This window comes from Nyctereutes procyonoides, unplaced genomic scaffold, assembly GCF_905146905.1.
Source record: "Nyctereutes procyonoides isolate TBG_1078 unplaced genomic scaffold, NYPRO_anot_genome, whole genome shotgun sequence".
NCBI lineage: Eukaryota > Metazoa > Chordata > Mammalia > Carnivora > Canidae > Nyctereutes > Nyctereutes procyonoides.
In genome coordinates this window covers 23,249,963-23,322,051 of record NW_026575122.1, presented here as the reverse complement: position 1 = coordinate 23,322,051, position 72,089 = coordinate 23,249,963, and the positions used below count along the sequence as shown (strand labels likewise).

The following is a 72,089-nucleotide window of genomic DNA, read 5'->3' as shown; positions in this document are numbered from 1 at the left end:
AACATGTTTAATATCTTTTGATAGTTCTCTATAGACTTCCAGATAAAACTCAAGCTCTACATCATGGGCCTCAATGCTTCAACTTGCCAGCTTCATCTCTCACCTCATATTGAATCACTCAGTTCTCTGGATGTCCCATATTTTCTCATACATCCTCGTATTTGCACTTCTTGCTCCTTCTGTTGGATCTTGCCAACTTCTACTAATGCTTCTTCATGGCATTCTTTAAAATTCAGTTCAGACACTTCTACATCTCTACAGCTTCTCTGATATTCTCCTTCTCCAAGCCAAGATTATATAGATCCCCCCTCCTCAGTATATCCATAAAATACTCTACATATATTCTTTGTGGAATATTCATTTGGATTTTTGAAGAGTATTTATGTTTTTCCCATCACCAGATTGTGAATCCCTCTCTGCCCTCTCTACTATATATCCTCCTTACTTCCTAACTTTTCATTAAGCTCTTATCATCATCTGGTATACAATATATCTTCTTTGTCCTTCTCCCCTAACACAAATGCACGCTGCATGAAGGCAGGTACCTTTATCTGTTTTACTCACTGTAATGTCCTTCATTCCTAGAACAATACCTGGCACACAGTAACAACTCAGTAATTATTTGTTATACAAATAAATATTTGTCCTGAGCACTTAGAGCAGAATCTAGAACATGGTATTGGTTGATATGCTCTACTATAATCTTATTTACTCATTTGGTACCCTATAAGGGGTATTGGATTCCTATCAAAGGTCTCATAAGAACAGTATTTCCTAGTTAGGTTCTTATGTTCTAGCACAATTTTGATAGTTGTTTATTGTGGTAAATTATACATAACAAAATTTAACATTTAATAATTTGTAAAGTATCAGTTCAGTGGGATTAGGTACATTCACATTGCTGTGCAATCATCACCATTATCCATCTCCAGAACTTTTTCATCCTCCTTAATTAAAACTTTGTATTCGTTAAATAATAACTCCCTATTTCTCCCCAACACCTCCTACAGCCAGTGGTAACTACCATTACACTTTCTGTCTCTACGAATTTGACTATTCTAGTTACCTCATATAAGTGGAACCATGCCATATTTTTTCTTGTGTATCTGGCTTATTTCATTTATCATATCTTCAAGGTTCATCCATATTGTAGCATGTATCCTAATTTGCTTCCTTTTGAAGGCTGAATAATATTCCATTGTATGTATATGTTACATTTTGTTTATCCATTCATCCATGGATGGGCATTTGAGTTGCTTCCATCTTTGAGCTACTGTGAACAATGCTGTTGAGTCTCTGCATTCACTTCATTTGAGTATATACTGAGAAGTGGAATTGATGGATCATATGGTAATTATATGCTTATTTTTTTCCCCACAGCAGCTGCACAATTTTACATTTCCCACCAGGAATGTACAAGAGTTCCAATATTTTCACTTCCTCACTACACTTGTTATTTTCTCTTATTCTATTATGTATTATAATAGCCATTCTAATGAGTGTAAGTCATTTCTCATTGTGGTTTTGCTTTGCATTTTTCTAAAGATGAATGATGTTGGACATCTTTTCATGTGCTTATTGGCTATTTGTGTATCTTCTCTTGATAAATATCTATTCAAATTTTATGCTTTTAATGGATTGTTGCTTATTTTTTTGAGTTCTAGGATTAGCAGTTTGCCTGTATGTCTATATTTGAAGCTCAATTTAGCTGTATATTTAAATCACATTTTCTTTCCTTGGGTGTCTTAAATATGTTATACCATTGTCTTTCAGTATAAACTATCAAAAATTTGTTGACATTCTAACATTATTTTGTTTAGAAGTAATTTCTTTTTGTCTAAAAGCCCAAGGGATTTTTAAAAATTGTCCATTACATTTAGTAAAATATGTCTGATGTTACCCTGCCCCCATGTTCTTCTGTGGATCCACCACCTCCAACATGCCTTTATTGGAGTTCACCCAAAGTGGTGCCACAACTGTGGCAGTATGGAAGCAGTGCTGAGGGGCCAGTGTTTCCAGCCTCATGAAGAGAGAAAGATAACCACGCATACTAGTTTAACTGCAGCCTCAGGAATGGGGGCAGACATTTGGTGTGACTGTAGGCCTCACCCATCAATGAAAGCTTCTCAAGGAACAGTACAGGGATAGCACCCTGCAGTTCTGTGCTACCATAGCTCTGGCAAATACCTAGTCTGACTCAACTCAAGCCCAAGGTGGCTCCAGACTGGCAGTTTAGTAATACAGGTACCAAACACTGTCTATAAAAAGAAAGAGACCATTGCTGATGACTGGACTAAACGCAAACATGGCTCATCCACAACAGTATGGTGCACATAACACACATAGGAGATACCCCTGAAGCACTAGGTTCTGGTAAACAGAGGACATTGAACTGTAGGGCACTATAGGTCCTCTTCTTCATAAGTCCACTACTTTCAAGAGCAGGAAACATAGCCAACTTTTCTAATGCATAGAAATAGAGAGAGTTAGACGAAGTGAGGAGACAGAGGAATATGTCCCAAAAAAGAAGAGGACAAAATCACAGCAAGAGAGCTGCTGTACCTGATTTTGCCTGAGAGAATTTAAAGTAATAGTAATAAAGATACTGGACTGAAGAAAGAAGTGGAAGACCGGGCAGCCTGGGTGGCTTAGCGGTTTAGCACTGCTTTCAGCCCAGCGTGGGATCCTGGGGACCCGGGATCGAGTCCCACGTCAGGTTCCCTGCATGGAACCTGCTTCTCCCTCTGCCTGTATCTCTGCCTCTCTCTGTCTCTCATGAATAAATAAATATTTTTTTTTAAAAAAAGTGGAAGACCTCAGTGAGATCCTCAGCAAAGAGATAGAATACATTAAAAAGAACCAATCAGAGATGAAGAACTTGACAACAATGTAAAAATACACTATAGGGAATAAATAGTAGACTAAAGGAAGCAGAAGAATGTATCAGTGACCTGGAGGACAGAGTAATGGAAAGCAATAAAGCTGAACAGGAGAGAGAAAAATTCATTAAAAAAGGAAAATGATTAAGAGAACTCAGTAACACATTTGTTATGTATATTGCAAATGTATATAATGCAAATGTATATTTGCATTACAGAGATTCAAGATCGAGAAGAGGGAGAAAAGAGGGAAGAAAATTTATTTGAAAAAATAGTAGCTGAAAACTTGAATCTGTGGAAGGAAACAGAAATCCAGATCCAAGAGGCACAGAGAGCCACCAAGAAAATCAATACCAAGACACATAGTAATTAAAAGGGCAAAAAAGTAGTGATAAAGAGAGAATTTTAAAAAGAACAAGAGAGAAGACAATAGTTACCCACAAGGTAAACCCCATAAGGCTATCAGATGATTTTTTTTCAGCTGAAACTTTGCAGGCCAGAAGAAAGTGGCATGATATATTCAAAGTGCTGAAAGAAAAAAAAAAAAAACCCTGCAGCCCAGAATATTCTATCCAGCAAGATTATCATTCAGAATAGGAGAGATACAGAGCTTCCCACACATGCAAAAGTTAATGGAATACATCACTGTTAAACTGGCCTTACACGAAATGTTAAAGGGTATTCTTTGAGTGGAAAGGAAAGGCCATAAGCAGGAGTAAGAAAAGTAGGAAGCATAAAACAATAAAATTAGTATATCTATAAAAATCAGTCAAGTGATTCACAAAATGAAAGGATGTGAAGTATGATACCATATACATAAAATGTGAGGGGTGGGAGAGAGGAGTAAAACATTAGTGCTTTTAGAATGGGTTCAAACTTAAATTACCATCAACTTAATACAGATTTCTTGTTGTATAATGTTATATATAAACCACAAATCAAAAATTGATAATAGATATGCAGAAACTAAAGAGAAAGGAATCCAAGTATATCACTAAAGGAAGCCAGCAAATCATGAGAGGAGAGCAAGAAAGGAACAGAGAACTAAAGAAACAACCATAAAACAAGTAACAAAATGGTAATAAGTACATATCTATCAATAATTACTTTGAATGTAAATGGACTAAATGCTCCAATCAAAACACAGAGGGTGGTGGAATAGATACAAAAGCAAGCCCCATCTATATGCTGCCCAAAAGAGACTCATTTCAGATGTAAACATATATGCAGACTGAAAGTGAAGGGATGTAAAAACATTTATCATACAAATGGAAATGAAAAAAAATGCCAGGGTAGCAATACCTACATTGGACAAAACAGACTTTAAAACAAAGACTGTAACAGGAGACAAAGAAGGTCACTACGTGACCATAAAGGGAAAACTCCAACCGAAAATATAATTCAATAATAGCAGGAGACTTAAGCACTGCAGTTACATCAATGGACAGATCATCCAAACAGAAAATCAACAAGAAAACAATGCCTTTGGATGACACACTGGATCAGGATGATCTAACAGAACATTCAGAACATTCCATCCTAAGACAGCAGAATATACATTGTTTTCAAGTGCACATGGATATTCTCCAGAATAGATTACATTTAGTCCACAGAACAAGTTCCAACAAATTCAAAAAGATTGAAGTCATACCATGCACCTTTTCCAAACACAATGCTATGAAACTAGAAATCAACCACAAGAAAAAATCTGGAAAGAACACAAATACATGGAGCTAAATAACATGCTACCAGATAATATATGGGTCAACCAGGAAATCAAAGAGGAAATAAAAAAATACATGAAGACAAATAAAGATGAAAACACATTAGTTCAAAATCTTTGGGATGCAGCAAAAGTTGTTCTAAAAGGGAGGTTTATAGCAATAAGGCCCACAAAACTTATAGTAAATACAGTAAATATACACAAAAACATGAGGAAGGAATTGAAACAGAGCAGTGAGGAAAATCTTTATTTTTATTTATTTTTTTTAAAAGATTTTAAAAATTTATTTATGCATGAGAAACATAGAGAGAGAGAGAGAGAGGCAGAGACACAGAGGGAGAAGCAGGCTCCATGCAGGGAGCCCGACATGGGACTCGATCCTGAATCTCCAGGACCCCACCCTGGGCCGAAGGCAGCGCTAACTGCTGAGCCACCAGGGCCGCCCGAGGAAAAACCTTAAATGACACATTAGACCAGATAGACTTAATAGATATATACAGAACATTTCATCCCCAATGCCAGAATACACATTCTTCTGCATGGACATGGAATATTCTCCAGGATAGATCACATGTTAGGCCACAAAACAAGTCTCACTAAATTCGAGAAAAGTGAAATGGTATCAAGCATCTTTTCTAACCACATGGCATGATACTAGAAATCAATTACAAGAAGAAAACTAAAAATCATGCAAATTAAATAACTAACTAAAATAATAAATTAATAATAATAACTTAAATAACTAAAATAATTAAATTACTGAGCAACTACTAGGTCATAGGAGAAATCAAAAGAGAAATTCAATACACTTAGACACAAGTGAAAACATAAATCTGACATATCAAAATCTATGGGATGCAGCAAAAGTAGTTCCAAGAGGGAAGTTGATATAAATATAGGCCCACCTCAAGAAAGAAGGAACATGCCAATTTAATTTTACATCTAAAGGAACTAGAAAAAGAAGTACAGACAAAGCCCAAAGTTAGTAGAAGGAATGATATAGAAGAAAATGAAGTGGGGAAAAAAATGAAATCAAAACTAAAAAAATAGAAAAGATCACTGAAACTAAGAGCTGGTTATCTGAAAAGAGAAACAAAACTGACAAACCCTCAGCTAGACTCACTAGAAAAAAGAAGATTCAAATAAACAAGAAATTAAAGTTAAAACTGATACCAAAGACATGCAAAGAATCACAAGAGTACAATTATCAGCCAAGCAATTGAAAAGATACTGTGTTCCTGCAAGAATTAATATTGTTAAATATCCATATCTACCTAAAGCAATCTACAAATTCAATGCAATTCCTATGAAAAATTTTTTTCATATGAAAATTCTAATGAAGATTTTGTATAGCATGAGAACAAATAATTCTATAATTTATATGGAACAACAAAGGATCTCTAATAGCCAAAGCAATATTGAGAGAGAACAAAGCTGGGGATATCATACTCCCTGATTTCAAACCATACTACAAAGCCATACTAACAAAAACAGTATGGCATTTGCACTAAAAAAGACACAAAGATTAACAGAACGGAATAGAGAGCAGAGAAATAAACCCATGCATATATAGTCAATTAAGTTATGACAAAGGATTAGAGGTTACACAATGGGAAAAGGACAGCTTCCTTAGTAAATGGTGCTGGGAGAACTGGACAGCTATGTGCAAAAGAATGAAACTGGACTGCTATATTACACCATACCCCAGATTAATTTAGAATGGATTAAAGACTTGAATGCAATACCTGAAACCACGAAATTAGTAGAAGAAAACTTTAGGCAGTCAGTTCCTTGATACTGGGCTTAGTGATGTTTCTTGGACGTGACTTGAAAGGCAAGTGAAACAGAAGTGAAAATAAACCAATGGGATGACATGAAATGAATGAGTTCCGCACAGCAAAGGAAGCCAGCAACACAATGTAGAGACAATGTATTGAGTGGGAGGAGATATTTGCAAATCATATATCCAATAAGGGATTAATACACAAAAATATAAAGAACTCATAACTCAATAGTAAAAAAAAATCTGATTACAAAATGAGTAGAGGATCTGAATAGACATTTTTCCAAAGAAGACGTACAGAGGGCTAATAAGCAAATGAAAAGATGTTCAACATCACTTATCATCAGGGAATTGCAAATAAAAACAACAATGAGATATCACTTTATATACTTGTCGGCATGGCTATTATCAAAAAGACAAGAAGTAACAAACTTTGGCTAGGGTGTAGAGAAAAGGGGTGTAGAAAAAAGTGCTTCTTCATGCACTATTGATGGGATTATGAATTGGTGCAGCCACTATGGAAAACAGTATGGAGTCTCCTTAAAAAATTAAAAATAGGGCCACCCTATGATCCAGCAATTTTGCTACTGGGTATCTATCTGGAGAAAATGAAAACAATAATTCAAAAAGATATGCACCCCTTTATTCACTGCAGCATTTATAATACCCACAATATTGAACAACCTGTGTCCAATGACAAATGAATGGATAAAAATGTGGCGTCTTATTCAGCCATTAAAAAAAATGAAATATTGCCATTTGCAACAACACGGATGGACCTTCAGGGGATTAAGCTAAGTGAATTAACTCAGACAAAGACAAGGGTCACATGAATTCTCTTATATGTGGAATCTAAAACAAACAAAACAAATCAAAACCCAGAATCACCAATAGAGAATGCATTGGTGGTCACCGGAGCAGAGGGGAGGTTGAAGGGGCAAAACGGGTGAAAGGTATTAAGAATTGCAAATTTCCAATTATAAAATAAATACATCATGGGGATGTAATGTACAGCATTTGGAATGTAGTCAATAATACCATATTACCTTTGGAAGGTGATAGATAACTAGACTTACTATGGTGACCGTTTTGCAAGGTATACAAATATCAAATCACTATTTGTACAACTGGAATTAATGATATGGTAGACCAATCGTACCTTAGTACATTAAAATTTTTTTCAGCCATTCTAATAGGTAAGAGATATAATAAAATAGTATTCTGTTGTGGTTTTGATTTTCATTTCCCTAAAGACTAATGACGTGCATCATTTTTTGTTGTTAATAGATTTGTATTGTTTTTTAGTTTTATTTAAATTCAAGTTAGGTAACATATAGCATATTATTAATTCTGGGGTAGAATTTAGTGGTTCATCAGTTGGATATAACATTAGGTGCACATTACATCATGTGCCTCCTTAATGCCCATCACCCACTTACCCCATCCCCTCACCCCCCTCCCCTCCGGCAACTCTGTTTACTATAGTTAAGAGTCTCTTATGGCTTGTCTCCCTTTCTGATTTTATCGGAGTCTATTCTTCCCTTCCTTCTCCTGAGATCCTCTGTCTTATTTCTTGACTCTGTACAGCTACCCTGCAACCCAGCAATTGCCTTGCTAGGCATTTACCCAAAGGACACAAACATAGTGATCTGAAGGGGTAAGTGCATCCCAGTGTTTACAGCAGTGACGTCCGCAATAGCCAAAATATGGAGAGAGCTCAGATGTCCTCTGCCAGATGAATGGATAAAGATAGGTGTGTGTGTATATATATATATATACACACACACCACATCTTCCATGCTAATTCTATATATAGATTAGAATATATATTAGAATTAGTCATGGAAAGATGTGGTGTGTGTGTATATATATATATATATTAGAATATTAGTCATGGAAAATGAAATCTTAACCATTTTTGACAATGTGAATGGAACTAGAAGGTATTACACTAAGTGAAATAAGTCAGAGAAAAAATTATGATTTCATTTTGTTATTTTTATATAAGGTTTTGAATGGATTAAAGTTTTAAAAAACATATGGATATCGAATTGTTCTATTCTGCCTATTTTCCTCCACTAAATTGCCTTTACATCTTTGTTGGAAATTAGCACCTTGTAGGTATTGGTCTAATTCTGAACTCTGATATACTAGAGTATACATCAATATTAGACTTTCTTGATTACTGTAGGTTATGATAACTCTTGAAACCAAGTAGTTTTAGTCTTCCAACTTAGTTCTTTTTCTATTTGGGTATTCTAGGGTCTTTGCATTTCCATATGGATTTTACAATCATTTGGTCAATTTCTATTAAAGTCTTTGTTGGATTGCATTTAAACTACAGACCAATTTGGTAAGACTTGACTTTTTTACTGTGTATTTTCCTTGCATTTGGAGCCACAACACGACCAGCAAATGCCATGTGTTTCTCTGAGCTGTTTTACTGTAGTGTGAGGGCTTCTGCACACCTACAGCGATTGCGCGGCAAGTGGACAGGCAGCAGACATGACCTGCTGGCACGTCGCTGAGGGCTCACTTCTCCACCTCTCCTTTCTTGGGTTCTTGTTTCAGTTTTTAACTAGCCAGGGCAGCCTTGACTGCATCTTGGCTATCATGGAGCAGTGCAGTTTCAAGGGCAGCAGGCAGAGCTCCTTGATGTCCCTGTTCTTCATGGTCAAGACTTCTTCCACCCTCTGGCCTGTTACCCATTCAGGGGCCAGTGAGCTGAAGGCAATTACAGACCCAGAGCCAAATGTTTTAAACCTGGCATCCCACGATCTTCTCCTTTTCATCCACTTGAATCCACCATGTCATTACGTCACCACGTGCTGGAACCCCCACCAGCCCAGTTACAACATTTTTTGATGTCTTGTCAAGGGACTCCACATTTCTAGAATTTCCAAAATGATCAGCAACTTTCTTGTGAGAGAGCCGGCCTGGAGCCAAAAATTCCAGGCAGGCAGGCTGAAGCTCAGGGGCAGCGGGGCCCAGGCCTCAGCCTCTGCCCCTGCATAGGCCAAGCTGGAGATGCAGGGAAGGCGCCCGGGAGATGGCTCCTGTTTTTTTTTTTTTTTTAAGATTATTTATTGATTGATTCATAGAGACACAGAGAGAGAGAGAGAGAGAGGCAGAGACACAGGCAGAGGGAGGAGCAGGCACCACGCAGAGAGCCTGACGCGGGACTCAATCCAGGGTCTCCAGGATCACGCCCTGGGCTGCAGGCGGTGCCAAACCGCTGGACCACCGGGGCTGCCCTGGCTCCTGTTTTTTAGTGTACCTGTATTTTACATTTTTGGAGGGTTAGATTTATCCCTAAGGCTTTCATAGTTTTTGATGCTATTGTAAACGGCAATTTTTAATTTCAACTGTTCATTGTTAGTATATAAAAATACAATTGATTATTGTATATTGATCTTGTATCCTTCAATTTTATAAACTCATTAGCTCTAGCATTTTTATAGATTCCAATCCATTTCTATATAAATAATAATATCTGCAGGTAAATATAGCTTTTCCTTACAATCTGTATGCCTTTTCTTTCCTTGCCTTATTTTATTGGCTAGAATCTCCAGGAGGATGTTGAATAGAAGTGGTAGGAGTGACATTTTTACTATTAGGTATGATATTACCTGTAGGTTTTTTGTTTTTGGTTTTTAATCAGAGAGAGGAATTTCATTTCTAGTTTTAGTTCATGGAGAATATATGTTGGCTTTTGTCAAATGCATTTTTTTCTGTGCCTATTGAGATGATCATGCTTTTTTTCTTTTAGTTTGTTAATATGATAAATTAAATTGATTTTTGAGTGTTAATCTAACCTTGCTTTCCTAGGATAAACCCAATTTGGATATGACATATTATTTAAAAATAGATGTTTTGGGGCTACTTCCATAATTTAGCTGTTGTAGATAATGCGGCTATAAACAATGGGATGCATCAGTATTTTTGTATTCTTTGGGTAAATACCTAGTAGTGCAATTGCTAGATCACAGGCTAGTTCTATTTTTGACTATGTGAGGAAATTACATATTGTTTTCTATAGTGGCTGCATCAGCTTGCATTCCCACTAACAGTGCAAGAGGGTTCCCTTTTCCCTGCATCCTTTCCAACACCTGTCGTTTCTTGTGTGGTTGATTTTAGCCATTCTGACAGGTGTGAGGTGATAGCTCATTGTGATTTTGATTTGTATTTCCCTCATGATGAATGGTGTTGGGCATCTTTTTCATGTGCCTGTTCTTAGCCATCTATATGTGTTCTTTGGAAAAATACCTATTCATGTCTTCTGATTTTTTTTTTAATTTTTTTTAATTTTTATTTATTTATGATAGTCGAGAGAGAGAGAGAGAGAGAGAGAGAGAGAGAGAGGCAGAGACACAGGCAGAGGGAGAAGCAGGCTCCATGCACCGGGAGCCCGATGTGGGATTCGATCCTGGGTCTCCAGGACCGCGCCCTGGGCCAAAGGCAAGCGCCAAACCGCTGCGCCACCCAGGGATCCCGTCTTCTGATTTCTTAATTGGATTATTCATTTTTGGATGTTGCTCTAGAAGTTCATTATATATTTTGGATACTAACCCTTCATTGCGTGTGCAAATATCTCCTCCCATTCCATAGGCTGCCATTTAGTTTTGTTGTTTGTTTCCTCCACTGTACATTAGTTTTTATTTTAAGTCCCAATAGTTTACTTTTGCTTTTATTTCCTGCAGGAGACATATCTATAAAAATGTTGCTATGGCTGATGTCAAAGAAGTTACTACCTGTGCTCTCTTCTAGGATTTTTATGGTTTCAGGTCTCACATTTACGTTCTTAAACCATTTTGATTTTATTTTTAGCTATGGTGTAAGACAGTTTCATTCTTCTGCATGTTGTTGTCCAGTTTTCCTAACACCATTTGTTGAAGAGACTGTCTTCTTCCCACTGGATATTTTTTCCTGCTTTGTTGAAGATTAATTGACCATACGGTTGTGCATTCATTTCCGAATTTTCTATTCTGTTCTACTGACCTATGTGCCTATTTTTGTTCCAGTACCATATGGTCTTGATCACTACAGCTTTGTAATATAACCTGAAGCTCAGAATTGTCTGCTTCAGCTCTGCTTTTGTTTCTCAAGGTTGCTTTGGCTACTGGGGGTCTTTTGTGGTTCCATACAAATTTTAGAATTATTTTTCCTCTGTGAAAAATGCTGTTGGAATTTTCATAGGGATTGCATTAAATGTGTAGATTGCTTTGGGTACTATAAACATTTTAACAATATTTGTTCTTCCAATCCATGATGAATGGATAAAGAAAATGGATATGTGTGGGTGTGTACATGTGTGTAATATATATATATGTATATATGCATATTGTGTATATATACGTACATATATGATAGCATATTACTCGGCCATAAAAAAAGAATGAAATTTGATATTTGCAATGACATGGATAGAGTTAGAGAGTATTATGCTAAGAAAATAAGTCACTCAGAGAAAGACAAATACCACAGGACTTCACGGATATGTGAAATTTAAGGAACAAAATGAACAAAGGAGAAAAAAGAGAGAAAGACAAAGGTAAATCAAGAAACAGACTTTTAACTATAGAGAACAAACTGATGGTCACCAAGGTGGAGGTGGGTGGAGAGATGGGTGAAATAGGTGATGGGGTTTAAGGAGTGCACTTTTTGCAATGAGTACCAGATGCTGTATGGAAGTACTGAATTACTATATTGTACACTGGAAACTAATATAACAGTATATTGTAATGAATTATATATGTTCAATAACTGGGATTTAAAGAAAAACTTAAAAAACATTATTCCATTCTCATCTCTATGGAAAGAAAAATAGATGTTTTTAGTATAGTTTACATTTACAGAATAACTGAGTAAATAGTACAGAAGTTCAACATATATACTCCATTCTCCCATTCCAGTTTCACCATTATGGTTTTTTTAAAAGATTTTATTTATTCATGAGACACACAGAGAGAGGCAGAGACACAGGCAGGGGGAGAAGCAGGCTTCCTGCAGGGAGCCTAATGCGAGACTCGATCCCAGGACCCTGGGTTCATGACCTGAGCTTAAGGCAGATGCTCAACCACTGAGCCACCCAGTTTTCCCATTAACAAATTACATTAGTGTGATGCATTTGTTATAACTAATGCACCATTTTTTATAATTAAGGAACCAATATTGATACACTATTATTAACCAGTCCATAAGTTTACATTAAGGCTCACTCCTTCTGTTGTAGAGTTCTATGAGTTTTGACAAATGAAAGATGATATATCATTTTACAGTTTCATACAGAATAGGTTAGTTACCTAATATCTTGTGCTTCACCTATTCAGTCTACCCTCATTCCCCTTACATCCTGGCAACTACTGTGGGTTTGTTTGTTTGTTTGTTTGTTTTTTTACTATCTTTGTAGTTTTGCCTTTCTAAAATGTCATGGAGTTGGAATCATACAATATGTAGACTTTTCACTTAGCAATATGCTTTAAGGTTGCTCTGTGTCTTTTCACATCTTACTGACACATTTCCTCTGATTACTGAATCATATTCCACTGTATGGATATATTAGAGTTTGTTTATTCATTCACATATTGAAAGACATCTTGGTTGTTTCTAGTTTGGAGAATGATGAATAAAGCTGCTATAAACATTCATGGGTAGGTTTTTGTGTGGATATAAGTTTCCAAGCCAATTAGGTAAATACCAATTAGGTGTGGCTTCTGTATGGTGAAACTATGCTTAGCTTTAAGAAACTACCAAACTGTTTTTCAAAGTGGTCCCACTATTCTGCATTTCCATAAGCTATAAAGGAGTGTCAGCATTGCTTTGCAGCCTTTCCAGCATCTAGTCTTACCAGGATTTTGGATTTTAGTCATTCTAATAGGTAAGTGGTATAATCTCATCGTGGTTTTTTTTTTTGTTTTGTTTTTGTTTTTGTATTTCCCTATTGATACATGATGACCAACTTGTCATATTTCTAGTGAACATCTCTGTATCTTCTATGGTATTAAATTCAATTTGCAAAGAAAAATTTAAGAACATTTATCTCTGTTTTCATAAGGAGTATTAGTTTGTAGTTTAACTATAATGTTTGATTTTGGTACCAGATTAATATTGGTCTGACAGAATGACTTAGGAAGTAGTTCCCCATTTTCAGTTTTCTGGAAGAGTTTGTGTAGAATTAGCATTATTTCTTCCTTAAATGTGTGGTAGGATTTGGGCATTATTTTTTCCTTAAATGTTTGGTAAGATTCACCACTGAAGTAATGTGGTGTCCAGTTTTCTTTATGAGAATGTTTTAACTATACATTTAACTTCTTTTTAGGTGTAAGGATGTACAGATTATTCTTTTGGAGTGATTTTTGAAACTTTGTTTCTTTTATGGAATTATTTCATTTTACCCTTGGGCCTTTTTGACTTTGATATCTAGGTACTCTGTGTTTATGCTGGCCATATAAATTCTAAAAATTCTATGCTTAGAATTTTCCAAGGTTTGATTTGGAAAACTAGAATTACAGTATAACAAAGCAGAAACCAGTATGGTTAAGATGACCCTAAGAGACTGCAGAAGTAACTTTCCTGGATTGCCACATGGTCACATATAGTTATACAAGTGAAAAAATGGAGACTGATCTGAGAATATCTTTAAACATAAAAAAATTTCACAACTCCACTTCGCAGATTACAATTGAACTTTTAATAAGATTACTAAAAATTTAAGTATTTTGCTTTTGTACAGATAACAAAAGCATTGATATTTAAGATAAGGATATTACTTATAAAGTATTTTTGTTTATGTAACTAAACTTCTTTTATTTCCTGGAGAATCCTTCTACTCTTCTGGGCTTCAATTTATTCATTTGTGAAAAAGAGGAAATTAGACATTTGCTAAGACTTACTCCAGGTTTAAAAATGTTATATTCCAAAACTTAAATTTATTGAGAAAAAATATTTGCAGTTAACTATGAAATGAAGAGCTTAATTCTAAAGTATTTTAATCTATTTATATCAATTTGAACATAAGTATATACAGATGAATAATTTGTAGATATTATAAAATGAATTTTTCCCAAATTTATTTACTTGTAATCTGCAAAATCTAAAGTAATACTGTTTTGGGAAGAGAGAAAATGTAGTCACAAATAAAATCCTTACACTTCATGTTCCAAAGGAAAATAAATGTCTCTTGTTTAAGCTATTCGAAATCCAAGTCAGAGTGACACTAGCTTTAGTGTCAGTGCTTTTGTTATTAACCTACCTTAACAAGAAAGGTAAAAGTGAATGTTTTTGAAAAGACACCTTGGCACTGTTGCAGCAGCTATTAAACTGTACAGGACTAAACCGTGAGAATTTAAGTTCTTCATGGATCCTGGAAATCAAGCTTGTTTTTGTGAAGAACTTGATCAGAAACAAAAGTTTCACTGAATGTTATGTTGTTTGGGCACTCTTCAAGAGCACATGGACACAATTTATTCTCTAACAGGAGCCATGCTCTGGTTCAGATATAAAAGTTTCACAGAAAAACTCTGCAGGGTATGTGTAAAAGGAAACATTTAAAAATTATATTATAATTACAACAAACTATAAAGATACAGATTTAGTCATTGTTTATCCTTTGCTCATTCTTGGAAGATTTTAAAGACTAAAATTTGTAATGAAAAAGTTCTGGAAATCTTGACCATGGCTCACCATCCAATTTTCTTTATATTACAGATGAAAATTAAACATTTTAAATAAAGTAAGTTCAAGTCAATTTGGTGCTTTAAAAGTAGTATCATCCGCAGTGGAAGCTTCTGGTAGTGCCCTGCAACACATCCCCAGTCCCACCTTGGATGTCAGCCACAGCTGTAGTAGACTTCTATTCAATTTCAGACTCACCTTTTATTTCATCTCCAATGAATATCCCATTTCTCTAGTTTCTAACAAAGTATTCTTTCTAAGGGCATGGAGCCACCTAAGTGCATAGGCAACTATTTCCCAAAGTGTGGAGGAGTAATACCCTCAATCAACGGGTCCTGGGCTAGCAGACAGATGATTCAGCCACAGTCCTTCTGGTGGACAATTCTGGGAAGCACTTGTTCATTTCTTTTTGTTTTGTTTATACTTTATTTTTTTGTCTTATAAGACAAAACATATTTTTGTCCAATATAAAGATAATACATTCTGATTGTAGAAAGTGTTTGATATTTTCCAAAACATCAGGCAAAACTTCATCAAAGATATAGAAGATGTGAATTAATGTTTTTTTTTTTTTAATGCACCTGTTCATTTCTAAGGAGGTGATGGTCTTAGAATCAAGTCCCAAGCACTCACAGTGGAAATCCTGACAATCTACCCTTGTATTGTATTTTCTTCCCTGTCCCATTCTTCCTGCTCTCTCACTCCTGACTCCTGGGATTAATTTATAAATCAAATTGTGCCTGAGTGCTTATCTTGAGATCTGTTTTAGGAGGAATACCACATAGGACTTTGGTATGATAGTGGCCCTGGAAAGCAGATCCTTAGGATAGGATTCTAGAACTGGGTCCCTTATCCTATGGTTAGAATAAACAGGATGATGGTAATCTCTGCTGTGCATCACAATTCATAAGAATCTCACCTGTGGTGGGTTGGGACAAGAAGCCATGAGTTAGCCAGTAGCTTTGTCACTAGGATAGTTTGGGGGCAAAGGATTGTAGAATTGACTAGCATTTGTTAATTGTCTTGGAAACCTTGAAAAAAGGATATAAAAGGCTCAGCTCCACCAACTATTGTCGTAGGACACACAGAAAGCCAAAAGGTCACTTCTGCAGTATTTAAAGAGACCATTATTCCCACAGCTGATTTCAGCTGTGCTGAAAATCAGGCCCAACGTCTAAGAGTGGTGGACCTGCAAAGGAGATGAAACATGAAGCCTCCACAGTCACCTTTGCTAAAGTCACAGCCCTAATATTGACAGACTTGAGATGGAAAAATTTGGATGGATGCTTTTGAGCAGTTTGAATATCAGGCCAGCCAAAGCAGCCCTTTCTTCTTTACTAGAGGAGAACAGCCTTGTCTTACCTGGAGGCTATGCAGTGTTCAGTTGGAGTGGATGCCTTCTGTGTACGATGACCCCTACCACCTCACCTCAAGATTCAACTTCTTTTCTTCTGTTGCTTTGAGAACTAACGTCAAGTTTCAGCTGAGAGAGAAAAGATAGTCCTTGATCTGGGAAGAAAGAGCCTATTTACTGAAAGAATTTTAGGAACTGGCTGACAAGTATTGGCATAAATCTGGAGAATATGTGTAGGGATAGATCTTGAGCATGTCAGACCAGACAGAGAATATAAGGCAGGATGGAGGAGAGTTTATTAACATGAGAGCACTCTCTTAAGACAAAAGATTCAACATCCTGGCAGTGTTGCTGGTGCTAATAGGCTGTTGGGATGACTTCATGAAATTTGGTCGTGATGGCCTACACTAAGTGAGATGGAGATGCTGAAATCGCCTTGTCAAAGTACTGAGGAAGAGGTCAGGTCCTGAGAGGCAGGAATGTTAGAATGGATTTATTTATTGTGTTGAGAGAACCAACCTACTATTTTTTCAGGAAGGATCTACAGAACTCTGTTTACTAAGGAAATGAAGAATGTAACTAATGAGGCTAGTGCTGACATCTTTGAGAAAAGTCAGCGGTAGCTACATTCTGGAGGCCAGAATTCACAGGAGAGGATATAATACCACAGAATTAGGTTCTGTGGTATTAACTGGGAGGGTAGGATTCCATAATGGCGGGAGGCAGTTAGTGACATTCTACCATCAGTGAATGAAGTGGCAACGAGCTGAGGTGGCAATCAAGACTCTCTGGTGAGCAGAGATCTGTGGTGGTGACTAATATACCATGGAGTACCTCATGCTCAGGGTACAAGGCAGTAGACTAGAGTGTAGCTTTCATTGTAAAAGCCAGAAAAAAAAAAAAAAAGGCATGAGCTGGTGAGAAGGCTGATGTCAGCTGCTATAAATGTTTTCCTATAATTATTATTATCTCATGTCCATCCATCAAAAAGGAGGCCAAAGTGCTTTGAAAAATGCCACCTGCGACTCCTGAGTGCAGTTGGTTGGGTAGCCAACTCTTGTTGGCTTGTTAATTGGCCCTCTCCCTCTGCTCCCTGCTGCCTCCACCTCATAAATAAATGAAAATCTTAAAAAAAAAATGCCACCTTTGCCACTACAAGTATATATAAAAACATATTTGCTCAGTCGTTCTCTAAAGAACTATAAGCTACCTGTCAAAGTAACTATACAATGGAGAAAGGCACATACTTAATCCTTTTAAATATTGTTGGATAGATGGCCAAACTGACTTGATATCAAGCAATCTAAGATGTCATCATTTTCCCTAATTAAGAGTGGGGCATTATGGACACCAGGTAACAAAATATGGGCTCCAGTCCATCTTTAGTACTTTCAGTCAGAGCAAATAGGTCTCTGTGGCTATTTCCCTGGTCTATGAGTACACAACTGGGATATTCTTAACTGCTTCACATTGGTTCGCTGACCTATGGAATAATATCCATTATGGTAGGGAATATCAAGTACAAATCCCTAAAATTACCCTACCACCCCAGTCAAGATAGTAAACCAGAAAAAAAATATTTCATTCTGAGTGGAATTGCAGAGATTAGCACCACCTTCAAACACTTAAAGGATGCAGAGGTGCTACCCCCCACCCCCCTTCACCTGCATGACCTACTAAATCACAAGGACCACAGTTAGAAGTCAAAGGACCATCATAAATTGAACCAAGTGGTTGTGTCAGTCATGGCTCCTGTGCCTGATACAACTTTCCTGGGCCATATCAACATAGCCTCTGACATTGGTGTATCCCTTTTTTTGTTTTGTTTTTTTTTTTGGTGGATGACTGTTGATCTGGAAAACTTTTTTCAATCATTAAGAACATCCAAAGTGTTTATATATACATGGGAAGGACAGCAAGGCATGCTAATCTATCAGAGGGTTCTATTAACTCTCCTCCTCCCTATGTAGTCTGCTGGTATCTTGTTCATCCTAATATTCCACAAAACCTCATGCTGGTAACTTGTATTGGTAAATCAGGCCAATCAGATTTAGTGAAGAGGAAGGGGAAAGGACCTGTGGTGCCCTGTAAGACACACATACAAGCTAGAAGATAGAAGATTCAGATCCTTGCAGATTTTAGGGGTCCAATGGTCTGGAGGATGCTAGGACATCCCCTCGAGGGTAGAGGACAAGTTACTGAACTTGTATCCTCTACCATTAAGATAAAGGTATAGCATGTTGGAGGCTTTGGTTTTTGAAAGCCAAACACTGCTCTCACACATTTGTGGGGAGAGTTGGAAGGCTGCCAGTTTCAAATGGAGTCCGTAGCAGAGAATGCTGTGTTCTAGGTTCAGGCTATGACATAAGCTGCCCTGCTGCTCAGCTGATTACATGACAGAGTATCCACTGACCCTACAGATACCTGAGTAGTACACTGTGTAGCATCCCTGGCAAGTTCTAATAGACAGCACTGATATTAGGTTCTGGAGCAGTCATGCCTTTTCATTGTTTGAAAAGCAACTCCTGGCCTGCCTCTGTACCTATTAGAAACTGAAAATCTGATGTCAGTGATTAAATGGAGCTGCCCATCATGAGGTGGGTGCTATCAGAGTCACTAAATCATAAAGTCAGGTAGTCACAGTAGGAATCCATTGCGCATCCAAATGATGCATTTGGGATCAAGCTGGAGCAAGTCCAGAGGGCATGTGCAAGTTACATGGACAGGTAGCTTACTTACCCCTATCATTTACCTCTCTTGCATTAATGCATCTCCTTCAACCTATTCCTATGATCTCATGGGGAATTCCCTATAATCAGTTGTATCAATTATTTATTGCTACAATATGCCATATAATACTCGAAAACATCTTTACGAGAATCAACAATGAGCATTTATTATTCACACATCCAGGGCCAGCTGGGAATTGGCTAGGCATATGTTCTGGTGTTGGCTGGGCTTGCTCACATTTTGAGCTTGGCTTTCTGGGTGACAGAAACAACTTAGCTCTGCATCACACAGCTTTCATTCTTCATCACACTATCCTAGTCATGTCCTTATGTCGATAGCAAAGGCACAAAAGAAGACAACACTAATCATCCAGATATTTTTCAAACCTTTGCTTGGATCCATCACTAACATTCTATTGGTCCAAGGCAAAATCATATGGCTAAATTCAGAATGAAAAGGTGTAGAATGCTCCACCCACAGTGGGAAGGTGACATAAAATTATATGGCAAAAGGCATGGAGATAGGGAGAGGTGAGCACCTGAAGCTCTTTTTTGCAATATTAACCTGCCAGCTGACAGATAAGGAAGGAAGAGGTAGGCCTTGTTCGTGGATGGACCAACTTGATATGTTGGTGTGAGCCAACAATGGCTGGGTTCTATGCTATAGCCTCTCTCATAGGGGGCCACAGAGATTAGTGGTGAGGGAAAAACCTTCGTTATGGACAGTTTCAAACAGCACACTTAGTCATCCATGCTGATAGAAAGACAAGGCTTGAGTTAAGAATAAAGTCTTTTTGGGCAGCCTGGGTGGCTCAGTGGTTTAGCACCGCCTTCAGCCCGGGATGTGATCCTGGAGACTCAGGATCGAGTCCCGCGTCAGGTTCCTTGCAGGGAGCCTGCTTCTCCCTCTGCCTGTGTCTCTGCCTCTCTCTCTGTGTGTCTTTCATGAAAAAATAAATAAAATCTTAAAAAAAAAGAATAAAGTCTCTTTGATTATGGCAAAATGTGCAGATTTTTGTATCATGGAATGTCAATGAGAGAACACTTACATAGGAAGTAAGGATTGGCAAACAGGATGATTCTAGTACATTTCAGCCAGTCATGTCCTTGACCACTCCAGGCTTGCACCACAAACTCATGAATGGAGTAATCATGGTGACACAGATGGAGGTCATGCATGGGCATGGGCCCAATAGCTTGGGTTTTCTTTCCTTAAGCATGATCTAGTTACTACCACTATTGAATAGGTGATCTGTCACCAGCAGAGATCAAGGATTTGATACTATTCCTTTATCAAAATCAACTAGCTACTCGGTAGCAACTCGTGTGCATTAATTTCCTTCCACCCTGAAGGAAGCAGTAATTCATTCCTACAGTAATTAATTTGTACTCTTAGTATAGGTTTGCTCTCCCTTCCAGCAATACCTCTGCCATCTTTACTATCTGGTAGTCTACAGAATGCCTATTACCAACACGGTATCCTGCATTACAATGCCTTAGATCCAGGAACTAAGCTTTGAATGATTAGATCAATGCTCCTACATATACAGCATTATCCAGAAGCAGTTAATCTAAGAGAACAACGAAATGACCTACTAATAGGGCCAGCTTAGGCAACAGCTCAGGTATAACATCCTGTAGGATTAAGGTCATATTTTCCAGGAGATGATACATGCACTATACCAATGGCCAGTATATGATGCCATGTCCCCAGCTGTGAGGTGCAGGAGCCAAGAGGATAGAAATAGGATTGGCCTTTCTTACCACCATTCCCAGTGAGCTACTTGTAGAATGTGTTTTCCATTCCTATCACCTTAGGCTTTGCTGGATTGGAGGTCTTGTATCCTGACAGGGTAAAGGGAAGAAGCTGGCACACTTCCACCAGGAAGCACTGTAAGGATTCCAGAAAACTGAAGCTATAGCTGCCAACTGGTCTTGTTGGGCTGCTCATGTCTGTGGGACAACAGGCAAGAAAGGGCAGTTAATATGTTGGTTAACACGAGGAGTTAGGAATGTGACTATAACATGAAACAGGAGTGTCTGGAACTCAGGTGATTCATTGGGGGCATGTCTTAATGTTTTCAAGCCTGGTGTGAACAGAGAACAAACAACTGTGAAAATCATATCCTAAAAAAAGGCAAAGTAACCAAGACCCTAGGTCCCTGAAGGGATGAAGGTCTGGTTCACTCTAGCAGTTGACCAAACCAGACCAGCTGAATTTCTGGCAGAGAGCAATGAAAACCTCAAATGGGTGGTAGGGGAGGGATAAGGAATATATTTTGGCCTTGGGTTCAATACTAACAAGAATGGAGCTTGTCTAATCCTTCTGGGTAGTCTTTTACAGAATGTGCCTGACCACTGCCTCGAAGACTCAGGGACTCAAGCAGTTCTGGACAGGCAAGGACTATTCAGCAACAAATACCTCTTTTGCATCCCATTGTCAACTTCTAATAGAGCCACAACCGCATGGACAGTTGTAAGCTCAGACTTGAGCTTTTTTGCTGGTGAAATCACACCACAGGTGTGAGCCATGCATTTTTTTATTTTCCGTTCCAAGTCCTTTTTCAATGTGGGGGAAGCCTGCCTTCCAACATAAGAGTGTAGCCCAGAAGTGCTGGGGTGGTCAATGCTCCTGGAGGTAACTTTCAACTAAGGGAGTATGGAAACTGGTTAACAATTATCCTCTCTGTATCAGGTGGGCATTTTGGGGAGGCATTTTGTAAGCTCCACAGGTTTTAGAGCCCAAAATGGCAACCTTAACAATATACTTCGGTGTGGCTTTTCTTCCTCTTGCTCTTCCTGTTCTCTCACTTCTGCATCCTGTGATCACCTCACAAGTGACAACTTATCCCCAAGCCCTTTTCTCAGTGTCTACTTTCAGGTGGGCTAAACTGAGTACCATTAACCAAATACATTTATGTACCTTTTCATGTACATATTTTAGGAATTTTTTACAGTGTGCAAATAATTATTCATGAAGAATTATTTGCAAAATGAGGTGAAGATAGCATTTTAAATTAAATACTTTTTTCTACCTGTTTAACTGGCAATAAAAGAGTTAATCACATGATGCTTGCTCACTCTAAAACACTGACACTACCTTCAATTCAATTTCTACCTGATAATATTCTAAGACTGACACTTTGATAGTATATAAACTAATGGACAAGTGGTAAAAAGTTCTATATTCTAATAAATATGACCAATAAATTCCAAATTCATATTTTATGACATACAAGCCTCAGGTTGTCACAGAAAATTTAAATCTGGTATTAATCTCTGCCAGAAACTTAACAACACTCACACTACAAATGCACATAATACTTTCCATGCTAAAATAGTCACAAAAATTGAATAATTCACTTAGCCAAATTCACTTTTTTTGCATTGAGTCTATCTTTGATTGCCAAACTTACATTGCCTTCATTTTCAATGCTCACCACATCCCTAAAATATCCACATCTTGGTATTTGTAGCACTAAAGGCACTCTATTTAGGTTATTCTATTTTTTGGTCATAGCTCCATATTTTGGTAACAAGACATACTGCCAGGTTATAAATGCTTTATTTATTTATTTTTAACATAGAAGAAGTTTGGTGGTGGATATATGGCCATTTGATGTTTTATGATTAAGAGTTCAAGTTCAGGTTCTCTTTCTTATAGAATGTATATGTATACCTACACATGTATATGTAACTGTTATCAAAATTAAGCTTAGTCACTAAAAGAAGATTCACTGTCTGAACTTTCTTCTGTATTTTTTTCACCTTCACCATCAGGCACTGGAGCATCTGGCCTCCTAAAAGAGAAGGGAACAATGAAAAGTTTTTCCAGTTGAAAAAAAAATTTACTATATGTAAATTAGGTTCATCCTATAATATTGCTGCTAATAAATCTGCCACGTCTTCATCCTTAACTGAGAGTCTCCAGCTCTCCTCCACAGCGTGCTTCTCTTTGGCTTCCCCAGCACTGCGGGGATTAGGGCTGTTCCTGTATGGGCCACAGCACTGTTTTCTTTTGCCAGTCCCTACAGAGTGTGCTACTTCAGCACTTTCTGCTTATTACCATGGAGACCCAACTACAGACACAGATGCAATGTAGAGAGGCTGGCATGCCCAGTGCTACATCTCTGCAGCCTCCAAGTGTACCGAAGGTACAGAGAAAGGAAAACTAGAAATGGAAAGAAAAGGAAAATCTTCATGTTCCAGGAGAGCTTCAGAAATTTAAAAATGGAAGAGAGTAAAAGAATAGCTATGAAGAAACCCAAGCCATATGGAAATTTTGCAGGGGGAAGAGGGCCTGGTAAAAGAAGTTCTTAATATTTGTGGAGTGCTTTCACTTATATTTTATCTTTATAGAATGAATGTAAAAAGTATGAGTTGGTAAAAAATATGTCTCAAAGATTCCTTAGGCACAACAAAGAGATATGGGAATGGTTAAACTCCAACTTTGCAGGGATATATTATTTTTTTAAAATTTTTTAAAGATTTATTTATTTGTTCATGATAGATACAGAGAGAGAGAGAGAGAGAGAGAGAGAGAGAGAGGCAGAGACAAGGCAGAGGGAGAAGCAGGCTCCCCGCCGGGAGCCAGACGTGGAACTCGATCCCGGGACTCCGGATCGTGCCCTGGGCCAAAGGCAGGCGCTAAACCGCTGAGCTACCCAGGGATCCCTGCAGAGATATATTATAATAAACCAAATTAAATTTTAAGACAGGCTCCATACTATTTGTTAGTAAGTCATTCTAATCGCTATGGTAATACTATCATTCAGTCTCTATTCACTCTTACTAAGAAAGTATATTGAGTAAAGTATACTGGGGAAATTAAGAGAGAAAGGAAAAATGATGTAGCCAGCCTTAATAATCAAAACCTACCAGATTTATTTGTCCCTCAGGTTCCTTGACTCTTATTAAAGAATTAGGAAACCAATCAATAAGAGTCTTCTTTGCCACAAATGTAATTACTATTACTCAAAAAATGTACAATCTATCATTTAAATTGTTATTAGAAATTATGGCTGAGTTTTTAAAAATTCTGTCATGCTACAAAACAAATGCTGACACTGCTTTCCAACAATGAGTCAAACATAAATCCATTTGCTCTGCTTCCAGATTGATAATGACTATTAAGGAAGACACATGCACTCAATACTAAAACTTTAAAGCTGGTTTTTGACTTTCTAAGTTTTGACTGATATTCCATCTGCCTAAAATACTAACACAAGACCACAGTCTTCACTGCTCTCCATAGAAGCAAGAACTCTAGAAGTAGTGGGCATGAATACTGGACACATTTTTCAAGTAAATTTCTCTTTGCCATATAGGTGATTTCTTACTGTTTCTACTTTATTAAAAAGGAAAAATTATCAGAGTGAATTATTTGAATACTACATCAAAATTATATCTATGGCAACTCAAACAAAAACAATGTATATGATGTCTCTAAAATAAATGCTACTTAAAGGCAAAAGCCTCTTAAGCCTAGAAGGAGCTGAAATTACATAATTTATATGTATAGCCATTTTTTAATACATGTGATCACACGGCTGTATAGCATAGTAGCTAAGAACACAGATACTGGAGCCAGACTGCCTGGATTCAAATCCTAGTCTTGCTACACATTTGAGCAACTTTGGGGAAGCTATGTAACCACTCTGGATCCAACCAACTGATTGGATTGTTAATGATTAAAATGAGCTATTAGTAAAGTATATCAGTATCTGGCACATAGTAAGTATATTAAATAAATTCTATCTTCTATCATCATATCATCATCACATACCCACAATTTTGCCAGGGATTCTGTTAGGTGCTGGAGATAGAGAAATGAATAACAAGTAGTTCCTGCCCCGAGAAGCTGATATTTAAGGGAGATATTTTAGAGGGAGACATAAATGCAAATTATTATTATACAGTGTGATATACAGGAATACAGTTGTAGTAACTATGCTTATGTGAAAAGAAAAAGCATTTTACTCTACAAGGTTGAGTTAGAGAAGATTCCAGAGAAGTGGAATCTGTGAAGGGCATTCACATATGAGTAGGAGTTTCCCAGAAACAGAAAAGGTGGGAATAAGTGGGGATGAGAGTATTTTGAATAAAGGAGGGGGAAAAGGGAATTCATTCTGCATGTGGGAACTATAATAAGTCATTTGGGAGCTAGAACATAAGGATGTTGCAGTTAAATTCGATGACATTTATTGAAGAGACTGTCTTTCTTCCAGTGGATCGTCTTTCCTCCTTTATCGAATATTAGTTGACCATAAAGTTCAGGGTCCATGTCTGGGTTCTCTATTCTGTTCCATTGATCTATGTGTCTGTTTTTGTGCCAGTACCACACTGTCTTGAGGACCACAGCTTTGTAGTACAACCTGAAATCTGGCATTGCGATGCCCCCAGCTATGGTTTTCTTTTTTAAAATTCCCCTGGCTATTCGGGGTCTTTTCTGATTCCACACAAATCTTAAAATAATTTGTTCTAAGTCTCTTAAGAAAGTCCATGGTATTTTGATAGGGATTGCATTAAACGTGTAAATTGCCCTGGGTAACATCGACATTTTCACAATATTAATTCTGCCAATCCATGAGCATGGAATATTTTTCCATCTCTTTGTGTCTTCCTCAATTTCTTTCAGAAGTGTTCTATAGTTTTTAGGGTATAGATCCTTTACCTCTTTGGTTAGGTTTATTCCTAGGTATCTTATGCTTTTGGGTGCAATTGTAAATGGGACTGACTCCTTAATTTCTCTTTCTTCAGTCTCATTGTTAGTGTATAGGAATGCCATTGATTTCTGGGCATTGATTTTGTATCCTGCCACGCTACCAAATTGCTGTATGAGTTCTAGCAATCTTGGGGTGGAGGCTTTTGGGTTTTCTATGTAGAGTATCATGTCATCGGCGAAGAGGGAGAGTTTGACTTCTTCTTTGCCAATTTGAATGCTTTTAATGTCTTTTTGTTGTCTGATTGCTGAGGCTAGGACTTCCAATACTATGTTGAATAGCAGTGGTGAGAGTGGACATCCCTGTCTTGTTCCTGATCTTAGGGGAAAGGCTCCCAGTGCTTCCCCATTGAGAATGATGTTTGCTGTGGGTGCTGGGAAAATTGGACATCCACATGCAGAAGAATGAAACTAGACCACTCTCTTGCACCATACACAAAGATAAACTCAAAATGGATGAAAGATCTAAATGTGAGACAAGATTCCATCAAAATCCTAGAGGAGAACACAGGCAACACCCTTTTTGAACTTGGCCACAGTAACTTCTTGCAAGATACATCCACGAAAGCAAAAGAAACAAAAGCAAAAATGAACTATTGGGACTTCATCAAGATAAGAAGCTTTTGCACAGCAAAGGATACAGTCAACAAAACTCAAAGACAACCTACAGAATGGGAGAAGATATTTGCAAGTAACATATCAGATAAAGGGCTAGTTTCCAAAATCTATAAAGAACTTATTAAACTCAACAGCAAAGAAACAAACAATCCAATCATGAAATGGGCAAAAGACATGAAGAGAAATCTCACAGAGGAAGACATAGACATGGCCAAGATGCACATGAGAAAATGCTCTGCATCACTTGCCATCAGGGAAATACAAATCAAAACCACAATGAGATACCACCTCACACCAGTGAGAATGGGGAAAATTAACAAGGCAGGAAACAAATGTTGGAGAGGATGCGGAGAAAAGGGAACCCTCTTACACTGTTGGTGGGAATGTGAACTGGTGCAGCCACTCTGGAAAACTGTGTGGAGGTTCCTCAAAGAGTTAAAAATAGACCTGCCCTACGACCCAGCAATTGCACTGTTAGGGATTTACCCCAAAGATTCAGATGCAATGAAATGCCGGGACACCTGCACCCCGATGTTTCTAGCAGCAATGTCCACAATAGCCAAACTGTGGAAGGAGCCTCGGTGTCCATCGAAAGATGAATGGATAAAGAAGATGTGATTTATGTATACAATGGAATATTCCTCAGCCATTAGAAACGACAAATACCCACCATTTGCTTCAACGTGAATGGAAGTGGAGGGTATTATGCTGAGTGAAGTAAGTCAATCGGAGAAGGACAAACAGTGTATGTTCTCATTCATTTGGGGAATATGAATAATAGTGAAAGGGAATATAAGAGAAGGGAGAAGAAATGTGTGGGAAAATCAGAAAGGGAGACAGAACATAAAGACTTCTAACTCTGGGAAAGGAACTAGGGGTGGTGGAGGGGGAGGAGGGCGGGGGGTGGGGGTGAATGGGTGACGGGCACTGAGGGGGACACTTGACGGGATGAGCACTGGGTGTTATTCTGTATGTTGGTAAATTGAACACCAATAAAAATTAATTTATTAAAAAAATTCGATGACATTAAGCCATTTGGTAGGAGCAGTAGGTATGAGAATTTCCTTCCTTTTTAAAGGATGAATAATAAGCCTTTGTTTGCACACATTACATTTTGTTTATCCATTCACCTATGGGTGGGCATGTGGGCTGCTTCCACCTTTGGGCTACCATGAATATGGTATACAAATATATGTCTGAGTCCCTGCTTTCACTTCTTTTGGGTATATACCCAGAAGTGGAATTCCTTAGCCATATGGTAATAGCATGCTTAATTTCTTGAGGAACTGCAATATTGTTTTCCATAGTAGCTGTATTATTTTACATTCCTACCAATAATGCACAGAGATTCCATTTTCTTTGTATCTCTGCGAATACTTGTTATTGTTTGTCTTCATTCATTTAAAAATAAATTTTAGGCTACTTTGACTTGGAATTGCTAGGAGGATAAAAGAAAAAGCATTCACCCAGATATAAAAAAGAGAAAAACTTCAAGATACTATGAGAATCAAATGAGGTAATGTATATGAAAGTATTTTATAAATACTTTATGAAAAGCTTAATAGGAAAGTTAATAGTAATAATAAAGCTTACAACAGTATCATTTCCACACTGTATATTCATATTCTTGGGGGAAACAAAATTTTGGCTTTTTGTGCTATGATCAGAATTGCTCTTACTTGATCCTGTTTATATGAATCTTTTAAGTTGTTTTTCACGCAAAGAAGTTTTTTAAAAATTTTTTAAAAAATTTATTTATTTGAGAGACAGTACGTGAGCACAAGCAGCAGGGAATATCAGAGGGAGAGGTAGAAACCAGATGCAGGCTCAATCCCAGGGCCCCAGGATTATGACCTGAGCTGAAGGCAGATGCTTAAGCAACTGAATCACCTAGGTGCCCTCATGCAAAGAAGTTTTAAAGATATGTTTGAAAAGGTTGCTACCTTAAAGTACTGGCCTGAAGTTTAGTTTTTCAAAACTCAAGATTCACTATTAAAACGGGAAGATGAAGACTTTATAACAGTTTCTCAGTGTCTCAAATATATAGTGAATCACTAAAAAAGAGTTCATCAGCAAATGCAGAAACACATAGAAAGTCCGTGTATTCATGATGTATCATGTATGTTTTTTTAAAACTCTCAATCTTTAGGGGCTATACAATAAAAAACGCTACCTTGGTAGCTACATTATAATAAAAATATAATTTGTGGCACCAAGATTATCTGTAAAAGTCTTAATAAAAGCAAAAACTTTAAACTCATTTCTTTATCTTTTAAAATAAGTATTTTTTAAGTCACTTATTAAAGTTACTAGGTTGACCTCAACAAAAAATGAGGCAAAATTTACAATAGAAAGGAGAAGGAAGAACCAAACATACACCGATCAGTACTTTTTAGCATATCAGATGCTAGGTGTATGTCCTTTTTGATACTCACCTTTCTCCCATTTATGTAGCTCAAATAAAGATGCCAACCACAATTCCTGCTCCCCCCATTCTTTCTCTCTACCCTGTCACATAATCCTTGTTTCAGTCACATAATCTAAGGTTGGCCAGTCATTAAGCATTTTTTCCCCTGGGAAGAGAGACTGATTCAAGGGAGGGCACATGACCCAAGCAGAGTTAATCAGAATGTTTCCCTGCAAATGAGCTATAATATTCCAGAGTTCATTTCATTCAATTAGTAAAACTAACAATAATAAGGCCTTCATTACTGCTAATTCCTTGGCTTCAAGGAGCAAGATCATCTACAGTTGGAGAAAGGTGAATTATTATGCCAGGGAGTAATGCTGGAATGAGGTGCTAGGAAAGAGAGAACACCAGTCAACTAGACAGCAAGCACAGATGATACTGAACTCCTAGATCATGTCCTACTCAGGCTTCTTAGCTATGTGAATCAATAACTTCTCTTTTGTTTAGTTTGAGCTGGTTTCTGTGATTCTGAACATGAAAAGAGCCCTAACGTACAAATTCCATTGGTTTAATTTGTTTTATTAAAGAGATATTTATATTCGTGTTTAAAACCACAGTTACTTTAAGGACATAAAACACATAAACATACTTTGGAAAAACATTTATTGATGTAGATAAATAGTTTAAAAGTATTTTTTATTTTCTTTAAACTTAAAAGCCATTAAATTTAAAGCAGATTAAGTGCCAAGAACATTGTTAGTAAAAATATTGCTGAGTAGGTTATGGGGAGAGAGTATAGTAGCTATCATTCAAATTACTTTTCAATATCAACTATAGCACACATAAACCTATAATGTCACATGATCCTGTTGTCAATTAGTAGTGTTCAGTCATAGCTCTATGCAATGGAAACAGGTGGTCTTAAAGAAAAAGCAAAACACTAAATTCCTAAACCAAGATTGTACTGGCAATATAAAGACCTCTGAGGTGGTTATAAAAATGACAATTCAGACTTTGATATTATAGTAGCTGGGGAGACTTACTTCAGCATTACATTTATTCAGACTACACATACTTTGGTCTTTTCCCATCTGAATGCCCATCAACACACATATATCCTGTCCTTTGTTGTGGTACATAGGGAGAAAATGTAATGCCTATTACTATATAAAAAAAAAATAGCCAGCCAGCTTTCCCAGTAAAGACTGGCTTTTGCTGTTTATCTTGGGGTCCTTTACTTCCTCGCTGCTCCCTTCTCTTTTGCTCACTAGTCATTGGTAGATCACAATGTTTTTTAATACCATATCTTTAGTATTTCTGTTATTTCTCTCTTTCTTGTAATCAAGGTCTCCAGCTCTGGACCAATAACAATATTTTGACATTGTTTTTTTCTTGCTCTGTACTTTCTAGCAAGTCTGCCAGCCAGTGGTTGAGAAGTGACAATTACATTGGATGGGATTCCAGCTCTGCAAGGATTTTAAAAAAGAGCAGAAAAACTATTTTTGGAATCATTCAGTTGAAAAATTGCAGTCTATCCTGTTCTCAACCAGCCAAAGCCCAAACTTTAATCCATTATGTTGTTGTGTAGCAGGACATAGAAAAGATCACTGGCAGATAAGGAATTCCCTTAGGGAGCTGGACAGAAAGTTTTCTTGGTTTCTAGAATCCTTTCGATTACCACTAGTAAACTCCCTCTTGTCAGAAAATGATAAGTAGGCTGAGGTGGTTACTTTATTTCTGGCAACCGTAACTGTGGTCATTCCATAGTCTGGGAGGAGGTATAAATGTCTTTTGGATAAATACCCTCAGGGCAAATGCCAACTGAGCTGGTTTAGTTTAAAGACTGCATGGTAGCTTGATTCAATTACAAGCTTTCATTAGCCAAATCAATATACTACATCTACTTACATCAATGGATAGATCATCCAAACAAAATTTATAAGGAAACATCAGTCTTATATGACACATTAGATCAGATGGACTTAATAGATATACAGAACACTCCATCCAAAAGTAGCAGAATACCAATGCTTCTCAAGTGCACATGGAAAGATCACATGTTAGGGCACAAAACAAATCAATAAATTCAAGAAGACTGAAATCTTATCAAGCATCTTCTCCACTCACAATGGTATGAAAGTAGAATCAATTACTAAGATTACTTGGAAAAACTACAAAAATGTGGAGATTAATAACATGCTACTGAACCACTGAATCATTAAAGAAATCAAAGAAAAAATTTAAAAATATCCAGAGATAAAAGAAAATGGAACTATGACATACCAAAATCTATGGGATGCAGCAAATGCAGTTCTAAGAGGGAAGATCATAGCAATACAAGTTTACCACAAGGAAAAAAAAAATCTCACACCATCTAACTTTGCACCTAAAAGAGCTAGAAAAAGAAGAAAAAATGAAACTAAAAGTCAGCAGAAGAAAGGAAATATTAGAGTGGGGGGGTGCCTGGATGGCTTAGTTGGTTAAGAATCTGCCTTTAGCTCAGGTCAAGGTCCCAGGGAGCCTACTTCTCCCTTTCCCTCTGATGTTCCGTCTGTTTGTACTTTCTCTCTTTTTCAAATAAATAAATAAATAAATAAAATCTTAAAAAAAGATCAGAATGGAACTAACAGAATAAAAAAACAATAGAAAAGATCAATGAAATTAAGAGCTGGTTCTCTGAAAAGATAAAATTGACAAGATGTTAGCTAGACTAACAGTAAGAGGCCTCTAGTAAAAATAGAAAGGAAAGAGAAGTTAAAACTGACATCATAAATATACAAAAGATCATAATAGAGTACTATGAACAATTACCAAAAAATTGGACAACCTAGAAGAAAGGAATTCCCAGAAATATACAATCTTCCAAGACTGAAGAAATAGAAAGTCTAAATAGACCAATTACTAGTAAGAAGACTGAATCAGTAATCAAAACTTCTCAATAAACAAAAGTCCAGAACTAGACAGCTTCATTCATGGTGAATTCTACCAAACATCCAAAGATTTAATACCTATCCTTCTAAAACTCTTTCAAAAAAAATTGAAGAGGAGGGAATGGTTCCAAACTTATTTTAGGAGGCCAGCATTACCCTAATACCAAAACCACATACACAAAGACACATACCTTACAAGCTAACATACCCTGATGAACACAGATGCAAAAATCCTCAACAAAACATTAGCTAACTGAATTCAATAATACATTAAAAGGATCATATACCACAATCAAGTGGGATTTACTCTAGAGATGCAAGAACGGTTCAACATTCACAAATAAATCAATGTGATAGGTCACATTACCAAACTGAAGTACAAAAATCATATGATCATCTCAATAAATGCATAAGAAGCATGTGACAAAATTCAACAACCACCTATGATAAAAATAATGAACAAAGTAGATATTGAGGGAACACATGTCAATATAATAAAGGCCATATATAACAAACCCACAGCTAACATAAGTCAATACTGAAAAACTGAAAGCTTTTCTTCTAAAATTAGGAATATGACAAGGATACCCACTATTCCTACTTTTATTCAACACAGTATTGGAAGTCCTAGCCACACAATTAGGTCAGAAAAAGAAATAAAAGGCATTAAACTGAAAAGAAAGTAAAACTGTCACAATATGCAGAAGACATGATACTATACATAGAAAACTCAAACAACCATACCAAAAAACTGCTAGAACTAATAAATGAATTCAGTAAAGTACCAGGATACAAAATTAACATATGGATATCTGTGGTGTTCCTATAATAATAACAAATTATCCAAAAAAGAACTTATTAAACTCACCACCCAAGAAACAAACAATCCAATCATGAAATGGGCAAGTCATGAACAGAAATCTCACAGAGGAAGACATAGACATGGCCAACAAGCACATGAGAAAATGCTCTGCATCACTTGTCATCAGGGAAATACAATTTAAAACCACAATGAGATACCACCTCACACCAGTGAGAATGGTGAACGTTAACAAGACAGGAAACAACAATGTTGGAGAGGATGTGGAGGAAGGGGAACCCTCTTGCACTTTTGGTGGGAATGTGAGCTGGTGCAGCCACTCTGGAAAACTGTGTGGAGTTTCCTCAAAGAGTTAGATCTGCCCTACAACCCAGCAATTGCACTGCTGGGGACTTAGCCCAAAGATACAGATGCAGTGAAATGCCGGGACACCTGCACCCCGATGTTTATAGCAGCAATGTCCACAATAGCCAAACTGTGGAAGGAGCCTTGGTGTCCATCAAAAGATGAATGGATAAAGATGTGGTATATATATACAATGGAATATTACTCAGCCATTGGAAACGACAAATACTCACCATTTGCTTCGACCTGGATGGAACTGGAGGGTATTATGCTGAGTGAAATACAATCGGAGAAGGACAATCATTATATGGTGTCATTCATTTGGGGAATATAAAAAATAGTGAAAGGGAATAAAGGGGAAAGGAGAGAAAATGAGTGTGAAATATCAGAGAGGGAGACAAAACACAAGAGACTCCTAACTCTGGGAAACGAACTAGGGGTGGTGGAAGGGGAGGTGGGCGGGGGTGGGGGTGACTGGGTGACAGGAACTGAGGTGGGCACTTGATGGGATGAGCACTGGGTGTTGCTATATGCTATAAGCAACATATGCTATATGTTGGCAAATTGAACTCCAATAAAAAAAATTTACTACTATGTTTTATTTAACCTGATAAATCCAAAATATTATTTCAACATGTAACCAATATAAAATCTATCAATTTGAAAAGAAAGAGAAATTAGAATAATTCCATTCATAATTTTATCAAAAAGAATAAAATACCTAGTAATAACTTTAAGGAGGTGGAAGATCTGTATACTGACAACTGTAAGATGCTAATGAAAGAAACTGAAGAAGATGGAAAAATATCACATGCTCATGGATTGAAAGAATTAATATTGTTAAAATGTCCATACTACCCAAAGCAATCTACAGATTCAATTCAATCCCTATCAAAATCCCAAAGGCCTTTTAGAACAAATAATCCTAAAATTTATATGGAACCAAACCCTAATAGCCAAAGCAATCTTGAGAAAGAACAAGGCTGAAGGTATCAGGCTTTAATTTCAAACCATAGTACAAAGCTATAATAATCAAAACAGAATGCTATTGGCATAAAAATAGACACAGAGATCAATGGAACAGAACTGATAACAAAGAATTAAACCCACACAAAATGAAAATTAACTTGTAAGAGTCAAAAAATATACAATGGAGAAGAGAGAAGTCTTTTCAATAAACATGTATTTTATTTATTTTTTAAAATTTTTTGGTATATTTTTTTTATTGGAGTTCAATTTGCCAACATATAGCATAACATCCAGTGCTCATCCCATCAAGTGCCCCCCTCAGTGCCCATCACCTCCATCCCCCCGCCCACCTCTGTTTCCCCTACTCCTTGTTCATTTCCCAGAGTTAGGAGTCTCATGTTCTGTCCTTGACAACCACATGCAAAAGAATGAAACTAGACCACTATGTTATACCACACACAAAAAGTTAACTCAAAGTGGGTTAAAGACTTGAATGTAAGACCTGACACCATAAAATTATTTGAAGGAGACATGGAATAAGCTCCTTGACATTGGCCTTGGTGATATTTCTGGGGATTTGACTCCAAAAACAAAGGAAACAAAAGTAAAAATAAACAAATGGGATTACAACAAACTAAAAGGCTCCTGCACAGCAAAAGAAACCATCATCAAAATGAGAAGGCAACAAACTGAATAGAAGACTTTACAAATCACGTATCTGAAGGATTAATATCTAAAATATATAAATAACGCAGAAAACTCAGTAACAAAATAACAACAACTTGATTTAAAAATGGGCAAAGGATCTGGATAGACATTTTCCCAAAGAAGACATACAGATGACCAACAGGCACATGAAAAGATCTTCAACATCACGAATTATTAGAGAAATGCAAATCAAAACCACAATGAGATATCACCTCCCATTGGATTTAATGGATATTATTGAAAAGACAAGAATAACAAGTGTTGGTGAGGATGTGGAGAAAAGGTAACCCTCAAATATTGTTGATGGGAATGCAAATCTATATAGCCACTGTGGATAAAAGTATGGATATTCCTCAAAAAATAGAACTATATGATCCAGGTATTTGACTTGTGTGTTTATCCAAATACAAAAATGCTGATTTACAAAGACATTTGCATCTTCATGCAGTATTATTCACAATAACCAAGAAACGGAAACAAGCTAAATGTGCATCACTGGATGGATGACTACTAAAGAAGTTGTATACAATGAATACAATGAATACAGCTAGGCCATAAAAAAGAATGAAATCTTGCCATTTACAACAACACAGATGGATAGATCTTAAAGGTATTATGCTAAGTGAAATAAGTCAGACAGAGGAAGAAAAATATCAAATGATTTTACTCACATGTGGAATCTAAAAGAAAGCAAACAAATGAATTAACAAAATAAAAATATAAGCTCATTGATACAGAGAACAGACTGGTGGTTACCTGAGAGGAAGTGGGGTGGGAGTGGGCAAAATGAGTGAATAGAGTAAAGTATGGTGATGGATGATGGTAATGACTTTCAGTGGTGATCATTTTGTAGTGTATACAGATGTCAAATTACAATGCTGTATACCTGCAACATATAATGTTATATACTAATTTTACCTCAAAAAATGCTACAAACTGTACCCCTCCACTAATACTAAAGAGTGTGACCAGTTGAATTTCATTTTCAGAAGTCTATTCTTTACTGCAAATTTCAAAATACAGATTTTTCAGTTTGAGAAAACAGCATAATTCAAAAGGATAACCACTCCATGTATGTTAAATACATCTTGTTGAAAATAAAATGGTATATAGACAACTAAATTATTATAAATAAGTTGTGATCTAAAAGCCTGGTAAATCCAATTGTTTACAACTTGCTACATATTCCCTCATTAAAGCATTTGTAAATCACAACTAACATTTATTGGACTTGCTTGTCTAGAGCTCTGCTAAGTGCTTACATCATTCTCTTACTAAGTCTGAACAACTCTGTGAAGGGTGAATTCTTCTGGCTTTACTGATGAGTAAATTTATGCAGAGAGCAATTAAATAATTAGTCTGGGGTCATACTGCTAGAAAGTGGCAGAGCAGAATCTGAATATGCAAACCATTTCTAAAGTCTGTCTTAGCCTGTGCCTTAACCATTATGAATTTCATCTCTTACTGGGCAGGTCCAGGTGGCAGTCTATGTATTCTAGAATAGAAGTAATAATTGCTAGATAATAATAGTAACTATCGTTCTGAGACATACAAGTATACAAAAGAATAGGATAAGGGAGAAACTTCCCTCTTGCCCCATAAGATTAGGTATTAAAAGAATTTACCTGTTGCACAGTTCTGAATTCAAAACTAAAACAAATTAACCTTAAAGATTTCCATTTTGTCTCCCCTTAAACTCTTTAGAGTATGATGATTACAAAGGTATTCTTTCACATGTCTTTATCTCAGTGGCATTGGAAACTAATTTTTACAAGCTAAACAGGAATAATTCTTGGTTATATAAGCACTATTGTTATTCTCAAAAACTTGGACTTTTAAAAATAATCATTTATTAGCAAACAAATTTTATTTGCTAATTATCAGGACTTTTCTTCAGTTTCACAGACTTTCTAAAATTCAATGATAGTCATTTTTTCTTGGAAAATAGCCAAGTTTTCTTCTCCCTTATTATGTAAACTATTTTAAAATTAGTTTCCAAATTTTTATACAAAGTCAATCAAATAATAATGTATTTGTGATCAGTCTTTATTTCTATATTACCCTCAGCTTTGCTTTTTGCTCAGTGCAGACAGATCTAAACTATTTCCTCTAATAGTTGTATGAGTTTGTCTTACCACCTAAGGCTAATTTTTAAAAAGTGTATGTTTATACTTTAAAGTAAAAACAAGACAATGTTTACTGAAAGTTCTTGGCTGAGGCTTAATATGTATTAAAATTCTAAATAAAAGTATACTCTTCCCTCAGCTGATACATTTTCTTCTCCTTCATCATCTCAGACTTTTTTTCCTCAAAGTGAGGCTCCCAAATTTTCTGTAAACACAATTCCCCAAATGCCAGAATCCCTCTTTAACACGGCGGTTGATTTCACTTATCGTATCTAGTTAAATGCTGAAGCTGGTTTTCTAGTAGTAGTGGTGATAGGTTATAGTGAGTCACCCCCACTCCAACCCTTGTAACCCATGGCATGTACTTATGAGGTAATGGATCAGAATTCAGGCTCCAGGCTGTGGTTGAGGAGAAGCTTTTCTGTAAGACAATGTTAACTGTTACTGGAATTCTATCCCAACATTTGGCACCACCTTGCAACTGAATGTTTCTCAACATTTACAGACAATGATGGGTCCTCAAACTTGCTAAATGAGATACATCAAGGAAGTATTAGGGGTGCTGGGGATTCTCCCTTTGGTAGTCATCCATGGACTTCCTCCCTTGGTGATACCTAGATAGAGTCTTGACAAATATGAAATTAGCCAGGCCAATAAGGTGGGGGAAGGAGTTTCAAGGAGAAAAAAAAATCAAAGACACTAAAAGGGAATACGAGAATAACATTCAGAGAGCTGCCAGTCATCTGCTATAGGAATGTATGGAAGAGAGGCAAGAAATAAAGCAACAGAGTCTGGGTCTTGATGATAAAAACATCTATTTGCAATTCTAAGGTGTAAGACTATGTGTGGAAGGCAGTTGGGAGTCACAGAAACTTTAGATTCACTAAGGCTTTAGTGACAGACTGAAAGAGAATTAAGGAAACCAATTGGGAGCTATAATAATAGTTCAGGTAAGAAATGATGAGGGCTTGAGGTGAACAGCAATAGGCATGGAGTCCTGTGGTCAGCTGTGAGAGATATTAAAAATGAAAAAAATCATAGTGACTGATAGGGACAGGGAATAGGATAGACTGAAGGATGACTCAAGTTCTTGGTGTGGGTAGCTGATTGAAGTAAAAGATTATGAAGTAGGTTTAGACTGGGAAGAGGATGAAATGAAGCCGGTAGGGGGTAAAGAGATTGGATATCCAACATCTGCTGATGCTAACTGGATGGTTAGTTTTCCATTACATTTTCTCTAGAGAGAAAAATAATAATTTTAAAGGTCATTTTAGCTCTGTTATTGTAGAAGGTCTACTGTGTATCCAGAAGCAAAAAAGAGGTCATGGTCAATGTTAAATATATTTATAACATATATTCCAATGAATACCAAAATGGATTAGACCCATATGCTCAATTCACATTAAAATATATGTCACAAACCATCTGTTTCTAAAGTGTGTGTCAGAAACAATTTCCAGAACAAATGCCAAATATCTTGGAGATGTCTGAGTTCAAATTACCAATATATGCCATTGTATTTGAACTGTTTGCTACTTGGATATATACTAAATGTAGATACATGTGTGAAATCTGTTCTTACAGACTTTTAAAAAATTCTTAAATATTGTTTTTAAAAGATAAAATATGAGAAGAAGACTTTTATTGTGTTTTACCTCCAAAATGCACACATTTTCTTGAAGGGCTGAGCGCCAAGAAAAATTTCAAAGTATATTGCTAGTAGAGTATGAATGTCTGGATAACATAACTAAATACATCAGGGTGAACTAAAACCCCAAACTGGACACTTTACAAATATCTAGATACTTGAAAAACAGACTAGCTCTGAATAATCCATTAAGATATATTTTATCCAGAATGAGCGATGTAGCCAGGTTTCCTTGGATGGAATAAATTATTGTCAAAATTCTAAGCCACAATTTGTCAGCATTTCTCAAAAACATTTTTTTATAAAATTCACACAAACAGATATCTAGTTTCACAGCAATTATTAATGCAGACCTAGAGTGGCTTTATCCTATTTATTTCTCAATCTGGCTCAACTTAGACCATGGTAACTTTCCTATACACTAAGGTCTTAAAAATCTGGTAGAGAAAGAAAGGAAGAAAGGAAGGAAGGAATAAAGGAGGGAGAAAGGAAGGAAAGAAAAGAATAACAGAAAAGAAAAAGGTAGCATAAAAAATTTTTGTTGGATGCTACTGCTGTGGAGCAAAACTGTCATCAAATTCCATCTCTTTTGGATATATAGATTCATCAATTATCTATTGAAACTGCTCCTAAAATGTGCAAAGGCTGGTTTTAGTAGAAGAAGAGAGATTTTTCATTTTTCTAACATTCGCAGAGACACTATCTATGAGGTGGTTTCCTCAACCATAAAATACTGTATAGTGGGAAAAAAAAATAGAGCTTGGAATATTTTTATTATAACTGATAAATTTAACATCTTGGCATAATATGATATTAGAATAATTACTTACTCAAGAAGATCTGGGTCTAGTCCTTCTGATAACATTTTGTTTCTTATTGCCATCACTGGAACACCCTAAGCAAAGGACATAAGATAATCAATCATTTAAAAATGCCTCCTTCATATAAACAGATATATACAACAATGAAGCAGAATTGAGAGCCCAGAAATAAACCCAAATACAGATGGCCAACTAATATCTGACAAGGGAGCCAATAATACTCGCTCAATGGAGAAAAGACAGTCTCTTCAATTAACGGTGCTGGGAAAATTGAATAGTTATATGTAAAAAAAACGAAGCCTGATCCTGATCCATATCTTATACCACTCACAAAATTAACTCAAAATGGATGAAAGACTTAAATTTAAAACCTGAAACCATGAAGCTCCTAGAAGAAAACTTATGAAAAAAACTCTTTGATATGGAAGTTGATAATGATTTTATGGAAATCACACCCAAAGCACAAATAACAAAATACAAAATATGTGAGACTATATCAAACTAAAAGCATCTGTACAGCAAAAGAAACCATCAACAAAGTGAAAATAAAATACCTAAAGAATGGGAAAAAATATTTACAAACCATATATCTGTCAGGGGTTAATATCCAAAATATATAAAGAACTCATACAACTCAATAGTAAAAAAATGTAAATAATGCAAATTCAAAATGGGCAAAGGACCTGAATAGGCATTTTTCCAAAGAAGATATATGAATGACCAACAGGTACACAATAAGATGTTCAACATCACTAGTTAATAGAGAAATGAAAATTAAAAATAATGAGATATCATCTCATGCCTGTTAGATGATGTGAGCAAGGGAACCCTTGTGCACTGTTGGTGGGACTGTAAATTGGTACAGTTGCTATGGAAAATAGTGTGAAGATTTCTCAAAAAATTAAAAATAGAACTACCAGATGATCTTGCAATTCCAGTGCTGGAAATATATCCAAAGGAAATGAATATTCTAACTACTCAAAAAGATGTCTGTAAGTCCATTTTTGTAGCAGCATTGTTTATGATAGTCAAAACATGGAAACAACCTAAGTGTCTATCAGTAGAAAAATGGAGAAAGAAGTTGTGGTATAAATATATCTCACACAATAGAATATTATTCAGCCATAAAAAATTAGAAAAACCTACTATTTATGACAATATGGATGGACCTTGAAGGCATAATGCTAAAACACATAAAGACAAATACTTCATGATCTCATTGTATGTGGAATCTAAAAACAAAATAAAACTACCAAACTCATAGAAAAAAAGAGACCAGATTTGTGGTTACCAGAGGTAGGGATGGGGAGGTGGGTGGTCAAAAGTACAAACTTCCAGTTGTAAGATAAAGAAATAGTAGGGATGTAATGTACAACATGATGACTACAGCGAATACTGCTGTATGGTATATAGTAAACTTCTTCAGACAGTAGATCCTAAGAATTCTTATCACCATGAGAACTTTTTTTCTTTTCTTTTCCCTGTATCTGTGTGAGATGATGGGTGTTAACCTATTGTGGTAATCATTTCACAATATATGTAAATGAAACCATCATGCTGTATGCCTTAAACTTATATGATGATGTATTTCAATTATTTCTCAATAAAACCAGAAAAAAAATAAATAGAAGCTAAAATAAAAAGCCTACTTTATAAGTCTCCACATACTCCCTAAAATAAGAGACCTTTTAGATGGTTCACTATTTAAAATAGCTCTTATTTTGCTTTTATATTAGTATGTATGTAGTGCTTGAATAATTTAATAAGGTACACATTTTAACTGACTTAATGGAATCAGTGCTGTCCAGTATTACATAATCCCCAACTAAATCTTTTGAACTTATCCATTACTAATTCTGCTGTCAGATATCACATTTTCACTATTCTTATACTACCAAAAAAAAAAAAAGTCGATAATGCAAATGATTAAAATCTTGGCTGGAATGTACAATAAATGCTTAACAAGATGAGTGAATGTCCTTTCAAATCAAGACTTCAGAGCTTTTTTTTTTTTTTAAGATTTTATTTGTTCATGAGAGAGAGGCAGAGAGACAGGCAGAGGGAGAACTCAGTCCTGATGCAGAACTCGATCCCAGGGCCCTGGGATCACAACCTGAGCCAACCACTGAGGCACCCAGGTTCCCAGAGCTTTCTATTCTTAAGTATAGCTATGTTAAAGTCCTTTTCATAAGCAATGGTCCAATTCCATTTGGATAAATGTCAAATAAAATTCAAGAACTCTCCTGGCGCTGTATTATGTATCTTGTCTATATCTATACAAACACTAAATAATGATAATGCTGGTAGTATACAAGTCACAAAAACATTAGGAACACGTGAATCTCAAAATTCAGGATAAGAACATCAAAACAATAAGAAAAGTATATGACAAAAATAAATACATAGTTACTTGAAAAGGCAACTGATCTGATGATAAATATTTACTGAAAGCTCACTTATAAAGCTCTAAGGGAAGAAGATGTAATCAAATCTCTTTCCAATTCCTGCTCTTCACATCATTACCAAAGAAGAAACACTAGTGTGATGTGTTAAATCTGAAGACCTTTATTATATCACTTTCAAAAGTATGACTTCTGTGCTTTAAAAGGTTTTACCCACAGTTGGGACCCTTTCTGTCATACATCTTCATCCCGTCTTCATCCCGCATGGCCGAAGGGGTAAGCGGACCCAGACCCAGAGCCCAGGTGGGAAAGAGCTCCATCACTTCTCGACTGGCACTGCACACTCTTCCCTTGAGGCATTCCATGTCACTAGCCAGTTGTGGACATTCAGTTTTGAGAGAAGAAGCCTCTTAGGAGCACTGATGCTCTAGTCCAGTTTCTCAGAACTCTTACCCTCAACTTTCTGGGCACCAACCCAACTAAGGTTCCCCTGCTTCCTTTTGCAGTTGTCCCATGTGTTTTCTAGTCTCAAGGATCTTAGGGGTAAATTTACTGGGTTAGCAGAATTCTGATATCACAATGTTTAACAATCACTATGGCAGCACAGTACTTTATCTGAGAAAAGACATAATCAGCCTCTGCCCTCAGGGAGCAGCCTAATCTGTTAGATAAAGTGCAATCATGCGATTGAGAACAGAGGCAGGCAAAATGGGTAATGTTAGACCCAAGGAAAGACTGAGTTGAGGACCAGCAAAGGATTTGCTGAGATAAGTCTTAAAGATGGGATAGAAGTTTTAGTTAAAATGAAAAATACAAAGACTTAGAAACATAAATCTGTAAATAATCTATCTTACACAAGTTGTCTCAAACATACTTTCAAGAACAAAAAGATACTTGCTTAGATAGTTCCCTCCCCCAAATGCTTATTTTATTTTACATTTCACCTAATAAAATTGTTTAAATCTTGGCAAGCATATGTAAAAATGTGAGAATCAAATGGGTTAAAAATTCAATATGAAGAATCTTCAAAGGTAATGACCATATATCTCTCATAAAAATGTTACAGATCTTGCCAAGTAAATTCAGATCTTTACTAACTATAATATTCATTTTTAAAATCAGAAAATGTATTAAAATTTAATTATTTACTTTTTAAAAAATGCCCAGAAAAGACAATTATAGGAGTCAGAAGATGCCTTCTATAACCAGTCTCTTATTTTGGCTATAGGAGAAGAGGTTAAAGGAGGTTGGGAAAACAAGACTGTCTTTCAAATTTATAGGTTATCAGGATGGCTCTCTCCTGAGAGGCAGCAAAGTCAAGACTGTTATTTACAGGCTTTTTTATAGTATTTTCATAACTGTTATGTTTAAATTATAAATTAATAAAATGTAGTCTGTTAAGACTTAGAAAGTGGGACACCTGGGTGGCTTAGTGGGTTAAGCAACTGACTCTTGATTTTGACTCAGGTCATGACCTCAGAGTCCCTGCTCAGTGTGGAGCCTGATTTAGATTCTTTCTCTTCTTCTCCCTCTGCTCCTCTCCTCTACGACTCTTCTCACATGTGGGCTTTTTCTCTCAAAAACAAAAAAAGACTCAGAAAGCAATGGACACTTAAATGCACCCCAAGTGTTAGATGAAAATAGTACCATCACATAACTCTCTTCAAAGTCACACTCCTGAAAGTAATACTGTTTCATGGTGCAAACTTTAAGAAATTTTAAAAAGTGAAATATGGTAGGTTTAAAAGACAAAGAAGGTAGAAGATAAAACCTTTTGTTAGCTTATGAAGTTTAAGGATAAATGAAAGAAAAAAAGGCAGCGACTTGCTTAGGGGCATCCAATATGAACAGATACTTATATTTGGGACCAAAAAAGCATGAGCTTAAAACTTGTACCACTTTTAAAATATATTTCCTAGAACGAGGAAAGGTTTTTATTTTTAATTTTTAAAAGGATTTTATTTTATTTTATTTTTTTAAGATTTTATTTATTTATTCATGAGAGATACAGAGAGAGAGAGAGGCACAGACACAGGCAGAGGGCGAAGCAGGCTCCATGCAGGGAGCCCGACGTGGGACTCAATCCCAGGTCTCCAGGACTACACTCTGGGTTGAAGGCAGCGCTAAACTGCTGAGCCACCCAGGCTGCCTGAGAGAAAGGTTTTTAAACAAAATGCACTTAATAATTACTTCATACTAAAATTCATTAATTTTAATGGTAGAGGAGAAAGCTGACACTTGAATAAGTTTGGGAACTTTACCTGATAATTAAGTACTTAACTATTATTTAATTATTTAGTAGAACCAGGAAAGTTAGGACTATAAAGCATTTCATAAAAAACACTAAAGTGCTAAGGATAGATGTGAAAAAGAGCAGTTTTATGTTACACTTCTTTAAAAAGACCTCTCAGTTTCTATTAACTATGGTTTGATGGTATAAGGTCTTTCTACAGACTCAAGTAAAGTATGTGATTTATTTATTATACTTTAGCATAATCCATAGGGTATCATTGGAAAGGTTATAGAAGTAAGTTGGAAAGCCAAGAAAACAGAATGGAGGAGAAATGAGATGGAAAAAAACATTTCCTAAAATATAGCAGAGTGTGTGTATGAGGTGGTAGTGAGGGAAGCAGTGGGTAGGGAGTAATGGGGAAAATGGAAGCTGGTAGAATTAGATAAGCTTCCTATTTTAACATGAGTTTCATGGCCTTGGTTATAGTATATACAAGAAACCTAACTATGTACACTCCATAATTTACCCTTAGTTTCTTGAAGCTCTTTACAGCACAAGAATACAGATACTACCAAAATTTGGGGACTCTTTAGTCATTTCTGTATATGGATACAGATAAGAGAAAATACAAATGACTTATCTTACCCTAATAGAGACTTTAGTATTATTATCACTTTAACAAATCTCATAAAGTTTGATACAAAAATAATTTGGCCTGTGTCCCAAAGAATGCATTCCAAAGGGATCTGCTGCTATGTTTCCAGTGATATTGCTTAGAAAATTTGTTGTTTTGATATATTCTTCCTCAGGGGTTAAGGAAAGAGTCAGGTTTATTAAACACCAAAAAGAAGTGTGCAATTTCTGATCTCCAAGAGACAAAGTTACTGGTGGTCTAAGGAGGACATGAGAGACCTCAAAACTGAAGTCTACTGAACTGTGGGATTATTTTTGGCAAGTGAAAATGGCAGTTTGTCCAACATAAGTAATGAAGAAGAGAGAAGGCAGCCATAAGTTTGATGTTCCAAAAAATCATGTCTGTATTTGCGTCACTGGAGAAAGTGTGTAAAGAAGCCACACTAATGAAATTATGATGGCAACACTAACAGTTACTAGTTTCTTGTATCACAAAAACTGTAAGTTGCCAGTATTTATATTTATTGCGTTAATGAAAGACAAGCTACTGAATTCTTTTGTAAAACATACTGAGGTTTTCCTAAAGTTTTAGATTAGAAGGGGAGAAGAAAAATCCGAACTCAATCTAATAGGGATAAATGACTTTTTTTTTTTTTTAAGTAACAAAAAATGCTCTGTATACTTCGGTTTCTCCTCTCAGTTTATGAGCTTGAATCACAACAATGTAGTTATTAAAAAGGTAAAATACTAAGTCTCTTTCCCTTACCTAGGTCAACAACAACAACAAAATGATCTGCTGAGTTGACAGGTGAATTAGTATTTTTTTCCTTGCAGTGAGAGGGAATGAATAGGAGTTGAAAAGATGCCATGGGTTGGAAAAAAGGCAACCCAGTCCTCTAATCAGGTTGTTTAATTAAATTTTAACTTAGTGAAATGGACTCAACCATTTGTTTCCTTTTTAATTTTCAATAGTGCTATCTTAAAAATATCTATACTGCCTTTTATGAAAATATTAAGTAGCGTGCTATAATGAGAATAAAATCTTCAGGTGAAATATTCTATATAATAGATACTAAATGTATACTGCACTAATCCTACCACAGAAGCAAGCATATGATCACTGATCTCCTTCTGGAAGTTTTCTGTACAGGGATACAAAACTAATTTAAAATATATCTCTTAATCATGTAAAATGAATATGGCTATCTAAAAAAAAGGGATGCTTTATCACTAATGACTTGGGTAGATTTAGAAAATGCTAGACTCTGATATTAACTCCAATACTGTTGCTATGAAGGGTCACTGATTTGAACCTAAATATGCGGGGAAATAGAAGAGGTTCACATATCTTGACTACTGCTATACACAGTGGTTTATATGGAACAAAGAGTAAATTATTCCTTTTTCATTGATTATCTCAAGAGATACGTTTTGTAGTGAGAAAGTATTTCTGAGTGCTCATCAGATGAAGGAACAAATTCCATGATAAAATAGATAAAAAGGACACTGGTCCTGACTAGGACCCAGGACACTGGTGAAGTATATTCATAAAAATAAATACATTAGCCAATACCCCCATGTGCCTTTTGGGAACGGGAACTAAAGTTAACTTAAATGCCTATCAAGAAAAACCTTTAAAGAAATTATTTCAAAAGGTGAAGGATCTATTGTTATGAGTCAATTAAAAATACAGCTGCATCAATTTCCCCATGTGATTGATTTTTCCCGTTGATATTCTTGTAACATGATAAATGTCATGTGTAATGATCATGCTGCACTGTGTGTTTTCTTTGCATTTTGTAGCTAATCAGGGATTTGTTGATTTAAGGGCAATTTGGTGCTATGAAAAACCCATTTCCCCCCTCATTATAATGTAAAATAATATTTAAAATTTAAAGACTTGCTCTAATAGGCTAATCAATACTAGAACGCCATTATGAATACTTCAGCTATATATTTTTTTGCTACACCACATTTCACTCAAATGACATTTGTTCTTTGAAACATGTATTCATTAAAATTTCCTAAATTTAACTATATTTCTACTTTCTAGGAATAAAAACTTAAACAAAATTTCTACAACAGATCACTTTGGAATGCACTACCAAAATTAAAAGCATAATAAATTCAGATGGCCTTTTGTTCAGTTTTTGAAAATTACTACATGTACCTATTTAAGGAGATTCAAAGAAATATCTCCAAATATAGCAATTAAAGTTGAAAAGAATAAAATTCTTAGCAATTAATTACAAAGATGATTCTACTGATTGAAACCACAAAACAGTCACTTCTGAGCTAATTTTTCAATAGTGATAATGTGTTTGAACAGGTGTGTCATGAGTCTCGTTCAGTGCCCTTAGTGATCCGTAGGTACCCATTTAAAGACTGATGATCAGTATTAGCCATTCAACATGGCTATAGAACGACAATGAAGAAGGGTCCTGAATCTGTTATCAGTGTGTGTCATGATCACATGATCTAACCAATTAACTGAATAAAAGTCATTTGTGAACTTGGGCTAGGAAAACAATGAGAAAAGTTGTGATGCTGTCTTATATGATGAAAAGCTACGGTAAGATGTACTTACATCTGGATATATTTTTAAAAATTGCAGTATTAAGATGTAGGTATCTTCAAGTAGAGAATAATTTTCATTAATATGAAATTTAATATTTCAAAATGTACTTCCCTTTAAAACATAGTTAACATATTCACATTTTTCCAAACTGTAAAACAATCCTTATAAAAAAATTTACTTACCAATGAAATATTGTGTCTTTACATTGCTGTGATCCATTAAAGACAAATTATCTTTCACACAAGGGCTGTCTACCCCATTTTTATAAATGTTTATACTATTAGATTCTGTTAAATATGGTGCTAAAATGTCTTTCTCAAGCTGATGGTCTCTAAAACCACTTAAGACATTTCTCTGCCACCAGTGTTGAGCCTACTTCCTTATTATAGCTCATTTGCTTCTCTGGTCTTTTACTTTTCCTCCTGTTGATAAACCATAATCTTAGACAAATTTTAGTTACGGTGAGAATCACAGTATTTTTGAAAAGAGTAAATCTAAGTAAATAACTACATAATTTACATCACTTATTTCCTCCTCTTTGGAAGACTTTTTTGTGAGGTCCCTTATTTCTGGCAGAGTGGTTAGTAGTAGCAAAGAAGATAAAAGGACACTGAGAAATCAAAGTTGAGTGACTAAAAAATTTTAGTTGGATCAGAATAAAAGAACTATACCACATATTTCAGCAACTATAAAAACTGTCATTGTTAATATGTATCTTCAGAAGCTTCCCTAAGAACCTTAATAATAGATTACTGTTCTTTTTGTCACAACCTCTGAAGTTAGAGTTGTTTAAATGAGTTGGAATGAAAGATACGAAGTTTAAAGTTAAAATACTTTTCTGCATTTAGCCCGTCTTTGTTGGTTCCCATTTTATATGCCATTCAAAGGAGATTCTTATGAAATTCAAAACTACCTTAAGCTTATCCTCCAAATATTCTCCTGTTTTGCTTAATTCCTTTTTCCTTCTTTTACAGGGAGAGGCATACAGAGGTATTGTGTTACAGTGAATTTAAGGCAGATGAAATAAATTTTACTGGTATTCCACAAAATAAACTGAAATAAAGAATTAAATGTTTTGGTTTTAAAGGACTGTTTCAGATAGGCCATCCTATGTAAATTATTTTAGTTATGATACTAATTACACAAAAATATGCAAATAAATTCCTAAAGAAATATATTCTTTTCATACATAACTTTTATACTTAGAAAAAACTGATCTGACAAATTTAGCATAAATGTATTACCTTATTGATTATTTTTAAAAGATTATTTTGTAATCTCAATAATCTCAAGTTCCATTTATTTCTCCTTTTAAATTGTTTTTAAATTTGATTTTTAATTTTTTTAATTATCTGATATATTATTAAAAAACAAAAAATTCGAGTCTAGAGCAGCCAGATATCCTCCTACAACTCTAAGGAACACTGATTTCTACATACACCAGTTTGTTGGTATGTGACTATTCCTTAAATATGATTGAGGACTCTAAATGCTCCTGCAGTTCACAATTTAAAATGTATTTTTCCAGAGACTAGAAGTTCCATAAATAGAAATAGTTTTGGTAAACAACTAGTTTCTGGAAACAAACTACTCAAATCAACATCTTCTTAGCAAATGACTGCCAGAAAAGAAAACTACAATGAAAAATATGTGGTGTCAGCTATATATTTATGGCAAAATGCTATTATCAAAGAATATATGAGGCATAGATAAGGCAGGTGCATAGACTATTACCAAATGGATACTGACAACCATCTAACTTACTAGTATCTGCCCACTACATGTTTTTCCTTCAGTATTCTAAGGAAAAGGAGAAATCAGGAAAACAAATGTATCAGAAAAAGCAAATTTAAAACCTGAACTTAGCAATATTATTGTTTACTGTTCTCTAACATATATAAGAAAAATAAAATAGCAAAGAATAAAAAGGGCAAATACATAATTTAAAATTAATACTTCTCAACATTAAACTGTATGTAGTATGATAGGCTCTGAACTCCCTAACTTTCAAGGCACCTTGGAGAGGGTTCAAAAGGTAGCCAAAATATTGAAAAATCCTAAGTGATTTTTTTAAAATTTTTATTTATTTATTTTTTATTTTTTTTTTCTAAGTGATTTTGAAATCATTGAAAAAAGTTTTAATGAAAATCTACAATCTTTTTGGGAAAGTGAAACACTTTCCAGTAAAACTGGCATAATTCTTCACACATGGTTTCCTTAGAGGCTAGTTCACTAACTAGCAGAGAATAAGTAATTCTTTTTCTTGTGCCAAAAATACAACAAAAAGTTACCTATTTCTAGGTTTTCCAGATATTCAGGCTATGGAAAAGCAGAGATAACACCTCAAGGGCTCCCAAATGGTGGCTGTCACAGTTTTCTGCCTTTGGGGAAATCTCTATCTAATCCCCTTTGCATTTGTTATAAGACAGAATGTAGAGGAAGGAGGATAACTGTCCTCTCTTGAGTTCCATTTACACCAGTTCAAAGTTACCATTCTGCTAAGCTTTGCTTTTTTCTTTTAGTTGTAGTCAAATGGACCTGGCTGTTCCTCTTCAATTGGCAAAGTTGACTAAATAGGGCAATTAATTAAATGGGCAAATGTTCACTTGTATCTTTTCTGTATCCAACTTCATCCACATTCATATGTGTAGGAAATCAATCATTATACATGCAGCTTTTATCTTCAATGCACAGTGAGATGCTAAAACACCATGGAAAGTTGTCCCTGGCACCCCAACCTTTATGTACTGAAAAAATACTGACCTTGATATTGAGCAGTAAACTTTGGGTATTATAAAGGAAACTAAAACCACATGTTAATATATCATAATATTTACTGAGTCTAAAAGCAATGAAAAAAAAGTATCATATAGTTGTTACACTAAATCTATACCAGTGTTCTTCACAACTTTGACTATATATGAAATAGTAGCTCCTCCTTTTTGATGACACTGTTGATCAGTGATGAGGAACCTACCCTGGAACTCTAGACCATGGGAGGTCACACCAGGGGCCATATCCCAAACAAGGCTTTAAAGCCTTTAACTAACTACCTTACAAAAACTATAGCTTATCTAAAGAGCACTCTACTTCATGCTAGATTATTTTCCCCAGGTCTAAGGTATATAACGTCCTGATGAACATCTTTAATAATCAGTTGGAGATTCTTCATCCTTAGGTAATGGAAGTCACATTTCCCCAAGCCAACATCCACTGCTGGCAACAGATGCATCAGAACCACCAAAACCAAGGAGATTATTCAATTCACATTTTAAGCCAGCCAAAGAAAATAGAGCTTTAAAAAAATCCAAGTGTCCGAAGAGACTGGCAAATATGGTTTCAAAAAATACAAGTCATTAGCTTAATGTGGAAGTCGGACTTTCCCAATGTACAATTTATTACTGGCAACGGATTCACCAAACTTTGCCAGTAAAAAGGGGAGAGCTGTTGGAAAAGTGATCTATGTACACAATTCCAGTTAAGTTATAAAAGCAATATGTAATTTAGTAAAGGCTTGTGCTGTACTATTTTGACAACAAACGTTAAATCAGAATCGATTATCTGCCACATTTGGAAGACAACAGTATTACTCACTGAAAAATCTTGTGTAAAACTTTCTTAAAAAGGAAAAAAAATTGGAAAATGCCAGCAGGTGTTCCAGGAACATTCATTAATAATGAGATCCAAATTTGGGGATCAATTAATAGATCTCAAACCTAGAGGGAACTTCAGATCTCATTTTATGTATGAGGGACCTGAAGACTTGAGAGGTGACATGGCCTGAATGTGGTCACATAGGACTGTATGACAAAGCTAAGAAACTATACCATGTTGCATCCCAGAAGTAGAATAAAGATCTAGGTGTACTCCCAGGCATTCAAGTTGTGGCACAGAGAAACAACTTCTTTTTGGAAACATGATTATTCTTATACCTCACAGAGGGTAGTAATGTAGGAGTGATAGAAAAAGATAATGGAGACCAAAAAAGCAAGGTACTATTTACTTCTCTGTGAACTGATACTTCTGATGCTTGAAAGATTCTGTTGGCTTCTGTTCAAAGAAGTTTTTAATAATTAAGCAGGTTTGACTACCTAATGTTTTTGGCTTGGTTTCAAATTTTTTAAATTTTATTTACATTTTGTTAACATACAGTACAATATTCATTTCTGGAGTAGAATTCAGTGATTCATCACTTACATACAACACTCAGTGCTCATCATAACCAGTGCCTTCCTTAATATCCATCCCCCACCCATATCCCTCCATCAATCCTCAGTTTCTTTCTTCTCTATTGTTAAGAACAAATCACTTATGGCTTATTTCCCTTTCTCCTCTTTTTCTTTTTCCTCCTCTCATATATTCATCTGTTCTCTTTCTTAAATTCCACACATGAGTTAGATCATATGTTGTCTTTCTCTGACTGACTTAATTCACTGGGCATAATATACCCTAGCTCCATCCATGTACTTGCAAATGAATTGCCTAGTTTCTAAAACTAAAACCTGTAGCAAGCAAGGCAGGGCAAATACCAAAGCAGTACACTCTAGGAGATAGCCAGGACTCAGGAAGAGGAAATTTGCATGGCAATTAGAAAGAGAGCCAAAAAAAAGACTGTAGTTTTATCCTGACATCCTAGAAGCCTGAAAATTAAAAAAAAAAAAAAAGCTAAAAAAGCTATAGGGGCACCTGAGTGGCTCAGTTGGTTATGTGTCTGCCTTCAGCTCATGTCCTGATGTCAGGGTCCTAGGATCCAGCCCCGCATTGAGGCCAGCATCATTGGGAGCTCTACACAGCGGGGATTCTGCTTCTCCCTCTCCCTCTGTGTGCTCTCTTGCTCTCACTCTTTCTAAAATAAATAAAATTATTTAAAAATCTGTATTTGTAACTTGTAGAACTTTTTATGTCTTCCTATCTGAAGTGAGTGATTGCTACATGGATAGTAAGTAAAAGCAAATTCAAGATTTTATACTAGTGAAGAAGCTTAAAGGGTTTGAGAAATACTTGTCTACTCCCTGTCTTAGAAAGAATGGAATGGTTTTAGACAATAATTCAAGAAGGAGGCAAGAGGATAGATTACAAGAGGGTTGAGGGCCTAGTAAGTATTAAGGCACTGAGTAGAAGAATATTACACTTTGGAAAAGAAAAGAAACAACATAAATGGAATTACAGATGTAAGACTCTGCTTATGGAGCAGCAGCTCATACTTTTAAATGACAAAATTATAAAGGCAATTAAAAATGAAAGAAATCCTATTATTGTCCTTAAGAGGTGAGAGAATTTATGGCATTGTTAATTTCCTTTTCAGGGTACAGAAATGGTTATTTGAAAAAAAAAAAAGAAATGGTTATTTGGGGGATTTTAGAGATTTTTATACTGTTGGTATATAGTGATTTTTTCAGAAATACAGGTATTTTTGAGACCATGCTACCTTCTTTTCTTTTGTTAATACAAACAATTTCCTACATTCCAGATTGTAGACTTCTAACACAACATGTAGCAATGTGTACAATGGATGACAAACTACTCAAGATCATACCAATAGACAAAATACAACTCACATGATGGATTATGCGTATATTGGTCTTTCTCTACATTAGTAACCATTTTTTTTGGTAGGGGTAGCAGGAGAGGGAGAGTGGGAATCTTAAGCAGATTCCACATCCAGTGTGGAACCCAACATGGGGCTCGATATCACAACCCTCAGATCATGACCTGAGACAGAATCAAGAGTTGGATGCTTAAAGGACTGAGCCCCCCCAGGTACCCCAAAATGCAATTTTTAGTTGTGGACAAAAAAAGAGGAACCTTAGTAACCCTCTGAGGTTGAGAAAAATTGGCATTTAAATAAAAATCTACAATTTTGTTGGGAGGTGAAATACTTTCCAATATAGATAAGGCAATTTCTAATGAAGCTACCCTCTCGAATTAGCTGAGGGTAGGCTCCTTCGTATAGTAAGTGGTTAAATTCTATTTTCTGTCTAATCTCTCTGAATCCTATTTGTTCTCAGTTAACCTCAAGGAACTGAACCATCTCAGCCAAATGAACAACTGATTAGAAGACTAAACAGAAAATAGGATGGCAATTTACTACCCTGAGTATAGAGATACAAAGCTATCTAGATTCCTCCCACAATCACTGATAGAAATTGAATGATTCAAATTATTATATGACTCTTTTACTGCTGTGAGGCATTTTCTAAAGCAAGGTGGTACTGTCATTTGTTCTTCCAGTTAAAGTTATAGCTTTGTAAAGGTATGGATTTAGGAAACACAACTAGCAAGGCGCCTGGGAGGCTCAGTTGGATAAGTCTCTACTTTTGGCTCAGGTCATGATCCTAGGGTTCCAGGATGGAGCCCCATGTCGGGCTCCCTGCTCAGTGGGGAACCTGCTTCTCCCTCTGCCACTTTCCCTGCTTATGCTCTCTCTCTTTCTCTTTCTCTCGCTCCCCCAAAGAAATAAATAAAATTTAAAAAAGAAACACAACCAGCTATGCAGATGCTGCCAAAGAACCATATGTTAGGTAATGAATGACTTATGACACTAAAATTATTATACTCTTGGAAAAGTGTTAAGTAGTTCAGAAGAATCAAAAAATTATGCCTAACAAGACCCACACAGGGGATCCCTGGGTGGCTCAGCAGTTTGGCGCCTGCCTTTGGCCCAGGGTGTGATCCTGGAGTCCCAGGATCGAGTCCCACGTTGGGCTCCCTGCATGGAGCCTGCTTCTCCCTCTGCCTGTGTCTCTGCCTCTCTCTCTCTCTCTCTGTCTCTCATGAATAAATAAATAAATAAAATCTTAAAAAAAAAAGACCCACACAGGTATGATCAAGGGGCTTTAAATTAAAATCAAAGAATAAAATAATCTTCAGTTAAAACTGTATGACTATAAGTAACAATAATATGATAGGAGAAAAAACAGAGTGGAAGAACTAGCAGGTAATTATGAAGAGGAGAAATATAAACAAATAGAAAACAAACCCAATAGCCTAAAAAAAAAGTATGTGTTTATAGAAAGCAAGCTTGCAATATCAAAATAAGTAAATCTCAGGGACTGTTAACACTTACTGGAAAGGAATTCATAAATGGGAGCTGGCATTTGAAAAGAATGTCTTACAATATTTTACAATGGAACATGGAAGATGTCTATAAATCAACATATACACACATCCATGGAGATTCTTGAATGTGGGATAAAGGAAACCTCCCGACTCACTGGCCAAGTGAGGCTAAAAGAAGGCAATGGTTGTATTATCAAATGGAGTCTGATCACCTGACCAGATGGAGGATTTAGATCAGTCTTTCATAAATCATGTTACAAACAAGTACAAGATACAGCCACAATGGGGGCATTAGCTATTCACATGTACTGGCAGCTTAATTTTACTCAAATCAGAGCCTCTGATAAATTCTTGTCACCTTGCTGAAAATTTCATCCTCCAACAGATAAAGGATGTAATGAAGAGAATTGATTTAACTATTTCATACATAAATATAAACAAAAACCCAGAACTGAATGATTATTCAGAAGCCATAGGAGCTCTGGTAGTGACCATGCCAAGGAAAGACAATCCTGGACATTGTCAAACATGTAACTACATTTGTGGCTGGATATTTTGACAGTCACTCATGATATTCTTAGAAAACAGGAAAAACAGTGGATTTATATATGGCTTAATGACCATAATCCAAAGAATAATGACTGGCAGATTCCTATCAACCTTCAGGGAGACCTCTAGTTGGTCTGTTCCTAATCTGGTCCTACAAAACATTTAAAATTAGTGACTTGAAAATAAAATAAAATAAAATAAAATAAAATAAAATAAAATAAAATAAAATAAAATAAAATAAAATAAAATAAAATAAAATAAAATAAAATAAAATTAGTGACTTGAAAAAACAGTAATATATCTCTGTTTCCAGGTGACTCAAAGCTGGGAAGGAGAGTTAATATGCAGGATAAAATAGAACATACAACAAATATTGATCGAGTACATTATGAGTAAGATGTTAAAGTGAATGCAACGATGAGTCAAGATAAATACTTTGTCTCATGGTTCATTTTCAACAGGGGCAATAAAAATATGTATATATTATCAAGATATAAAGTGATAAATTCCATAAAGAAACTTAAGTGGTTAGATCACTGAAGGGAGATATTATTTCTAGCTTTATGTGTTGGTGGGTTCAGAAGGTAATATTCATAGGAACATGTCAGATGAGCAGCATTTGGACGTGTAGTAATCAAGAGAAGGGGAATCTAGATTCAGAGGTGGAAAAGTATGAAGTTAACATTGAGAAGGGTTTGTGGTTTTGTCTGAAGAATGAAATGCAGAATAGAAAGCAGAAGGAAACAAAAGTTGGGTAATAAGATTCTGGGATTCAGGTTGGCACAATAAACTGAAAACAATAAAATTAAATTTAACTTGGATGAACTTGCAGTTTTAGAATGGCAGTGTAAAGATGCTGCTCCCCTTTTTCTTCTTGACAATTATCCCCCAAACAATTAGGCAAAAAGACATAAAATACAAACACTAATTTTAATGACAAAGCAGCATATATGAACCCATAACATGTGGAAATTAAAAGCAGATAAAAGTATGATTGATGACTTAGCATAGTTTAGGAAGGCCAAGTCCAAGTGCTGGAAGAGGGGATACCACAAAGAAGTAGCACTTCCAGAACTTGGAAATGTTTAGGAATTAGAAACACACATACCAAAGGCAAAAGAGAGGCAAAGGACTGAAATCAGGAAAATTGGGCTAAAAACAGGAAAATTCTGAGGCAGAAGAAACTGAGCCTCTACTCATACTCAGTGACACCAAGCAAAAGGATAGGCTGAAGCTAAGTGCCAAGCAGTGCCACATAATTAAACATAAAAGCAAGAACTATTATTTCTTAGTTTTAAAATAAAAAATACTTTAACGATGTTATGCATAACATAAAATATTTTTAAGTAGCTTTCAATCAAAAGAGCTATTTTTAAAAATATAGCTCTAGCTCCAAGTCCCAACTTTAGAGATTCTTATTTAGTATGGTAAGAATCAGTAACATGTTTTGATAAAGCTTCCTAATCTGAAAACCACTGAGCTGGTATAAAAAAGAAACCTATCACCAAAACCTATCTAAAGGTAAAATGGCACAGAGGAATTTTGTAGCTATTTTCATTCACAGGTAAATACTATGTGCAAGGTAGGAATTGAGAGTAGTAGAGTACACAAAAAAATTCCCTACCCTCGTAAAGTTTGTACTTTAGTGATAGAAGAGACACAAAGTATGTAAAATATGTAGTATTTTTTATCTTATTGGCCAGTTATATCAGAAAAAACAGCAGGGAATGGGTAAAAGGAATGGGCCAGAGAGAAGGTAATATCTGAAAAAAGTGGTGGAGCAAATGTTTCATCAAGATACCTGGGAAAAAGTGTTTTGGGTAGAATAGTTGAGATAAAGGGCCGAGCTAGGAGACTGTCTATATATTTATTCAAGGAACATCAAACCAGCCGGGAGAGCTGGAGCAGAGCGAGTGAAGATATGAGATCAAAAGGGCAATAGGAGAGCTAAAATGGATAGGGTCTCATAGGCTGTGTGAATATTTACAGAGTCATTTACACACACACACACACACACACACACACAGTATATTTATGATTCTGAAAAACAATGGAATTTGTCTAAGTAATTAATAAAAATAAAAATGTCAAGTGATGTCTGGGAACCCTATTTGGCTAAATAAAACCTTTTTTTTAATTTTTTTTTTATTTATGATAGTCACACACACACAGAGAGAGAGAGAGAGAGAGAGAGAGGCAGAGACATAGGCAGAGGGAGAAGCAGGCTCCATGCACTGGGAGCCCGACGTGGGATTCGATCCCGGGTCTCCAGGATCGTGCCCTGGGCCAAAGGCAGGCGCTAAACCGCTGTGCCACCCAGGGATCCCTGGCTAAATAAATCTAAACAATTCCTAATTGAGTGTATAATAAATATCTGTGGAATAAATGGACAGTAAATTTACACTGAAAAGGATAATAAATTTTTGAACTTCTCAAAAAGTCAGAAGCAAGGTATCAAGAATATAACAACTATCCTAAGATGTAGTCTTCTATCAAAGATTTCAAGGCATTCTTATCAATATCATCAAGTAGATGTTCCTATTTCATATTTTATATATGTTAGGCATGAAAAGACTAAATAAAAAGTCTTCCAGAGTCATTCTGAAACTTTTCCTCTGTTATTTGAAAGAGTAAGACACAGGTTTTAATAGTCCACATTTTTTATAAAAACAGCTTTACTGGGTTCTAGCTTTAAAAATTTATCATAATTCATACTCAAACTAGCCCTACTTTATTCTTATAAAAAGAACTTTATGTATTTTCATCCCCAAGTCTGGTTTGTTTTTTTTCTAAAGCCTAGAGCTCAGGGTTTGGGTTGTCAATGAAGAATTCTGAAAATGACAAATCCACTTTTTCTGACAGCCAGGAAAAGCGAATGTACTTTCTTCTCCCCAGTGTCACTTCTGTTGCTTCTAAATGAACCAATCTACTCTTTCTGATTATCTGACAGTATTTGTTTTTTAATTATCTTGATGATAAATAATGTCATGGACAGCAAATCAAACCGTTCTTTAATATTAATATTTCTTTTGCTTGATAGAATTTTAGAAATACATTATTTTTTCAATTAATTCCTTCAACCATTGCAATAGGCCTTTATACAAAAATAAAAAGAAATTAACTTCTGCTATTATAGACAATTGTAGATATTTTTGGTATCATACATGGAATGATTTCTCAGAAAAAAAAATGAATTCTAAAGTCATATAATATTAAAAGCTGTACCTTAAATGGCCAAAAGACTTAGGTTCTTTTTTATGACCAAATCAGTGACAGAAGAAATTCAGAATAAAAATACACAAAACCCATTATTTGTACTAGCATACAGGAATTAAGCCAAAGCCACATGATTTAAGAAATAGTGCACTTTCATTCTTCTGATACATCTAAGATTTGCTATGATAACTTTATATAAAGCAAAAAAATTACATAAATATTAAATATTAAACTGTGTTAGTCTGAAGTGGAGATCAATTTTAACTAGAAAGATTTTAACTAGAAAGATCAATTTTAACTAGGAAGACTTACTTTTTACCAGGGCATTAATTAAACATAGGAAAGAAGTAAGAGTGTTAGAAAACTTGGTGACTCGGTTTAGCAGTTTTCTCAGAAAAAATAACAATGAGACCTCTAAGGTTAAGAATTTCAAATGAGGCTGATAGACAGAGAAGACAGACCAAATTAGCTTACCACTTGAACCATTTTGAGATATCTGGCATATCTTGGGTCCTTGGCTACAGTTAAGATATTTTCTGGTGTTACTTCACTTCTCTGTGGTCCAGAGTCTTGTAAACTGTTCTGCTGTAGAGAGTATTGCGTGTAAATCTTCAGACAATTCAGAGGGGTCCGTTATGTTACTTTAAATGGGATGTATCTTTTTATAATTCTAATGCAATCAATATCAGAAAAAAGTCATATTTCTAAATTTACCTACCAATAATGTAATTATGGGATATATGCTTCCAAATATTTACAAATACTTAAATATGATTTTGGAGGAAATTCCACTTAATATCAACTTATAATTGTTCCTTAAAAATGTAAATATACTCATGGCATTAAAAAATATTGGAATTCTGCTTTATTTGTCCCCCATGTTTTCATAAAACATGAATTATATAAATGGACACATTATTTTAATAAAGCTTTTAATAACACTAATAAAACTATTTGATTTGCCAACTGTTCAACTCTAACAGACAGTAAATTGATTTTCTAGGTATTCCTCATTTATTAAATAATCTTAGTCTAAGTGTATATGGCTATTCTATCATCTTAGAAAGCAATACATGGAGAATTTGTGGAAGAGAAGTCCATTTTTTTTTAGACAAAATTATCTAGTTTGTATCTTTCAGCTACATATAGAACTATTAATATTAATACCACTTACAATAAAAAATACTGGGGAATGGTCTTTTTAGATAAAAATGCTTTTATCATATAGGCAGTTCTCATTTTGCATGGAACTGTGTTAAATGAAAATTGTCCATATTGGAATCCTGTCCTCAGAATGCAAAGTTAGGACTGTCTGTATAAAATTCTTGCTTATTCTATCAACCTGAACATTTAGAGTAAGTTTATTTTTGTGAATTCTCATTATCTATATATTAGCATTACAGGATGCTCCTCAACAGAATGAAATCAATTCTATGTCTACATGTCTATGCTGAAATGTAGATAAATCAAGAAATATCTTTAAATGTTTATAGGTTTTAGAATATGAATTATATATTAAGATTTTTCCTCAGATAATTCAAATATATATTAAACCTGTTGAAACACTGAAGTAAATAAAACATCCCCAAATCCCTTAGGTTTCTCCTGTTATATGACACTAAATATACAAAAATGAATGTGTGTGTGTGTGTAATCTTTAAAATACATAAATACAAAACATCCAAAACATTTAATTAACTAAAAAATTCAAACAAGACCCAAGTATGTTTTTTTTTTTAATTATGGACAATAAACCCATACAATAGCACAATGGAACAAATAAGAATTAATTACACACAGGACCAATGAATTTTCAAAACTTGGCTGTTAATTTTGCCTAATAACCAAGATCTCAACAAAGTTTAATTATGTCAGCTCTTACACCTTTGCTATTTGAATGATCCATTAAGTACTCTATCATATCTCTCAACTGTCCTTCATTTTATTCTCAATCTCAATTTGCACAACTGGATGTGAGTAATGATAAGATCCGAACTATGAAATTAAAGTTGCAGAAAGGTCAGTATATAAACCTTGGGTCCTTCTTTAACTCACATAGATTAGAGATTGAAATGGATGAGTGATTAAAAAAGTACATGATTATCCTTTACCAGATAAGTGAGCTGACTGTAATGCCAGTGATTCTGTGTTAAGCAGTACTTAAGTCCATTTCAAAATATTTTACATAAAAAAATAATAACAATGGAGAAGAAGTAAGATGTTGATTTGTATGTTAAGAACATGCTAAACAGGTATTAAGCTACTCAACACAAGACTTGACCACAATTTTTTAAACCCAGGAAGCCAACAGAACTTCATAAATTCTTCAAATGAATTAATATATAGTTTTTAAATAAAACTGCCAAAATATACCAATTATTCTGAATTTTAGAAAATTTAGTTGTGACTACTTGTAATCAATTTTTTGAGACTTTAAAGAGGCAGGACCAACACAACTGCTTAAGTTTTAGGATACATACTACAGATGGCATTCAAAATAACACCTGGCAAAAGCAATATTCGAAATTAAACGGAAACTACTTAAAGACATATGACAGCTAATATCCATCAAAGAATAACTATTAGGTAGAGTGAAAACATTTTCTTAATATTTTTTATACATGCCTTGTTTTAGAAAAAGCATGGTTCATATTTAATTGAAATGATCTTGTGAAGATAAACTCCTTTAAAACATCTGGATTTTTTTCTTCCATATTATATATATTCCAGTGGCCATAATGAAATCTACTATGTTGATTAGATGGATGTTAAATTTTCTAATATCTAATTATTAAGTAAATGGTCATCTAATTATTCCCCAAAAACATATTATAATTAAATTTATGGCTCCTCTCATGGCCTCATACATGTATGTTCAATGTATTTAATGAATTCAACACAGGTGCTGGAGACAGTGTAGTATAGCAGGTTAAGAGCTAGGACTCTTGGCACTGGATTGCCTGGGTTAAAATTCCAGCTCTTACACTTGTTCTCTAGACCTTTGGCAAGTTACGTAATGATGTACATCATTTCACACAGGTAGCAGTGATAATACAGTATTTACTTCATAGGGTTGCTGTAAGATTTAAATGAGTTAATTTCTGAAAAGCACTTAGAAGCATGCCTGGTAGGTAAGCACCTTCTGCTTGTTAGTCATTATCGTCACACCCAATGTACTCATAACCTGATAAGTATCCTGTGAAAAGTATCTCCAGGTGCAAATGCAGCATCCATATAGATAAGAAGTCTATTTGTTCAGTACTACTAGACAGATCACTATTTAAGTGATCATTTTATTTTGAATTTTAATACTTCACTGAAATACACTAGAAATTATTCTGCAACAATGAGAATTTTCATTTGTTGACATAAAAAGTAATATAAAATTTAAATGTATACAGGGCATAAATGATCATCAAGACATTAAGAACCAAATGTAAATTAAAGTATGGCCCTTACTAGGATGCTAATTTGAACAAATCAACTCTAAAACCACACTTTTTAGATACCTGATATTTCTAGGTCAGCATCTCTCAAATTTTAGGAGCCTACAAGTCACCTAGGAATCTTACTATATATATAATATAGATTCTGATTCAGTAGGTTTGGGATGGACCTCAGATTCTGTGATGCCCAGGCTGGTGCTTGGAGCATACTTTGAGTAACAAAGGGTTAGATGACAGTTGGGAATTACTGTTAATTATAGTATTTATGATACAGGCATGTGGTTATACAAGAAAGTTCCAAAACTTTTCAGAGATGCTCAAGGAATTACATAGTGGTGAAATGATAATGATGCCTGGGATTCACTTTAGCAAGTGACAAAAAAACTTAGATGAAGCAAATGTAACAAAATCTTTACTGAGGATCTGGGTGATGTGCCTTTAGGTCTTCATTGTACTATTCTACTTTTGTGTGTGCTTGAAGGTTTTTATAATAAAACATTTAAAAATATCCTTCTTATCATAATGTATGGAAAATGTCCATAGTGAACTTGAAGAATATTATTATGTTCAAGATTTCTCCTAGTCCTCTATATAGTTTCTCTTTTATAGGCAAAAATAAATAAATAAATAACTTCAGGGAGTTCTTCAAAAGAACCATAAAACAGTTAACTTTTTCAAACTTCATTTTCTATCTCAAGCTTTTAAAATGTTACTATTCAACTTTTACATCTTTATTTAACTTCTTCAAGCCTGCCGCTAGGTTTGTCTCTTTTAACCAAAAAGATCTGCTCATGTTTTCTGGAACTGAAAAACCTACCTGTGATTTCTCTGAAGTAGTTTCAGAATGTGATTCATTTGTGATACCAGTGACGCTTACAGGAGATACTTCAAATGTGACATCATCTAGGCCTGGAATGGATGACAACTGAGAAAAGAAAATTAATGTGTGGGAAATATCAGAAAGGGAGACAACATAAAGACTCCTAACTCTGGGAAACGAACTAGGGGTGGTGGAAGGGGAGGAGGGCGGGGGGTGGGGGTGAACAGGTGACGGGCACTGAGGGGGCCACTTGACGGGATGAGCACTGGGTGTTATTCTGTGTGTTGGTAAATTGAACACCAATAAAAAATAAATTTATTATAAAAAAATAAAATTAAATTAATGGTCTCTTCTGGCTAAAAAGAAAATTAATGCTAGTATATGAAGATAATATTAAGCTGCTTAACCATTTTAAGTTTCCAAATGAGTGTATGTTTTAGATAGCTATCTTAAGTTTTTAAGCCTATAGAAATAGGGTTTAAAAAATTTCATCATTGGTGTCTGAAATTCTCCATGCCATAAACTATCTAAAAGTGAAAGGTATTCAAAAATAAAGTATTTTTGAATAATTTCTCATAAATCTAACTTCACTCATATAAACATTTTTTCCAGGAATTATTTTAAAAAATATATGGGATCTTAGTGTAAGATATAAAAGCATGGGCTTAAGTCACAAGCTATATGACCTTCTATAAATCTCCCTACACATCAATTTTCTCCCCTATGAAGTGGGGATAAGAAAACTTACCTCAAATAGTTGTTGTAAGTAGATTTTTATTAAACATATTTTGTACTTTAAAAAAGTCCTTTGTAGTACATTTTAAGTTTGAATTATCTGGGAAATGACAAGACTCTGTCATCACATTTTAATGTCTGACACAGCCCATTATTTTTTCCTTTCTTTAAACATTTACCACCAAATGTTACTAAAATGTGTCTGTTTCATATACAAAAGATGGGAATCTTGTCAGTAGTTATGTATTTCAGATTGGATTTGCAAGATTCATGCAAATGCTCTTTTCTGATTTCATTCTGAGATCAGTGATAGACATTTGTCAGATGTTTGGCTAACTTTAGGGATTAATTTTATGGCTATGGAAATAATTAAGGTTAACTTGTTCATACAGTAACTTAACTTGTAACTATGGACTCTAACTAAAGAATTCCCCCACACATTAAAATAAGGCACATGCTCATAATGAAGAATAATGAAAAAAAAAAAAAAACCAACCCAATGGTAATATCTAAAGCAACAGTATTCATTGAGAACTGCTGACTGATGACAGTACTTAGCACAGTAGCCATGGCCCAGTTTCAAGTAGGTATGGCTGCTAGAAGAGTATCTTCAACACAGTCAAGGCTAGATATTCTAAATTTTTCAGGTTACAGAAATATTCTGAGAGAAATATAATGGCTTATGTCCACAAGATACAGAAAGTACAAACTAGACATTCTGATCATTATGCCAAAGCTATTAGCCATTTTACTTCTCCATAAATATTCTGTAAGTATTTTTTCAGATCAACTTTTTTGAAAAAGGACAAGGTCACAAAAATATACTAATGTCTCCACTATTTTATAATTGGGGAAAACATAAAACTGCAAGGTTTCAAATCAAAACTCTTTCCTATTTTTTGCTAGTTATATTGTGTAATTTCTGACATCAAAATTGGTATTCTTCATTAGCATTCAGTATATTTGCAAATAGGAAATAGCTGATATTTTCTCCAAATTTTGTTCTGGAAACATCTGAAGTTTTACATAATTTTTACTATGTTATCAAATGATTACTAAGAAAACTGTGAGTTTTCCATCAAATGGAGTGAACTATAGAACACCCCAATTTGTTAGCATGTTACTCACATGCGTTTGATGAAGAATACTGAAAGAAATTTTAATTCACATATACATTTAAACAAACTCAGTTAACAGTTCATAATGATATCATTTTATTCACAGTTATAATAAATTAAAAACAAACAAAAAACATGTACCACTTTATGGATGCAGGAGCTAAATTGAATTCATTCCCAAATGAAATTAAAGTATGACTGAGAAAGTGGTATATGTGGAGCAAAGTTTATACTATAAGTTATTCAGAAATACAAACCTTTGCATCTAAAATATTGAGAGTTGTTTCAATTTGCTGGATACGAAGAGAAAGGTCTGCTAGTTTCTGGAAAAGAAAGATTAGAACAAAAGTATAAAGTCTGATTGAAATGAACTGTTAACAGGATAACAAAGGGAAAATTTGAAAATAATTTTAAAAAACTATGGTTTAGATACTAGTTGTTTTCTAATATACTACTCTCTTATTTACATTGAGTAGGAATAGGAGCTCAAGGATTCTGTTATCTTCATTAGCATGTTTCATGGCTACTTTATAAAGCTCTATTCACAGACAAGCAAAAGTTACATTATCAGCCTTATCAAAGTCATTATGAGAGACATAATCAGTCATTGGGACCAGAATGTAAACTTCTTCCAGAATAGAGAGTTTTGTTCACTGTTATATCCCCCATGCCCAGAACAGTATCTGACACTTAACAGGAATCTAGTAATTATTTGTTGATGAATGAAGGAATGCTTCAAAGAATAAAAATTAGCTCAAGACAGCCTGGAACAAAATCTGTCTATTTATTTATTTATCTATCTATCTTAAATTTATTTTTTATTGGTGTTCAATTTGCCAACATATAGAATAACACCCAGTGCTCATCTCATCAAGTGCCCCCCTCAGTGCCTGTCACCCAGTCACCCCCACCCCCCTCCCACCTCCCTTTCTACTACCCCTAGTTCGTTTCCTCCTAACTCTGGGAAAATCTGTCTTTTTAAGTTACTTTAACAAGTATATACAATTCGTTTATGCAATTAATCCCAAATTTAAATTTTTTAAGTTGAAAGTTAAAAGAACCTGAAGTTAAAAGATGAGCCAGTTCAGGTTGGAAGGAAGTAAAACAAAGAGAAAAAAATTAGAGTACTAAAAAGGAAAAGGAATCAACCTACCATAAAATCCGAGATAAAACAGAAGCAAAAGCTTACCATGCTCTAGTTATTCTGTACAATTAAATTACCCATGTGTATATACTATTTACAGCCACACAAATAAAAATAACATCACAAAATATGATCTATAAGAGCATTTACTTAAAACTTCACTACACTTACTCCACTACACTTACTTAAAACTGTCACTACACAGTCCAAGACCAGTTGGCCCGTTTACTAGTTGGCAGATGTGCAGCATTCTGACTGCTTTCTGGTATATTATCAAGATCCTGACTAACTCCTAAGCAGAATTTTAACACCCTAAGTAATGGTCATTTTGCCCACATTTAAGGGGGTGTGTGGGGGGAAACCAGAAAGCAGCCACAGGTTAGAGCTTCTTCACAGACATTTTTAAGATGAGCATCCTGGTGTCTACAAATCTATAATTTAGAAATAAAACATTAGAATCTAGTTTTTAAAAAACATTTTGGTATTTTAGAGAGAGAGAGAGCACACAAGTGGGAGGGGGAGAGGGAGAATCTCAAGTAGACTCCATGCCAAGCATAGAGCCTAACTTGGGACAGGATATCATGAACTGGAGATCATGACTTGGGCCAAAATCAAAGTCAGATGCTCAACCGACGGTGCCAACCAGGTGCCCCTAGAATCTAGTTTTAAATGGCACTTAAAGCTAAGTTTAAGTTTGATTTCTAGCATTTGTTCACATAAAGCTTTAATGTAAACATAAATATAGGTTTATAGAAAAATCATATGAATGAATTCCTTTCCAAATTATAAGTGTTGTCCTAGAAATCATGGAGATTTTGCAAATTTCATTAGTCTTTTAATTCATTAGAGAAGATTAGTAACTACAGAAATCCTACAGCTAATTAATTTGTAAGTGAGATACTTTCTAGCTTATCTAAAAATACTTATATTGGTTTGATTAAAATAAAAACAGAAAAAGATGAATTAAAAATTAACTTTTGTTTAGATATCTTTATATAAATGTACTTTTATTTATTTGTTTCTTTATTTAGAGAGTGGGCGCCTGAGCAGATAAAGGGGGGAGGGGTTAGGGGAGAGGGAGACAATGAGCCTTAAGCAGGATCCAGGCCCAGCAAGGAGCCCAAATGCAGGGCTCTATCTCACCACCCTGAGATCATGACCTGAGCCAAAATCAAGAGTCAGATGCTTAACTGACTGAGCCACCTAGGTGGCCCCAGATAAATGTACTTTTAGGCAATAATCACCATCATTGTAAACATCTGAGCATTTACCTTACTATGCTACACTGTGCATACAATATATCATTTGAAATCTCACACCAAACATATAAAGCAGGAACCGTTATCATGCCAATTTTAAAGAGAAAACTGAGTTTTCACACAAGTAAAATAATCTGAACTGAACTGACCTGAACTGAAGGCAGATGCTTAACCAATAGAGCCATCCAGGCACACTAAATGCCAGTTTTAATAGTTAAAAACATCTCTAGACATTGCAAAATGTCCCCTGGTTAAGAACCACTGCTTAAACCGTAGAGGACTATGGGCTTAAATAACATGATCAATGAAGGTAACTGTTCCCACCTCTGAAAGTTCTAGCAGAAAGAAGAAATTGAAACAACAGTTTTTTTCCATCCACATAACCATCCTATCTTTATAAGCATTTAAAGCAAACTTGAAATATCTTGGTTTGGGACAATAAGGGAATTTGCGAGGTACCTGAAGTTTGCCAAATAAGTTGAAAATTTCTTGATTTATCATCTACCTATTTCTAAGGCAATGCATTTTATTAAAGTGAAAAGGAAGATGAAAGGAAGAAATCTGGAGTTAACAGCTGAACATGGAAACAAAAATAAAACATTGTGGCTTTTCAGGTTTGCAAAATATCCAGTTTGCATATCCAATTCTCTAAAAGAGAAACAATATTTTAAAATAATGGATCTCTTGGTATATCACACTGGGTCGAATACATATTATAAGCCAGAAAGGGAAGCAATCAATGGTTTTATTAATTTTCATCTGACACTTAAACCCAGCATTTGTAAAAGTTGTAAAAGCAGTTGTAAAAGTTGTAGAAGTAAATACAGTTTTAAGCAAGATTATTTGGTTGAAGGTTACGTCCAAGAACGGGGTTAAAAATTGGATGCAGAAGATAAGCACTATAAAATTTTGTTAGGTTATATGAAAATTCTCAGAATTTTTTTTCTATTCTTAAAGAATTTAGAAAAAAGAAACAGTTTAGAATATCTAAACTTGACTGAATACTCTGTATTCTAGACATGTTACAAGTTGGAGTCAAAATAACACATATGATTGCTCTATTTATAGAGGAGCTTTGAATTTAAAATTCATTTTAAGGTTAAATTTCTGCTCAGTTTTATCTGTAATAGGCATAGGACTTGCATTGCACTCCTCATCCCATCCTGTTTTAAATTTGCAAACCCAATGGACCACCATAAGACTTTTCTGATTAGGCCCAGAACAGAAATGCTTACTGGGATTTGTGAAGGAAGAACTTTGTAACTTGAGTCTGATTCAACTACTTTCTCTGTCTTCCAACCTTTCTTCTTACCCTGATTACAGTCATTAAAAGAGTTTCAAAGCACCCTGGTATCCAGAAAGTTTTTAAAAAGTGAAGTTCTACAGTTTTCTCTTTATTAGAGAATTCTAAAACCAGTATTATTGATGAAGAAAGAGCCCTAATCATTTGTTTCAAATTTACTTCCAGTTTGAGTTTAGCTGTGACTGAAGTTGCTACAGGTGGGTTGGGTTCAAATCAAATTATGTGAAAAACAACAAACAAAGCTTTCCTCCACCCCCCACCCCCCCGCCCCCGCTTGTCACAGTTCACTTCCAATTCAAAAAATAACATCTGCGTTTCCTTTTTTACTGAGGGAGAAAATACATTTTGGCTCTTGTTTAAGGCTTTCACTAAACAAGGACTACAGGTCTAATAGGTGCTATCAACAAACAACCCATTTTGAAAAATCCCATTGATCTTAACTCGAGGAAAAAAATGGCACTTGATGTTGAATACATATATTATATCCTCGGAATTTATCACATCAAAAAAGACATCACATCCAATGAATATGGCATAGCAAAGAAGAGAATACAAATCTAAAAAAAACAAATTTTTAAATAGCTCACTGCAGTACCTAACCAGATCAGAAGGTGTAATGTAACAGAACAGTGAAACACTTCTATTTTTTCCAGTTATTAGATCAGAATTAGAACCCCAACTCTGTTACTTTCTATTTGAGTGTGGGCAAGTAATAGTAGTGACTCCAGCTATAAATACTATGCACACAAATATATGTTGAATGAATAAGGACTAAGCAAATGATTTAAATCTCTCTACATCTCAATTTCTGTGTTTCTAAAAAATAGAAAATTGGACCTTTCTCAAAGGGCTGGGCTGTGATGATTGAATACATGTAGAACACTTAATAAAATGCCTAGCACAGAATAAGCAGACAATAAATATTAGTGTCATCACACCAGTCAACAATTGACATAAATATCCAAACTGCTAAAATATGAATTTGCAAATAACGAGTTAGAGTCAACCCTAGACTACCATCCATTAAGGAGAAGGCGGCAATAAACTACCTTCAAACTTCACGAGTTTTTGGTCAACAAACTTTTCTCTAGGGTTTAAGAGAAGAAGTAGGGACTAGTGAGACACTCAAAACAGTTGAGGGGAAGTTGAGAGAGAGAGACAGAAGAGGGTTAAAGAGTGAATCATGTGGCTTTGCTAATACGTAGGCAATAAATAAACAGGAGAGGATTAGTTATATTTGATCTAGTCTTTAGTAAATAGGATTCACTATCCAGGCAGTGAAAATTACTAAACACTAGGAAAGTAAGGGGCTGCCCCTGTCTCAGGGCAGTTTAACTGAGTTGCCTTCATCGGTGTGTTTGCTGGTTGTTGTTTTATTTTTTTAATCTGGTGATAAGGAGTATGGGGATGGAATATTTGCTCCTCTCTGCTAACAATCCTTGAACCCTCTCTCTCCACCCTGCCTACCTTGGTATAAAAAGTGAGGGACTAAATCCAGTAATCTTTGGTTTACTGCTCTGTGGTCAGTCGATTCTATATCCCATTTAGAGAGGCAGCAATATAAGATAAAACTCATGGGAGCAAGCACCTAACTTCTGGGCCTGTTCGATAAAATACATGGAACTGAGTCCCTGACTCTATCAATTATCATATTTCACTTTTGTTTTAGTGAGAAGGCAGAAGAGATTTTGGCTAGAGATTGCTAATTTAGACAAAAATAACAGATGCTATACATGTGAAAATAGTTTCCCTGTCTCCATGCAAATTTTTGCTAATAGGAATTCATCTTACAAAAACTACTTGCTAAAGCTATACCTTATAAATAAAACAGAGTGAACTAAATACTGTTTTTATTGACTCACCTGTGAATGATCTCATTTTATTCCTCTTTCTCCTTTCTTAAACCGAATTTAAACCCATGGTTCCATTTCTTTCCCATTCTCTTTTTTGGCTTTTGAAGAAAAAAAACAGGGGTCCCTGAACCTGGTACCTAATCCTTAACTGGTTATTTGCTAAAAGTATTTTTATTATTTTCATAATATTTGATATTTGGTATCAAGGATATTTGATACTAAAGTTATGTTTTGAGGCTACTTCCCCAACCATCATTTGCATCAAGGAATGTTAAATGGTATTTTTTAAAAATATTTTACTTATTTATTCATTTAATAGAAAGAATGAGTGGAGGGGGAGGGGTAGAAGGAGAAGCAGACTCCCTGCTCAGGGAGCCAGGTGCCTGGATCCTGACCTAACCAAAGGCAGATGCGCTTAACTAAAGCAGCAGTGATTAATCACAGACTGAGCCACCCAGGTGCCCCGATAATTTTAATATAAACTGAAAATAATGTGTACTTAAAAATGTAAATCTTTGAGAGAAAAAAAATGTATATCTTCAGGGAAAACAATGTAAATCTTTGGGGTAATAGAAACAAATATCAATGTAATGTTTTTGACTGTGAATTCCTTTTTGTTCTCTTTAGTCACAGACTTAGTAAACTATCTCTGAAGGCCTCTAGAAACTAATTCTGCAGAGGTGGGGTGCAAGATTGATGGTACAGAATGGAGCAGGGTTTAAGTAAAGTAGGTTACCAGGACACCTGGACAGCGAGAGGTCCTGGTAAATAAACACATAGACTGCAATTCTTGTTTTACTCATTTGCCACCTTTAAAAGTGTAAGATGGTTCCTGGGCTACTCATTAAACCTTTATCACCGGACCTACCTCCTCACAAACTGTAGAAAAGCGGTTGAGGAACTGTACAGTGTGCACCACAAACTGGTTTAGAAATGCCACCGTTCTTTTCTGTTGAATAGCTGGCACCTGTGTTATGTAAAGACAAACATGGTTTGTACAGGACGAAGTACAGCATGCAAACCCACTGACATCTGCATCTATGCACGCGCACGCGCGCACACACACACACACACACTCCTTGCCATGTAATAACAGGACTCTTTCCTATGCTATAGGAGTTACTCGAAGTACTAGAAATAGTCACGAACTTGTTTTCCTAAACTGTGGGAGTGTGGCGTCCGATGATGACAGAAGCTGCAAAGTTTAAGAGGGAGCTTTGGATTCACAAGTGCGAACTTTAGGAGGTAACGGCAGGACACAGAGGCACACAGAACACTTGGGGATCAAATAGAACAGGTGAGGTGAGAGGTCGCGACCTGCCCCTGTAGCCGTCGCGTAACCCGTGCGTAGCGAGTCCGCACTCAGGAAGCGCCCCTGACCCCGGGAAAGGCACCCCACCAGCTCGGACGGGTCAGGAAGGACCCCGCATCTTTACAGTGAACTGTGGGGCTTCCCCCCACCGAGGGCGGGACCGGAGAGGCCGGGGGTCAGGACGGACGTGGACACGGAGAGATGGGGCGTCCCTGGGACCGAGCGTCCCGTTGCCAACCTCCTCCCAGGGCGCCTGAATGCAACGTGGCCTTTTACAAACCTTGGTCAGGTCTATGCCTGACCCCATGAGAGGAAGCCCGTCCTCATCCATGTTGTCAGCGGGTGGGGGACCAGAGGCTCGCCCACAAAGCCCTCCCAAACCGGGGCCGCCCAACCCGGCAACACTGTGCCAACACCTCCCCCTGGGCCCACCCCCCAGCGCCCTTCCCACCGGAAGGAAACACCTCCGCCCGCCAATCACGCGACCGCTCCCGGAGAGCCCGCCTCTTTGCACGGCATTCTGGGATTGGTAGTTCAAGTCTGGGCTGTGACGTCAGACGCACGGCGCCGGGTAGGACCAGACCGCGGCTTTAGCCGTGGGATCTTAAGAAGGGGGCGGAGCGTGTGGGGTTACCCCCTGCTTCCCTCCACCGTCCGGTAAATAGCTAAGTCGTTCGGTAATAAAAAATATGTACATTTAAAAAATCCTGGGAAGTGTCGGATGCTCGCCTCGGTCCTGTGGGGAATGCAGATATTGAGCCTGCTTGCCCTGAAGGGGTTTCTTTATGCCCCGAAGGAGGAGACAGAACTGGTTTCCTTTGGGCTTTAGAACGTGAGATACAAAGTCAGACGCTACAAGTGAGGCATACACTAACGGAGATGACAGCCGCCTCGATCGTCGGAAACGTACAGCATACAGACTCCGAGACCGAACTTGGCATCAGGGATTCGAAGATGTTGGCTCACGTGTTAGCCGTGCAGCTCCGCACCTGTAGGACCCAGGACAGCCACCAAACCAATCTTGGAGCCCTTTCTGTGCACCAACCAGGACACTCAGCCCTGAAAAGATGCAGAAATAGTGGCTCACTTCAGAAACCTTATAGTTGAGGGCAGACACACGGAGTCCAGAAGTGCTGCCTCTAGACAGAGGTGCTAACAGCGCTGAGAAAGCT

General features: G+C 35.8%; 1 protein-coding gene across 3 annotated transcripts; it reads right to left on the bottom strand.

The window, feature by feature from the left end:
* Window positions 1–22,667: 22,667 nt before the first annotated feature.
* Window positions 22,668–71,340, bottom strand: WASHC3 (WASH complex subunit 3). 3 transcript variants are annotated; one of them, XM_055336677.1, is made up of 7 exons: window positions 71,198–71,340; window positions 70,474–70,572; window positions 64,304–64,369; window positions 62,191–62,298; window positions 58,402–58,509; window positions 39,267–39,331; window positions 22,669–22,941 (listed from the first exon to the last, which is right to left on the bottom strand). In XM_055336677.1, the coding sequence occupies exons 1-7, from the start codon at window positions 71,246–71,248 to the stop codon at window positions 22,857–22,859; spliced, it is 582 nt and encodes a 193-aa protein (XP_055192652.1). In that variant the 5' UTR covers window positions 71,249–71,340; the 3' UTR covers window positions 22,669–22,856. The 3 variants fall into 3 exon arrangements, with proteins under 3 accessions (XP_055192653.1, XP_055192652.1, XP_055192651.1); XM_055336676.1 differs by having other exon boundaries at window positions 22,670–22,941; window positions 58,402–58,512; XM_055336678.1 differs by lacking the exon at window positions 64,304–64,369 and having other exon boundaries at window positions 22,668–22,941; window positions 58,402–58,512.
* Between the last annotated feature and the right edge of the window lie 749 nt (window positions 71,341–72,089).

Excerpts from the sequence above, each read along its gene's own strand:
- WASHC3 (XM_055336676.1), bottom strand. The coding sequence starts at position 71,248 with ATGGATGAGGACGGGCTTCCTCTCATGGGGTCAGGCATAGACCTGACC. Across the intron at positions 58,513-62,190 it reads CTACTTCAGAGAAATCACAG|CAGAACAGTTTACAAGACTC; the intron begins GTAGGTTTTTCA and ends TACTCTCTACAG. Across the intron at positions 22,942-39,266 it reads CTAGACCCAGATCTTCTTGA|GAGGCCAGATGCTCCAGTGC; the intron begins GTAAGTAATTAT and ends CTTCTCTTTTAG.